At 30.3% G+C, this 62,915-nt stretch overlaps 8 protein-coding genes across 8 annotated transcripts; 7 read left to right on the forward strand and 1 right to left on the reverse strand.

Moving 5' to 3' along the window:
• Window positions 1-4,248: 4,248 nt before the first annotated feature.
• LOC114170383 (glycine-rich cell wall structural protein 1-like) lies at window positions 4,249-5,094 on the forward strand. The gene has a single exon (XM_028055862.1). The coding sequence runs from the start codon at window positions 4,249-4,251 to the stop codon at window positions 5,092-5,094; it is 846 nt and encodes a 281-aa protein (XP_027911663.1).
• A 10,447-nt stretch (window positions 5,095-15,541) lies between these two features.
• LOC114170384 (glycine-rich cell wall structural protein 1-like) lies at window positions 15,542-16,258 on the forward strand. Its single transcript, XM_028055863.1, has one exon. The coding sequence runs from the start codon at window positions 15,542-15,544 to the stop codon at window positions 16,256-16,258; it is 717 nt and encodes a 238-aa protein (XP_027911664.1).
• An 8,588-nt stretch (window positions 16,259-24,846) lies between these two features.
• Window positions 24,847-29,949, forward strand: LOC114170065 (B-cell receptor-associated protein 31-like). Its single transcript, XM_028055541.1, has 2 exons — window positions 24,847-25,277; window positions 29,326-29,949. Exons 1-2 carry the CDS (start codon window positions 24,995-24,997, stop codon window positions 29,688-29,690), a joined length of 648 nt encoding a protein of 215 aa, XP_027911342.1. The 5' UTR covers window positions 24,847-24,994; the 3' UTR covers window positions 29,691-29,949.
• A 2,912-nt stretch (window positions 29,950-32,861) lies between these two features.
• On the forward strand, window positions 32,862-33,473 carry LOC114168171 (dirigent protein 23-like). The gene has a single exon (XM_028052910.1). The coding sequence runs from the start codon at window positions 32,900-32,902 to the stop codon at window positions 33,419-33,421; it is 522 nt and encodes a 173-aa protein (XP_027908711.1). The 5' UTR covers window positions 32,862-32,899; the 3' UTR covers window positions 33,422-33,473.
• A 3,639-nt stretch (window positions 33,474-37,112) lies between these two features.
• On the forward strand, window positions 37,113-37,800 carry LOC114170617 (dirigent protein 2-like). The gene has a single exon (XM_028056130.1). The coding sequence runs from the start codon at window positions 37,151-37,153 to the stop codon at window positions 37,694-37,696; it is 546 nt and encodes a 181-aa protein (XP_027911931.1). The 5' UTR covers window positions 37,113-37,150; the 3' UTR covers window positions 37,697-37,800.
• A 1,581-nt stretch (window positions 37,801-39,381) lies between these two features.
• LOC114170713 (dirigent protein 11-like) lies at window positions 39,382-39,974 on the forward strand. Its single transcript, XM_028056257.1, has one exon. It carries the CDS (start codon window positions 39,401-39,403, stop codon window positions 39,926-39,928), a length of 528 nt encoding a protein of 175 aa, XP_027912058.1. The 5' UTR covers window positions 39,382-39,400; the 3' UTR covers window positions 39,929-39,974.
• A 3,095-nt stretch (window positions 39,975-43,069) lies between these two features.
• LOC114169047 (S-type anion channel SLAH1-like) lies at window positions 43,070-45,288 on the forward strand. Its single transcript, XM_028054065.1, has 2 exons — window positions 43,070-43,942; window positions 44,752-45,288. The coding sequence occupies exons 1-2, from the start codon at window positions 43,085-43,087 to the stop codon at window positions 44,992-44,994; spliced, it is 1,101 nt and encodes a 366-aa protein (XP_027909866.1). The 5' UTR covers window positions 43,070-43,084; the 3' UTR covers window positions 44,995-45,288.
• Window positions 45,289-56,720: 11,432 nt separating this feature from the next.
• Window positions 56,721-58,066, reverse strand: LOC114170084 (mitogen-activated protein kinase kinase kinase 18-like). Its single transcript, XM_028055566.1, has one exon. The coding sequence runs from the start codon at window positions 57,985-57,987 to the stop codon at window positions 56,917-56,919; it is 1,071 nt and encodes a 356-aa protein (XP_027911367.1). The 5' UTR covers window positions 57,988-58,066; the 3' UTR covers window positions 56,721-56,916.
• Window positions 58,067-62,915: the final 4,849 nt, after the last annotated feature.

Below are 62,915 nucleotides of genomic sequence, written 5' to 3' on the forward strand. Positions count from 1 at the left end.
AATGCTTTAAGGTCTACAACATGAATTACAAACTACAAGCACACTTTCTTAATGATGTAAGTACATGGAAAACACACATTCTAGCCTTGATCACCATGGATATCATCAAATCTCCTTTCCTTCATCAATGTAGACTTCATTCCAATGTTTATGGCTTCAAGATAGTTCAAAAGAGCTTCATTCAATCTTCATCAAATCTTCAAGAAGCAAACCACATTGGCTTCTCATGTCAACATGGACAACACATGTGAAGGTATGTGACAAGTGGTGTAGATGCCTACGTGAAACATCATTTATTACGTAAGACAAAATGTAATGTCGTTAGAAAGGAAGGACTAGATTGTGGCCACAACAATAATGGGTTTCAGAGGTGGAGGAAGAGGTGGGAAGGAGGAACAAAAGAGAAAAAAGGATGAGAAAGAAGAAATATAGGAGGAGGTAGAACTGGATGCAGTAACGTGATAGTGGTGGCGATGGAGAAAGAAGAGGGCAAAAAGGAAAGGATGAAAAGAAGAGGGAAAAAAGGAAGAAAAAAAAGACACAATCATAATACTTATCGACATCCAAAATTCGTCGATAATTATCGATGAATTTATATCGACAAATTTTAGGTCACCAATAACTATTGATGGATTTTTTTATCTGCCGATGAAATTTATTAACAAGCATTTTACTAATGGATTTTTGGTCATCAGTAATCTATATGTACACTCGAATAACCACTGAATTTTCGTTATTGATTATTGACATATTTTATCCATCAAAAATTAATAATTTTCTTGTAGTGAATATTCATAATCTAGGTATACCTACGCGTAATATCTATTTATACTATTTACAGTACTTATTTATAGCTTTACTCTGGCAAATGGAAATGAATGTTTGGAAAGGAAGAATCAAGTTTGTGGAGAAACATTTTAATATCAAAATATGGGTTCTAAAGAGTCCTAAATGAGAACAAAGAAGGCACTAATTACTCTTGGTGGTGGAAAGACACAAAGGGAGTATGGAAGATGAATGGGGGTATTTGGTTTGACGCATTAGTGTAGGAAAGTCTTTTTACACCAACTAAAAAAGATTTTTAATGTAAGTTCCAAAACCAACATAGAAAATCCACATTCTATGTCGGTTAAAACCACGATCAGTATAGAAAGTATACCATCGCAAAATGGCTGTCTTCTTCTTCACGCACACTAGGGCACCCAACCTCTCTTTCATCCTTTAAGAGAACCCACCAAGAAAGCTCCAATCTCACTACTCATCTCCTTCCTTCTCCAATTTCTTCAAACAATATTTTCTTCCCCATCACAAAACCACACACACAACTTCTCCTTCTTCCAAATTTTCTCCAATTTCATACACAATGCACACCCTCCATCTCATCTTCTCCACTAGACCCTACCACTTCATCATCTTCACTCCCACTTTCCAAAGAAACCACTCTCCTCGCTAAACAATGGCAGTGCAACTTTGCACCAGGCCTTCATTCTCGCTCTAGGAATATCCTCTACACCAACCACCACAAACATCTTATTGATGGCTAGTTCATGCTTTTGTCCTACTCCGGTGCCAACATTGTATCCTCTAGATTCTACATCAGAGCTCGTTGGAGCCTGCGCCACCTTCACCGAAGCTCGCGGGTTGAGAACGGAACATTCTCCTTCCTTAGCCTTCTCATCCTTCTCATGGATTTTTTTTTTCTTAATCTTTGTTTCGTTAAAGCTTATACATGTGTATAATTTTTAATTTTTGAGTTAATGTAATTTTTACTAATAATCATGCACTTGTATTCATCAACTAATTCAACTTTATCTTGTGGTTGAGTTGTCAATTTACTCCTACTTATACACGTTTCTGTTTGTACTATATTATCTTGATTATCTTTTAACCGAGGTTTACTATAATACAAGAATATTTCATAAACTTTGTTAAAGGAGTTTATTTAAGGAATATTTGTTCTATTCTAACTTATAGCTTTATAATTATTATTCTTGTATATTTTAATATATTTCTTTACTATCTTTAATTTATTTATACCTTTATTACTTATTTTTATTTTATGAAAACAGTTAATTTCAAATAGAATATCATTAATTTGAACAAAATAAAAAAATTCTAGAACTCTAATTATCTTTATAAAAAATAAAATTTTATTTCATAAATTAACTATTAAAACAAAAGTCAAAGCATCTGCATAATTATATGATTTTGATAAAAATATATAATTATATTTTTTGTCATTTTTATCGAGTAACTAACTAGCATGTATATTGACTTTAGGCCAATCATTAATTTATAAACTAGATAGTAAGTAACTTCTTATTTATCAACTAGTTTATGACATAATTTTTCGTAACTTAGTATTAACATACATTATGAAGAATATCTGTATAAGAAAAAAGTAACCATTTTTTTAACTTTTTTTTCTTTCGTAAAAAGTTTTTCAGAGGTCACACTGCTGTCAAAATGGTTTGAAATTCACGAGCCAATTCGACTCGCTGTGGGTTCGGGCAGGGTTAGGTTTAAATATTTTTACAAATTTTAATACAGGTTGACTCTTGACCCGGCTTACCTAGAACCTAGCTCATCTGGGTTGAATCCGTAGTGAGCTGGGTTAGCTCACCAACCTGCAAATAAAGGGTCACACAAGTGTTTTATGTTAAGTTGGACTTTTGGTCATACTAAGTTATTTTTTTTAGCCAACACATAGATAATTTGTAATTTTGTGATTTTGGTGTGTATTTGGGTTGTATTAAAGTTTATTTAGATTCTAATTAGAATTATAATTTAGTTTTGACTAAAAAAATAAAAAATAAAAGTATTTTTTTAATTAAGTGAGTCCGTGAACCAACTCGTTTGACCCACCAACGTGTGGTGGGTCAGACCGGGTTCGAATTTTGTTGGCTCGTTAATAAGTGAGCCAAGTTAGATTGACTCATTAAATGATATATCCCACAGTAAATCGAGCTAGATCGGATCGTGTTACTCGTTTTGACAGCTCACATTTTAGCGATAAATAAAACATGTTAATTAAGAAAGAACTCAATTATATCTCTTAAATATTTTTCAATTAAGTAAAATCTTTAACCCAATAATTTATATAGAAAATTTCTATGTTAATTATTGAAATACAAAAATTAAATTCATATTAAAAACTTGAAGTCTACAAACCCATTAATTCTGAGCAGAGAGGTCGTTGTGTAGCCAACGGAATACGCGTCCGGAGTTGACCAAGTGGTTTTCCTCATTCCGTGTTTGAAAGCACCATAATTTCAACTCGTTTGGAATAATAAGTTTTAGGAAAATTATGTTTTGACAAAAAAATTGAAAAATTTGCTATAAATAGAATAAAATATTTTTTTTTTATTTTTTAATCAAAATAAAGTAATGAAGTAGTATTTTTTTATCTAAATTATTAATTTGTCAAAGTTTTTAAAACAAAACTTTGTCAAAGTATATTTTTCTAAGTTTCATTATTAATAATTACAGTTTTAAGTTATCCACATTATTTTTATTTGTAATATAAAATTAAGTACATTCTATATATAGTTTCTTATAAGTTAATTCACTTATTTAAACTTAAAAAGTATAACTATATACAAAATATCTGATTATTGTTTTAAAGATATATAAAAACCTTTGATTTACATACATTATTATTTATACATTGAAGTATATTATTTATATTTTTATCATTTCGCATTCCAAATGTCAGACATCAAACTCTAGTAAAAGGTATTTTTATATAATATCAAGATTTAAATTATTAACTATAAAAATGATAATTTATTTATTGTTAACAATATTAACTAATTTTATTGATACATTTGTGTAGACCTTTAAAATCCAATAAATAACTTGGTTACACAAATATTATTATATAAACAAATACAATTCTAGCAATTTAAAAGCTTCACATACTAGTTTGTGATATGCTTTATTTAAGTAATGGATGAAATTCATTAAGTAAATAAAATGAGTGTTGGAGTTGAAAATGGTCGAAAACTAAGTGTGTGTAGTGTGGAAAGAGCAAAAGTCCACAGTGGTTGGTTGGGTTTGGAGTCTGATATCATAGCCACTTGCGATGGTTTAATGTTGCGGCGAAATCCCCAACGGTGCAGAAGATGAGGAGCCATTAATAGCACTCACTAGTGGACGAAGCCTATATAAACAACACTAGTCGTTTTGCAAGAGCAGCATCTCCCACTTCGATAAAGTGTGTGCATTTGTATCATTGTTCACACAATTATGGCTGTGGCTACTAATTTTCATCCAAAATGGGTTTCTGTCAGTGCTCTTCTTCTCTGCATTCTTCTTCACTTCAGTGTTGCCACTCTTGTTCTTGGAGATCAGAAGCTTGACAAACAAATATTCGGAGATGGGTTGGGCCGTCGTGGTGCCGGAGGCGGTGGCGGCTTTGGTGGCGGAGGAGGAGGTGGACTTGGAGGTGGGTCAGGTCGCGGTGGAGGTTTTGGAGCTGGAGGAGGTGTAGGTGGTGGTGCTGGGGGAGGCATCGGTGGTGGAGGAGGAGGTGGAGGCGGCGGTGGTGGAGGAGGAGGTGGATTGGGTGGTGGCTCCGGACACGGTGGAGGTTTTGGAGCAGGAGGTGGTGTTGGTGGAAGTATAGGTGGTGGAGCGGGTGGAGGTGGAGGGGGTGGAGGAGGAGGAGGAGGTGGTGGTGGATTAGGTGGAGGTTCTGGACACGGGGGAGGATTTGGTGGTGGTGTTGGCGTAGGAGGTGGTGTTGGTGGGGGAATTGGTGGCGGTGGAGGAGGTGGTAGTGGTGGAGGTGGGGGAATAGGTGGAGGTTCAGGTCATGGTGGTGGGTTTGGAGCAGGAGGTGGTGTAGGGGGTGGAGGAATTGGTGGAGGAGGGGGAGGTGGCGGTGGAGGAGGTGGAGGTGGAGGAGGTGGGATAGGTGGAGGTTCGGGGCATGGTGGAGGGTTTGGTGCAGGAGGAGGAGGAGGAGGAGGTCGTGGCGGTGGTGGAGGGATTGGTATTGGAATTGGCATTGGAGTAGGAATTGGGGTTGGAGGTGGTAAAGGTAGTGGTTCCGGTGTTGGTGTTGGAGGAGGTGGCGGGGGTAAACATTAAGCTTTTGCTTATGCATGCATGAAGGAGCTTTAGCCAACGTTAATCCGTTATTTTATTTATCACAAAGTGTTTTAAGGAGTCAAAGGTTTTTGAACAGTTAATTAATGACACTGTCCATCCAAGAGGTCGCAATTTGTATTTGTAACTATGCCTTTACTTGTTTGTATTATTGAGACATCACACAAAAATAAATTTTATGCATATAAATCATCATGTCTTTTCCAGGCTTGACTTGGACTGTTTAATTATCAATTTCTAGATTTCAAACTTTCTGTACAAGTGGCATATTTGCTTTCATGAACTTATCAAATTTTTAAGGTGGTAATATAGTTTTGGTCGGGGAGACAGTCTATAGGTTCGTCCAAAAAAGTAGAACAAGGTGAGATATTGAGTCCGCTGATCTGCAAAAATTTGATCCACACATTATTTGCAACTTGTACAGTCTGGACCTGACCCGCATAAAAAAACAATCTTACACTTACACTTGTATATATTAGTTTCTTTCTTTCTGGACTTTTGTATGAACATCCAAATTTTTGTATAAGTAAAAAGACAAATGCTATATATTTTTGAATGTCCTAAAATTTAAAGAATTCATCGTGCATGTCAAAGTACAAATATGAATATAATGAAAATGTTGAATTATCAATTTATCATTCAATTTCTCAAAGTCTTTGCTTATTTTTACGAACTTGTTAAAATTTTCTAATTTGTTTAACATTGAAATTTTTATCATAAGAAATTAAAAAAAAAATACAAACCTGCCCGCGGGCCAAAACTTATGCAGGACGGGCCAGACTTTTGAACCCACATTTTCAACGTGAGGCGGGCCAAGTGCGGGATTGGCCTAAACAGGTCGGGCCGACCCACATTGCCACCCTTAACAATTTTTATAGGAACTCAAGAGTTTTATGTAGGCAGTGATATATTCTTATACATCCTATTTATTTTTATTTTTTTTACGTAATATCATGTCTTGTTCTAATCTCAAAAATAACTGCATAAGAATTTTTTGCACAGAAATTTAAATGTTTTTTTTTTTTCAATTTTGGGTCACTTTTGAACATGAAATTATAAATGAGGTTGTTTGACCAGCCATTTATAATTTCGGGTAATGTCGGATTAATTCCTGAAAACTTTACAGGTGAAATCGCTATGTTCCAAATCGGTTTCTTCGCGAATCATGAGAGAAGTAAAGTCGCTAGGAGTGATAACAGTTTCTCTTTCCTAGGTCTGAAAGAATTCGCTATGAGTCCTAGCGACATTGAGATGAAGTAGATAGGAGTTTTGGTGACTTCCTTTTTATTAATTCAAAGAAGTTGTTATGTATCATAGCAACTTCACTTTTCCTCAAAAATCGTTATTATTCTTAGTGACTTCTGTTTAAATGTCGGTTTGGTCCAATCGATTTCACCCAGTTTTATAATTTTTTAGTCAACCAACCCTGTTTTGTAATTTCTGGAAAAAAATTGACCCAAATTTGAAAATTAGCCAAATTTCAATGTATGCATTTATGATATTTCTTTTTATTTTGGTAACTTAATAGTCATATATATATATATATATATATATATATATATATATATATATATATATATATATATTGAAAAACTAAAAGAATACCCATGAAAAATTTACGGAGTCCTATAGTAGTTCCATTGAAATAATTTACTTGTTCATATACATAAAAATGTAAACCAAGCTAAAAAAAATTCAAATGATAGTTGTATCATGTATTGTTTGTTCGAATGGGTGTTAATACGTGCTTAGTAATTCAGGAGACATGCATTTAAAAAAAACAAGTATTTTAAAAATTAAAAAAATAGAAATTAATGGTTTGTTAAATAATGATGAGAATAATTTTTTATAATTTCTAATAATTTTTAATGAATAAAATAAGATGTGTTAAAATAATTAATATTTTGTGTTGAATTACTTTTGATATGTGTTGGTAACAAGGATATGAATCCTCTTAAAAAACACTTAAAGTGAAGTCTCAATATATCTCTTGAAAGCAATACAAGCACCATCTTCCTCCATAATACTTTATCTATAATTATTATAAAAAAATTTGTAAGTAAAGGAAATATATTTGTTGGTAAAATTAAATTCAGTAACAAATTCTTACAAATATAGATTTTAAAATATTCAGTAACGAAAATATCTGTCAATAATGAATCTGTTAGTAAAATCTACCAAGAACATATATTATCGATGACAAATTTGTCCATCGATAACTTTTGTCAGTAAAAAGGGTAGCACACTTCCCGCTTTAGGTGGATGAAGAAGAGAAAAATATTACTTTATAAATTAAGTGTGATTGGTGAGAAGAAGAGAAAAATAAGAGAAGGTGGATGAGAAGGAGGAATACCAATGGAGGTAGCTGATGCGGTAGTAGGCATTGGTGATGGAGAAAAGGAAGGTGAGAAGGGGATGAGGAGGAGAGAAGGAGGAAGAAGAAGAAGAAGACACAATCGCAGTGTATGCTACGAGCCTATCCAGTTCAATGTGGACCAATTGGGTTAACCCGGGAAATCAAGTTGATCGAACAAAACAATTGGACAGACTAATAAATAAAGTTGTGTCGTCTTTTTAAAAGAATTTGTGTAAGACCCGAGAAAATTAAATAGCTATTTAAATAATTATTTAATTATGGCGGGTAATAGAAACATTTAAAGCAATTAATGTGATGAATTATGATGTGGAAAAGTACTAGCTCAAGTGGTTGAGAGTACTTTATTGTGTGTGAAGACTTAGGTTCGAGTCCTATGTGTGCCACTTGGATGTTATTTAAATTATGCATTTTTGTGTATTTATATATTGAATGCGTGGTGTGATAATAAATTCCTAGAATTGTACGAGTTATCATGAAATTTGGATTGGTTGAATGGTTTGGCCTTGGTTTGGTATGTGCAAGAGTGTGGGTTCAAATCTTGTTGAGAACTAAATAATTTTTTCTTGCCAATTTTTCCTTTGGCATGAATGTGAAAGGGTTAGAAACCTAGCAGCCAATGGAGAGGTAACCTAAGGGCTGGAAAACAGAGGGATAATTAAACATTGGACTAGCCTTAGTGTAATTTTTTATTAAAATTCGTGTAAGGCATTAAAAGAGTAATTAAGTGAGAGTAATTGTGAGAGAGAAGGTCATAAGAGGAGAAAGAGAGCATTGTGAATTCGTACTCATCATAAGCAAAGGTTTTCCAGAGTTTTGGGGCTGATTGAGAGAAGTGGTGAGGCTGAAATCACGAAGGTTGGATTGGAAACAAAGGCTAGGAAGGTTTATGTGAAGGGATAAGCATACCGATTCGAATTTAGCAAGGAATCCAGGTAAGGGGAGTTGTTTTTTATGTTTTAGATACATGTACATTGTACTGTGTTTTGGTTGATTGAAATCGCATGTCTTCCATCTGATTCTACACTGTTTGATCGAGTTTCTGGGTTTTTTCCCAGAAACCGCCTGGCGGTTCAAGCCCTACCGCCAGGCGGCTCATCAGTGATGAACGACTGTTCTTATTTTGGTTTGAATCGCCCGGCGGCGATGAGTTTCTGCCAGGCGGCGCGACACTATTCGCGTTCTGTTTGGTGGTTTTAATGCTGCTTTGGGTGAATGTAACCGATTGCTGAGGCTTAGTGATTGTGTGTGTGTGTGTATATATATATATATATATATATATATATATATATATATATATATATATATATATATATATATATATATATATATATATATATGTGTGTGTGTGTGTGTGTGTGTGTGTGTGTGTGTGTAATAGTTTATTGTTCTGAATTGATATGTTGGGATGCTTGTGATCATATTGGAATTTCGTGTATGGGAAGTTTGGGGTGGAAACCTAGGAGTTAATATGAACCTTGGGTTGTTTGGGCTAATTAGGAAGTAATTGGAAACATGGAATGCGGAAAAAAATAATATTGGTAAGAACGGGTGTTGAAAATGTTGTAAATGAATATGTGGTGGTGATCGGGGGAGAGGAGAAGAGAGTTGAGATTGTGGAGTATGCAGAAAAATGCGTAAAGAAGTCTGCGTCTGGTATGCCGCCTGGCGGCTCCATGCTGGCCACCAGGCGATGACGTGTAGCAGTCCAGGTTGGATGTTGTGCCTTGGACAGTGCGAGAGGGGGGGGGGGGGAAGTCTTGGTGATGGAGTAGTTGGTACAGTGAAAACTAGAGAATTTATGAATGAGGGGTTGGGGAAGCAAAGTAGCTTGAGTGGAGGAAATATAGATGGATAGGAGGTGAATTATACACACACACACACACACACACACACACACACACACACACACACACATATATATATATATATATATATATATAGTGAGTCGAAGGGAAGAGTGAAATTGCAATTTATTGATGTCCAACAGGAAATGAAGACGTTGATGGGAATATAAGATCAGATTTAAATAAATGGTGGTAGGAGAGGATAAGCATATTTTGTCAGCAAATATAAGTCCTTGGGTTTTGGTATGCTAATTAAGAATGATTGAAGGATAAAAGAACTCGATAAGTGGGTTAAGCAAAGGCAAGCGTTGGTCAGTTCAGCGTGTTAAGGAATTGAAATGCTAGCTATTTTCATAGGGTGGATGGAATCGTTATGTTATGATAATGTTCTTGTTACTTGAATAAAGTTGAATAGATGGATTAATCATTTTAAAAGTATAGGTACTTGATTACATATAATAGTGGTAGATTAACCACAAAGAGCAGTCGATATTGGAGTCCCTATTTGGTCATGAAATTGAGTTATGCAGTAAATTAGACTAACTAAGGTGCCACAAATCAGTAAGGTATTGTTCTGGTATGGCGCCTGGCGGTCTACTAATCACTGCCAGGCGATAGGTTTAACGTGGGAGAGCGTTGTACTGAGGGACGGCAAGACATGCTCCGCCAGGCGGTAGCGGTAAAACAGTGACGCTGGGAGGTCTCTAGCGCTTGGTGGTGAGCTGGTACCGCCAAGCGGTCTGGAACAGTTTCGCCTGGCGGCATGTGGGCCGAGCCAGGCGGAGATGCTGTTGTCCTTTGTTTGCTTGGTGTGTTGTTTGAGCAATGCTTCTACACTTAGATCGGGAGATGTTGTGCCATGAGCGGGTAGGTTCATGAATGGTGGTTAACATGTGATGGTATGAGCGGGGAGGTTTATATCCAGTTACTCTCACGTGGGGATACGAGCGAGGTAGGTTCGTATGTTCCGTGCTCACGTCTGAGAAATGCCACGTGCGGGGAGGTACGTGGCTGGTGGATCACATGTGTTGGACTACGGGCGGGCAGGTCCGTAGAGCAGGACTACGAGTGGGGAGGTCCGTAGAGTAGGACTACGAGCGGGGAGGTTCGTAGAGGCAGGACCACGAGCGGGCAGGTTCATGTGAGCATCATATTCCCGAGTCCAAGGCTAACCAGGGTGTGATTTGAAGGCTATATACCTGTTATTTTATTTTCTCAGCTCACCCTTTCTATTTGTGTATGGCGATGATCGTGTGATTCGTTGCACGGGAGCAGATGTTGACACAGGTGATGCTGACGATGTCTAGGCGACAGAGTGAAGGCTAGCTTTGGGATTAGAGCTAGGATTTACTCACATGTATTTTTATGCTTTTATTTATGAACACAAACTTCGAGAACTTGTAAAACTTTATGGTTTAAGTTATGAGTTTTAGCGCGCTCTTTTAATGAATTTAAATTTTCCTACGTTGGGATTATTATCGAGACAACTTTTGATATAATTATTTCTTTTATTATTTATTTTTTTAGTAATATTCCTTAGGGATGTCACAATTTGACTGACCACTTGAGTTACCGATTGGTCGTACACCAAGCACAATTAAGAGCATCTACAAAGACTAGCACAAATCAACTTGGAAATTAGGACTAAAGTGTGATTAGGCCATAATTAGGTCGATAGTAAGTAAAAGCCAATTACAATTTGTATAAATAGGAGTCCAAGTAAGGTAGTTGATTACATTGATTGCTACATCTAATATTAGAGAAATCGACCCCCTTTTTGACTTAAGCATCGAAATGCCTTTTGCAAGTACCATTCGAGTTCTTGTTGAATGAACGAAGGGTTACTTGTACCGAACAGAATAAAGAAGACAAAAGACGAATTAAGGAGAAAGAAGTGAAGAATTGAACCACTTTGGAGTTATTAGTACTCAACCGTTCCAGCAGAAACATGTGGTATTTATCGACAAATTTTGGTTGTCGGTAATTACCAACAAATATTTATCATAAGGTATTTATTGACATATTTTAGGTCATCACTAATTGTCGACGGATATTTACCAATGAATTTTAGGCCACCAGTATATCGACAAAGGTTTTGATATATTTGTGAAATTTATCGACAAACATTTTTCAAATAAATTTTTTATTGTCAATAATTTGTTGATAAACTCAAATTAACAACCTATTTTTTATTTTATCCCCTGAATTTTTCTGTCAAAAATCAACAATTTTCTTTCAGTGAATATTCATAATTTAAGTATGCCTACACATAATATCTCTTTATGGTATTTTAAGTTATTTATGGCTTTACTCGACAAATGGAAATGAAGGTTTGGAAAGGAAAAACTAGAGTTATGGAGAGACATTTTGATATCAAAATATGGATCTTGAAAAGTCCTAAATGAGAACAAAGAATGTGTCAATGCCTCTTAGTGGTAGAGACACATAAGAAGAATGTATGGAAGAGCAAAATGGGGTAATTGATTTGATAGTAATATAACTTGGAATAGAGAATTAAGAAATAAAAGAAAGTTTTGGAATGATGTGTGGAATGGAAACCAAAGGATATGAAACTTTGTATGGAAAAGAGGAATGGGAGAAACTAGTAGTTGATGAGTGATGCAAGAGATACATAAGAGTGTAAACCTCAAAGGGATACAAATGATCAATGGATCTGCAAGGCAGATGAATCATAAAAGTATACTATACAATATTCTTATAAGTGGCTGATTAATGGAATTAAAGGGAAGGATGATGACCTATATGAAAAACATTGGAAGTGCAGAGCTTTACTAAGTGTTTAACATTTTTTCTTGGCTAGTTAGTATTAATAGAGTTGCAACAAATGAAATCTGATTAAGAGAGGAGTGTGCTAGGAAAAAAAGCTTTTGTAGTGTAGATTTAAAGAAGAATTAGTATCACTTGTTCTTTAGTTTGATTTATTATCTTTGTAATATTCTTTTCAGACAAAAATGATTAAAATTTTCATTGTGATTAGTTTAGGTCGATGTAATATCTAATTGAATTCGAAATCTAGGCATTGTTATTTGAGTTGAATTAAGATTGTTTGCACTAGTGCAAATTGTGGATATAATAATGATATACAATATCAGTTATCAAGAAATGATGTAATTAAAAATGTGGTGACAATTTTGTAAATATTGAAAACAATGACATATGTTGTTGTTCAACTTAACCGATGTATTATTCATCTAACAAAAGATACTACATCGGTTGGGGGAGGGGAATCCATGTAGTATCTTATTTGAATTTTTTTTTAAAACAAAAAATAAGATATTGCATCAGTTGTTGGGGATTACAAATGTAATTTCCCTTTTTATTCAAAGCCTACGTCTGGATTCTATTATTCTCTTTTTCTCTTATTCCTTTTGTCTCATTCATGTCTCATTCTTCATCACTTGTGAGCCTCATTCGCACTTGGTTTAACCTCCATTAATGTGTGTCTTCATTTGTTTCACTTCCATTATCCTCTCTCAATTTGAAATGCCACACATTTGTGGGTTTTAGGCCTCCATTCTCGCCCTAGGGGAGCTTTTATCTCACCACCGGTACTACCGTCGCTACATGCAAAAAGCATCCTCCTTACGGTGTCATTGAGAAGACCCATCTCATTAGCAGTCCTCCCTTCTCGCAGACACGCTTGTTTAACCATTGCAGCCTGTCCATAACGTGCCATTGTTGTCTTGCGAAGTTAGTTTCACAACACCTTAGTCATCACTGCCACCTCTAACAGTTTATTTTAACAAAAAAAAAAACTAAATTATAAGTTTTGAATTGTTTAGAATAAAATTGAAAATGTTATTTTAATTTTGGTTTTGGAATATATATTTTGTTGTGCTTTGATATTATTGGTTTTTATATGTTAACGTGTTGGTTTGGGTCCGACGGTGTTCAACCCTCAACAATATCTTTAGAAGTTATTAGTTTAAATGTTATTCCATTAATGTTGTAGATGTACTCTTTCTTAGTTTTCCATGTAAGATTTGGTATAAAAATTGAATTCTACTTTTAATTTTAATTATTCATATGTTTCATCATATTTCAAAATTAAAGGAAGTGGTAATGACAATTATTCTCTATTGTACACAACACATTTTATAAAATTTCTAAAAGATTCACTATGATAGTTTTCCTAACGTTATAATTTTGGATGGCAGAAAATATGCACTTTCTTTGACACTATGAATGACCTGACATAGTAAATTCATCTTACTATGTCAAATGTGAAAATATGTTTCATAGTAACGTGAGGTTATTATCACATGACTTAATAATCTTGACATTGTTTGTTCACTTACTATCATGTGCATGAAGACATGACATAATAAGTTTCATTCAATATGAAAGTTAGTGTTACACCTGACATAATAAGTCACATTTACTATGACAATTTCAGTCATAATCGTCATAGTAAATAGAATTTCTTTTCAAAATTATTTTTTCATTTATCCTGCTTTCTCTCTATTCAATTCACCTGCAAGTACATTCAAATTAACCATACAATACCAATCACATTCAAATTAACCATACAATACCAACCAAATCAATTCTAATAAATTTGTCCAACAAATAATTAAACATGAAACATGAAATTGTTTATACAACCACAAAACCATTAAATTTTTTTACAAATAGCTTACAAATGATTAGATACTAGATAAACCTAAGTTTTATGCAATGAATCACTAACACCAAAAATAAAGGAAACCCACTTCATTGTAATTTCTTCCATCTATGTCTCTTGCAATGGGATGAATAATTGAATATCTAAAAAAATGAATATATTAATCATACAATTTAAATATTTTGCTTAATAAAATTTGTTGACTTGGCATTTGTTTATAATTTGTCAACAATTAAAATAACTCGACCGGTAAATGTAATATATTCAAAAAGTAAATCTTAAAAGATTAAAATTAAAATCACACATTTGCGACATTGAAAATTCTATTTCCATAGTGAATATCTATGGATGTATTAATATACCTATGATCTATTAATATATTATGGTGAATATCTCTATCTATCTTCTTTTTTTCTTTCAAAAGGCTTTCAGTCTACAATGGTTACACTTTAATTAGAGTCACATATGTTAAGAAAGAACTTAATTATATGTCTTAAATAATTTTATTCCATGTTTTTAAATTAAATTTTAGATTATATGTATAGAAAAAATATTTTAGACATATATATAAAAGCTTTTTATTTACATATATTATTATTTATACATTGAAGTATATTATTCATATGTTTAACCTTTCGCATTACAAAAGTAAAACATCAAACGCTATTGTAAAATATTTTTATACTATAACAACATTTAAATGATTACCTGTAATAATAATAATAATAAATTGATTGTTAAAAATAATAACTAATTTTATTTGTATATTTTTGTAATCCTTTATAATCCAATAAATAAACGTTTGTTACACATGAACAAATATTCTAATACTTTAAAAGCTTCCCATACTAGTTAGCGATATGCTTCTGGTAATGAATAAAACAGACCAGAGGAGTTGTAGATGTAGAGATAATGACGAAAAGGAGAAAAAAAACTAGTTAATTAGAGTAAATAAAATGAATAAGATACTATGACTCTCATCTCGTATTTTTATTTTTCTTATATGATTTTATTAGGATTATTGATTAATATATTATTTTATTTTTTTTTAAATAAATGACTCATACTACACCTTATAAAGAAGTTAAATATGAGAGTAAAAGAATGAAAACTATCCTATAATTTTCCAAATAAAATAGGAAAGTTATGAACACACAACTTTCAATCTTTCTTCACCTATTTAATACTTAATAATTTTTTTTTTCTACTTGATTCATCTCCAAATATTTAATATTTTAAAACAAAAATGTTAGTGTTGAATAAGTGTGATGTTCGTTTATCATCACCCAATAAAATGAGTGTTGGAGTTGAAAATGGTCGAAAACTAAGTGTGTGTAGTGTAGAAAGAGCAAAAGTCCACTGTGGTTGCGTTTGGAGTCTGATAGCATTGCCACTTGCGATGGTTTAATGTTGCGGCGAAATCCCCAACGGTGCAGAAGATGAGGAGCCATTAATAGCACTCACTAGTGGACGAAGCCTATATAAACAACACTAGTCGTTTTGCAAGAGCAGCATCTCCCACTTCGATAAAGTGTGTGCATTTGTATCATTGTTCACACAATTATGGCTGTGGCTACTAATTTTCATCCAAAATGGGTTTCTGTCAGTGCTCTTCTTCTCTGCATTCTTCTTCACTTCAGTGTTGCCACTCTTGTTCTTGGAGATCAGAAGCTTGACAAACAAATATTCGGAGATGGGTTGGGCCGTCGTGGTGCCGGAGGCGGTGGCGGCTTTGGTGGCGGAGGAGGAGGTGGACTTGGAGGTGGGTCAGGTCGCGGTGGAGGTTTTGGAGCTGGAGGAGGTGTAGGTGGTGGTGCTGGGGGAGGCATCGGTGGTGGAGGAGGAGGTGGAGGCGGCGGTGGTGGAGGAGGAGGTGGATTGGGTGGTGGCTCCGGACACGGTGGAGGTTTTGGAGCAGGAGGTGGTGTTGGTGGAAGTATAGGTGGTGGAGCAGGTGGAGGTGGAGGGGGTGGAGGAGGAGGTGGTGGTGGTGGGTTAGGTGGAGGTTCTGGACACGGGGGAGGATTTGGTGGTGGTGTTGGCGTAGGAGGTGGTGTTGGTGGGGGAATTGGTGGCGGTGGAGGAGGTGGTAGTGGTGGAGGTGGGGGAATAGGTGGAGGTTCAGGTCAGGGTGGTGGGTTTGGAGCAGGAGGTGGTGTAGGGGGTGGAGGAATTGGTGGAGGAGCCGGGGGAGGGGGAGGTGGAGGTCGTGGCGGTGGAGGTTCGGGTCATGGTGGAGGATTTGGTGTTGGTGTCGGAGGAGGTGGGGGTAAACATTAAGCTTGCATGCATGCATGATATTAAGGAGCTTTAGCCAACGTTAACGCGTTGTTTTGTTTTAGAATAAAGTGTTTTAAGAAGTGAAAGGTTTTGGAACAATTTCGTTATATCCATGTTAAATTAGTCACACGGTTGATTCGTGTGTTCGCAAGGCTTTGCTTGTTTGTATTATTGATACACCACAAAATCATCTACATATAAATCATCAGTCCTTTTCCAGGCTTGCGTTGGGTTGTTTAATGAAGTTTTAGTTACCGAAACTGTTAATGCCTTAAAGTTTTATTAATTTCTAGATTTCAAATTGTGCAACACTAATGTTCTAACGTCTAAAAAGACTCTTGATGTGAAATGTTTTGTTACGGTGAGAATTACACAACACTGACATGGTTCAACAGAGGAAAATGGAAGGTGAAGCACAGAGAAAGTCCGAGTTATGAGTTATAAATACAATATATTTTCACAATTAAACTTTTTGACAAAATTTTCTTATGCATCTTAATTTTGAAATATAGAAAAATGAAAAAATAAAAATCACTTAAAAGATACTACATTAAATTATGAAAAAAAGTTGTCAAAAAATTTAATTGTAAAAAATTATTTTCCAGAGTTATAAGACAATACTAGTAGGGCTTCAAAAGGAATATATAATACTAGGTAGGCAGAATTTACATGAATGTAATAATTAACTTTTGTTGGTCTAACACCAATTTGTGTGGACTGTTGCATTGCAGCTATGTTGCTGCAAAAGTTTATGTACTTAGAATTTTCTAGGTTAAATTATATTTTTAGTCTCATTTTCGTAATAAAATTTAAATTTGGTTCCTCAATTATTTTTTATTTCAATCTGATTCCTATTTTGGGAAATTTGATCCAATCAAGTCCTTTCCGTTAGTGGTGTACTAACGGTGTTAAATGGGGTGTCACGTGTCAGCTTCTGAATTTTTTGAATTTTTTTTATTTTTTAATTATTTTTTTAAAATTTTTTAAAAAAATAAAAATTTGTCATGTGTCAAGCTGACATCGTGCCACGTGGTAATGACAGTGCCACGTGTCACTATTATAGGAGGTGTCATTTTGTCATTCTCAATTTGGTTCCTGTATTTTAATTTTTGTCTCAATTTAGTCCCAATTTTTGTAAAAATTGTGCAATTTTGTTCCTCTCCAAATTGAAACCAAATTTAATTTCTATATAAATATACACAAATATTTCTATCAAAATTGATATTTCAAATAAATATTTTTAACAAGATTAAGTTTATTTTAATTTATATTTTACATTAAAATTTATTTAAAATTGTTTTAAAGTTGTTAATAGAAAATAATGCTAATAAAAAAATTCATAAATTATATTGATATTTTATTACATTATACTTTAATATTATTTTTTATTTGAATTTATATTTTAAATAATTGCATATTTTTAAAATGTGTAAAATTCAATAATTTCTATACAAATGTTTTAGTTGGTATAAAAATAACAATTATATAATTTAAGAAAAGTTAACTAGTTTATGTAACAATAAAAAACAAATAAATTTAAAATTTGAAAACAATTTTAAGTAAAATTGAATGTGAAACAAATTCAAATTTAATAAAAATATTTGTATAACATTTTATAATTTTTGTTTCAATTTGGAGGGGACGAAATTGCATAATTTTTACAAAAATTGGGACTAAATTGAGACAAAAATTAAAATACAGGGACTAAATTGAGAATGAAAAAATGACACCTCCCATAATAGTGACACGTGGCACTGTCACTGCCACTTGGCACGATGTCAGCTTGACACGTGGAAAATTTTTAATTTTTTAAAATTTTTTTAAAAAAAAATATATAAAAAATCAAAAAAATCAAAAAATCAAAAAAATCAAAAAATCAAAAATAAAAAAATTCAGAAGCTGACACGTGGCATCCCATTTAAAACGGTTACTACACCACTAACAGAAAGGACTTGATTGGATCAAATTTCCCAAAATAGAGATTAGATTGAGATAAAAAATGGATTGGGGTACCTAAATATTTATATATATATATATATATATATATATATATATATATATATATATATATATATATATATATATATATATATATATATATATATATATATATATATATTATATATATATATATATATATATATATAAGTCGTAGATTTTATTAATGATTTATTGAACATATAAATTGATGTTGTCGTGTACAACTCCTGTTAGATGAAGTCTACGACTTCAATGTTTTCTATTTTTTATTTTTTAGTTAAAATGATAAATTTAGTTTTATTATGATTGATACCTATTTTTTTATACTTAATAAATTGTATTAACAAAATAAATAATTGAAAAAGTATTATTAAAAAATTAAAGAAATAAGGGAAAAATATTATTAGAAAGAAAAAAAAAAGAAATATTATCAGAAAAATGTAAAATATATTATAAATGATCATATTATTTTTAAAGTTCTACAATTAGTTGAGTAGTGAAATCATCACTTCTCAACTTATTGTAGAACTGTAAAAATAGGACAATAATATTTTGACAATTTAAGATGTCATTTATAATATATTTTATCATTTTCTCTAATAATATTTCTTTTTTTCTCTCTAATAATATTTTTTTCATCTTTCTTTAATCTTTTAAAAATTTATCTTCCATTATTTATTTTATATTATTTTAATACAACTTATTAAGTATTAAAAAAATTAGGCATCAATCATTATAAAAACTAAATCTATTATTTCAACTAAAAATTAAAAAATAGAAAATATTAAAGTTGTAGACTTCGTTCCAAAAAGGTTCCAAAAAGGTTGTATAACACAACCACAATTTATATAAAAAGTTATTAATAAGAATTTCGACTTCTTGTCCCAAGTCGTTCAATTCACATTCAACTTTGTTCTTTTAATAAAAAATAAAATACCTCGCAGTATTAATATTAATATCATACTGAAATTGTATTTGTTATCTACAACTTAATAAAGTCGTATTCGTGATATACGATTTTTTTTTTAAATAGTATAAATTTGATACAACTTACTCATATCGGTAATTTTTTTAAAAATTACTCATTCCAGTAATTATTAAGTATAATTACACCATAAAAGAACCGAAAATTTGTGTTCTCCGTAACATCTTTACCTTACTCCCTCTGACATCATAAAGATTGGTAGCTAGTAAACTTGGTGTTGTGTTTTTTCGTGTTGTGCTCCTTTATTCAAGTTTTGTACACGATTCAACATTCCAATTCTTGGAAACATATATATAACATTTTTTTTAACATACTGTAATATTAATTAAAAAAAAAGTACCTTTCAGTAAATTAGTATATTATGAGAGTTACTGCCAATTTAGATCACAAAATATATCTTTGTGAATTGTGGAACCTTTTTGATTGATGCTAAGGTTTCTTGATGCTGATGATTCATGTTATAACAAGAAAAAAAATCTAGAAATACAAGTTTTTTTTCTGTCAATATGAAAATTAAGTTTCCTACAAGATAAGCGAAGTTGGCTAAACATATACAAATATCTAAAATTAAAATCTAGTTTTTAAAACATTAGTAATTTGAAATTGATTGCATTTTTTATATATAATACAGAAACTATTAGTCATGTAACTATTTGTTGTTCCTATTTTTCAAATCTATGTTGTTTTTATGATGTCAAGAAGAAAAATGATAGCATAAAAGTGTTGGGATCCAAACAAGACATATGTGTGTGAACATGATGTGTGTCATGTTGTATGAGGTAAATGCCTCACACGTAGTTGATTAGATTATTCAGTCATGTCTGATATATGTGAGATAATTAAAAAAATGTTATTATGTTGTCTCGATAATCAATTATAATACTAATCTAGTCAACTAGATTAATTCTGGAACTTGGATTTGAGCCTAGTCAATTAGCTAATTAATCTAGTCAACTAGGCTCGTCATGACAGTAGCTGATCAATATAATTAGATCACTGCACCTGCTATTTTTCACGTTTTTCAATCAAAAGAAAGAAGAAAAAAGGGCTGAATATTTTCTTGGAGCAGTCTTTGAAGATCTCTTTTGAAGTTCATCAAGATACATCAAGACTGATCTCTACTACATGGATCTTGACTTGGCAAGTTGAAGGAAACAAAGGTGTATTCAATCTGATTTCTAAGCTGTATTTTTGTATTCTGTTATAGTTTGAAATTCACTATATTGCTAATTTTGTTTGAAGCAAGTGGGCGGTATAGCCTTGTTTATTGTGTTTGAAGCAAGTGTGTGATATAGCCTTGCTTGTATGGTTTTCTTGTCTTAAAGTTCAAATTTGCTAAGTGTCTTTGTTAATATTGTAAATCTTTGAGATATAGTGAAAGAATCTTTCTAGTTGTGGTTTGCTAGGGGGAATGTAGATTCTAAGAAATCAAACCAGTATAAAATCTCTTGTGTGTGTTTTATCTCTTCTCCTCTTTATCTTTGAAATGATATAAATGATCCAAACTTTAAGCATCCAATCACATTGTTTCAATTGATTTAACAAGCAAAGGTTTTCCAAAAAGGTTTCGAAATTGCTAAAACTAGGTAAAGATTGTCAAAACAAATTCACCCTACTTCTTAGTTGTGAAATATTGGTGCATCAAAACTAACACTATTTAGAAATCATAATCGTTGAGACAGTCTAACCTTGTGTTTGGATGAACCATTTCAACAATTTTAAGAAATTGAAATACATTATATTTAAAATTCTTGCAATTAAATTTTCTTCATTTTCTAAATAAATTATTTGGATAAAGTGATTGAAATACCTTAAATTTCAATATCTTATTTGGATAAAATAATTGAATTTCTCTTATGAAATAAAATTTCATTTTAATAATATTTATTTTAATATATAATTTTTGAAATTAACTTTAACAAATATAATTGTCAACTAAAAAAAATTAAATTTAGTCAAATTTCGATCGAGCTGACTAGACAAAATTCGACCAAATTTTGGCCGGCGTAAGCTCAGTCCAATTTGGCCAAATTTAGGTCGGAGCCAACTCAATCAAATTTGGCCAAATTTTGGCCGGTGCAGACTCAACCAAATTTTTTCAAATTTCGGTTGAGGTTATGGATGTCAAAAAAATTCGTACTTGTGGGTATCCATGTATAAAACCCGCAACAAGTAGAAAATGGATACCTGTGGGTAACGGGTACGGGTATTTGTTATACCCACTTGTTAACGAGGCGGGTACGGGTATCATAGTATCTATACTTGTGGATACCCATACCTGTTATACTCTCATTTAGATTAAAAAAGAAAATTATTAAAACATTAACACATTTATTTTGAATGAGTTATTTTTTATCAATTGGTTTTAAAAAATCTTCATTTATTTGTAAATTGTCATTCAACACTATTTAAATGGATCATTTTCACTTTGTTTGAAATTTATAAATATTATGCATTTTATTTTTATTTGAATTTATGGTTAAATTTTTTTATTAAATATTAAATTTTTCTTTTATAAATACACGCGAGTGCCCATGAATATTCGTGGATATTAAAAAAATATGGGGGTACCCGCATAACAGATACTCATACGGATATGGGTACGGGTACAGGGGAGCTACTACTTGTACCCTACCTATCCCGTTGACATCCCTAGTCGAGGTCAACTCAGCCAAATTTGGACAGCTCGGCTCGTCTCGATCATCGTGATTATTTGGTTCATCAGGTCCCTAGCCCGTTTGGGTCCTTGGGCCAGTTCGACCCGTCTTGGTTGTCAGACCCGTTTGGGCCCTTTCGGCCCATGTGGGTCGTCAACCTGTTTGACCTGTTTGGGTCGTCTGGCCTGCCTAGCCTGCTTTGGTAGTTGGGCTCACTCGTCCGACCTTGATTATCAATGGGCCCGTTCTGTTTGTGTCATCGGGCCTTCCTAGTCCGTCTGATTGTCTAGCCGGCCCGACCCGTATGGGTCATCGGGGCAGGTCGGCTTGTCTAGGTCATCTAGACTCAATTGACACTCCTAATCTTGAACAATGAGGAATTCTACAAAATGTGAAATTTCAATTTCTTTCATTTTTTTTAGTGAATTTCAAATTCTACTATTTTAGTAATTTGAAATACCTTCTTAAAATTCCTCAATTTCAATTCCCTTTTAATTTCCTCATCCAAACAAGTCATTTTACTTCAAAAAAATTCAAATTCTCCAAATAAATGAATTACTCTCTTAAATTGTTTCGTCCAAACACACCATAAAAGTTTACAGATTATTTTTGCCGAGATATTGATTTTAAAATCCTAATAGAACAAAAGGGATATTCATTATAAAATAATTTAACATTTGTGATGTTTAAAACCATAGCACAAATGACAATTGATGAAATGTTTGGCTAATATAAAATACATACACCGTATATTTTGATAGAGAATGATCTTCACTTTTTCAATCTAATCTCACATTCAAACATAATATATAACCTCTTACTAAACTTACAAAATAAAAACATCCAAAGATTGTAATTATGAACTTTCATTCTAAATTTAACATGTTTGAGTGAGTTTGGGGCAAAAAGAAGCGTAAAGAGATGAAAAGATAATGTATCTTGAAGTTAAATATACCTCTTGCTTTCCTAATCTATTACACTATATTAAAATTATATCTCCTAAATATAATTGCATTAATCTCAAAGTAGTGAATGATGAACCTCTTAATCCTCCATAAAGACTTCAAATTTACCTTATAATTGAATCTAACAAAGTCTTAACTTCATTTGTATCATTTGATTTATGGAAAATATTTTTCTCATTGTAGACCATAGTTAACGAGGAACATTGATAAAAATTAAAAATTACTATAATTGACATAAGAATAAAATGTCTTATCACTGATACAAATTTAGGCCTTTACAATGTCTTTTAAGTCTCGGTTAAAAAAATCTGAAACATATTTCGATACAGTGGTATTTTTGTAATTTCAACAAACTTTTATTCTTCTATGGTCCAAATAATCATCATCAAAACATAAAAGTTTTTCTTTCTCGGTTCTAACAATCAAGGATTAATATTTCTCAAAATTTTCAAATTCGTACACTTTCAAATTTTTTTATTTAAATTCAAAAAATTAGGTCTCGATTATCTTTTAAGGATATAAAAATTATTTTGCCTCGATTGAGAAATATCTGAAGTAGAAAAGCGTCATTTTTAATTATTTTATTCGAAATATCTATGAACATTACTTCCATAAGATTAATTGATAAAAAGAAAGAAAATTATTTTCTAAAAAAGCATCGATAACTTTAAAATAAATAAATAGTATTTGACAATTCACTGTATTAATATTTGATCGAAGGAAATCAAAATATATTTTTCTATTTTAATATATGGAAATTTTATTCACCCGTCACATGTGTGGTCTCTTTCTAATTTAGACAGCTGTTTGGGTATATAATTAATTATATTTTGTCACAGTTGACCAATGACTTTCATTCTATGCCTCACCTTATGACCAAAGCCTAACATATTATGGTTATAGTATTATTATTTATTAAGGGTGTATTTCTACTAACATTTTATAAGAATTTATAGAAACGCTTTTTAAAAATTAAAATGTAAATTTTCTATAAATGTAAATATATATTAATAATAATTAGAACATTTTATCTAGATTATAAATAAGATTGATAGATGAAATTCATACAGAATTATTTTATGAGTTTGGTAAGATAGTTTTTTAATAATTTTATTTTAGAAAGTTATTTATATCAACTTTATAAAAGAATCGGTTAGTATGAAATTTATATTTTACATATTTTATTTTTTGAATAATAATAAAAACCTTCATGTTTAAATCATGTTTATGACTACAATTTTTTAGATAATTATTTTATTGCTACACTCTTTTTTATTTATTGATTTATTTTTATACTTATTTATTGTTAATTTAATTATTCATATTTTTTTAAGTTTAATAAGTAATACCTATTTAAATTATATTGAAGAATAAATTTTTACAGGAATTTTACCTGAAATTTGATTTATATAACTTTCTAGAATATGATTACTTAAAGTAAATTAAAAAAAAAGTTATTATTAAAGTTTATAATTATTTAACATTTAAGATGTGATTTAACAATTAATTATTTTTATGTTATAACTTTGAGCTGGTTTAACTAAATGTTCTACTTTATGAGATATTTTTCATAAATCAACTTATACATAATTTAATTTTAATTATTAAAATTAATTTAGTCTTTTATTTTCATTGTTTTAATATTCTCGTGAAGAAATTAGTCTGAAAGAAAAAACACTAAATGCATTTAAATGAGAAATAAAAACAAAAACAAAAAAGGTACTGATTAAGGAATGAGTAGCTAAATTTCTAAATAAGTATAATTTTTTCAAACCAAACACATTTATATAAAATTTTCTATACTTTGTACTTCATTATAGAAAAATAATTAACTTCGTGGTGAATACAAATTTAAACTAAATTCTATAGTAAATAATTAATTAATTTATCTTTTATATGTAAGATTTTAATAGAAAGTTCTAACTGCTCACGCATGAGTTAACACGTATTCGTTTGACATTTGAAATGAAAAATCAAGTTTTGAATACAGAAAATTCCAAACACATGCATGGGGTGACGCCTCATTGGACCAACACAGACCCTCATTGAATCCACGCGCTTTTTCTCTTCATCTTTTTCATACCTTTCTATTCTCTTCTATTCCTAATTCTAGTCTCTTCTGCCAGTGATCCAAGGTGATTCCAACAAGATGTTGCATCTACTCTACACTGCGATTTTCAGCGAAATGCTTCTGATTCTCACCCTTGTTTTCAAGACCCCTCTCAGAAAACTGGTCATCATTTCCCTCGATCGGGTCAAACGCGGCCGCGGCCCCATCGTCGTGTCCACCGTGGGCGCCACATTGGTTGTGGTTCTCTCTTCCAGCCTCTACAGCATGGCCAAGATCCAGCAACGCACCCTCGAGGCCGGTATACTCAACCCCACCGACCAAGTTCTCATGTCCAAGCACATGCTCGAAGCCTCTCTCATGGGTATGTCTCACAAATCTTTCTTTCGTTTCTAAACTCATACGCCTCTTTTCCAGGGTTTGTGGGATCAGGTTAAATTGTTTGAGTTATTTATTTATTTATTTTTGTCAATTGTGGAACAAAGGTGTACTATGGAGGACTAATTGCTTAGCTTCGAATTGATTTGTAGATGGAGTGATTGAGGGTTTTTGTGCTGTTATCCATATATGAGGTTACAGTGATTGATGAATTTTTTGGAAATTCCGTTGTGTTGTTTTTTAAGGTTTAATTACTTACTCATTTGGCCTCTTTATCCTTATATAATTGATTGCTTGAAATTTTTAGAGTATTTGACAGGTATAATACTTTTAACTGTCTATTTGAATTTGAATTGTGAGATGTTAAGTAAAAATTTGGTATGGATAGTCATAATAAAGAATGCAAAATTACTCTTACGATGAAATCATAACGAAAAGAGGGAAGATTCATGCAAGTGATGTGGTTTAGTTGCCCAGCTGGGTTATTTATTTGTTTCATGATAGTGCTTTCAAACTAGATATCTGAAGAATGAAGTGATGGTATGGTGACCGTGGTAATCTGTAGTTTGTGATATAAATCATATCAGAGCATTTGTTGCTATGTAATGCTATATTAAAGATCATTAGAGTGAGTGGCCGTTTCTTCTTTGTGGAAGACTTAATGTAATATTATTTGATTGTGTCAAAGACTAGCTTGATTGGCATTGTTTTGTTTCCTTTTCGTAAGTGTTTTGAACATCAACAGGAGCCTCCTCCCACTAGATAAGACAACTAAAGTATTCATTGTGTTTTGTCAAAATCTAGCTTTTAGATAAAAGCCTTCATATCTAGCTTTTTTGGGTGTGATTGGGGGTTACCAGGCAAAGGGAGATAGAAGGGATCAAGGGGAAGGAATAATAAATGCTCTTGTTGGTTCATTATCACCCAGCCCAACATCCTGTACCACAAGCATTGCTAATCTTATTGCAGTTTCTTAAAAATTTCCATTGAGTTCAAGAGCACCTAGCACACCTGTCAATCACAATAATACTTGAAACATTTTATCCCAACGAAACCAACACGCATGAATTTTATGATCTACTTCTATGTTTGTCTCATATCTGTATATGATAGTAAGTTTTTTTTATCCGTGTATGATAATAATGTCAAAAAAATTGTTTGATATTATTCATAAAGGAGCAATTTCTCTTAAATAGAATACATAGATATAATAACTGAAAATCCTTATTTTGTGATGGATATAATCTATACCTATAATTCAGGATCGGTGTTCTTGTAAAATAAATATAAAATATATTGGTAGCCTATTAATCCTCCTAATTCTGAAATGTAATTGAATCTCCTCATGATGTAATTAAAATTGTACAAGGAAATATTAACTGCAACATAAATCAAGGGATTATGACACTCCTCCTCAAGTTGGTAAGTGGAAATCATCCATTCAATAGACTGAAATGTAGCACCAGTTAGCCCTTTGGTCAATATATCTGCAAGTTGATTGAGAGGATACAAATGGTGTACATATTGTCCCATTATCCAATTTCTCCTTTATGAAGTGTTTGTCTACTTCAACATGCTTAGTTCTATCATGCTGGATTGGATTATGTACAATATTTATTGCTGACCTATTATCATATTACAGTCTCATAGGCTTCTTCCCATCAATCTTCAAGTCTTTTAAACTTATCTTTAACTTCAGTATTTCACAAATCCCCAAGGCCATGGTGCTAAACTCTACCTCTGCATTTGATCTCATCATAAGATTTTGTTTCTTGCTCCTCCAATTTACCAGTTTCAGCCAATAAATCCAATACATATTTTTGCTGTGAGATAAAATTACCATGATGGGAATGAGGCACTTGAGTGCCCAAGAAGTATTTCAATCTGCCTAACTCCTTAATTTAAAATCTGTTATCAAACATTGTTGTAAGGCTTTCAGTCCTACCTGGTCATTTCCTATCACAACTATATCATCTATTTAGGCAATTAGTGCAGTAACTCTGAATGCTTCATAAACAATGTATGGTCACCTGGGCTTTGCTTGTACCCCATGGTCCTCATCAATAGTCAACATGCCAAACCATGCTCTAGGACTGTTTCAATCCGTAGAGCCTTCCTTAGTTTACACACATTTCCGGTCTCAGCTTTAAACCTAGGTGGGACCTCCGTGTAAATTTCTTCCTCAAGATTGTCATGCAGAAAGACATTTGTGACATCAAACTGCTGCAAAACACCATCCATAGTTAACTGCAAGAGACAATAAAATTCTAACCTTTTTCATTTCTTCATTAGATGAAAAAGTTTCAAAATAACCAATCCCATATGTTTGACTATATATCCCTTGACTACTAAACTTGTCTTATACCTTTCTAATGTCCCATTTGCCTTGTATTTAATTGTGAAAACCCACCTACATCTAACAAGATTTTTTCCATCAAATAGATCCATCAACTCCCAAGTTTTGTTCTTTTCTAGAGCAACCATTTCAACCTTAATAGCATTTTTCTAGTCAACTTTTTGAAATAAGTTAGGAAACATAATTTCTACTGTGTTGAATGATGGATGACCTAAAAGAAGATGCTATAACCAAATTTTTTTCTATATTAGAAACAGTCGTCTCTGACATCAAAGACAAAGGAATTTGGCTCTGAGTGCCATGCATCCTATTAGTGACCTCTAGAAGGTAAAGCCCGTTGTCATCCTTAGCAAGTCCAATCCCCTTCGTTGTTCCTTGATCCTAAAATTGGCTGGTTGTAGGATTAAAAACACAAAACAGTGTAAATCCATTGTAAGCTGGCAAATGGAAATAAAATTGACAGATACGCAGAACATCCTTCAGAATTAGGTTCTGGTTTATCATAATATCTGCTTCTTCAGCAACGGTAATGAAAGTTTCAATCTGCATGTGCAATTTTTGTGTTGCTTGGACAAGGTCTATAAGATATAAACCCAGTAGATGGTTGAATCATGTAGTCTGTGGCTCTTGAATCAACTGCCCAGACACCTTCTTTAGAAGAATTAAGGTATTGTTGAGTGAACAAAATATTACCTGCAGATGCTAAGGAGAAATTACCCGAGTTTGCAGGTTTTGTTAAAGTATCCAGCAGTCCCTTATTTTTAGAATCTCCTCTGTGCTGAACTTTGTGGTGAGTCAAATTTTCTGAGTATCAGACACTTTTGAGTTTGAACTATGACAATACAGGCTGCACAAGAGATTACACAGGCTCCCAAGGATTTTAGAGCGTTGATACCTTGTCAGAAAAATTGTTTCTGATATTATTCATAAAGGAGCAATTGCTATTAATTAGAATACATAGATATAATAACTGGAAATCCTAATTTATGATGGATATATCTATCTTTACAATTCAGGATAGTGATCTTGTACAATAAATATAAAATATACTGTCAGCCTACTAATCCTCCTAGTCATGAAAGGTAATTAAATCATCTAATTATGTAATTAATACTGTACAAGAAAATATTAACTACAGTATTAAATCAAGGGATTCTGACAAAATAAGTACAACCTTGTAATAAGTACTTGATTAACACTGATGGACAAAATTCTTTTGAATAGTGAGAAAGAATAATATTATAAAATTTAACTTAGTGGTGCTAAAATTGAAGACTTTAAGTATAAATAACAACATCACACTATAATAGAGTTGAAAAAAAAAAAAGTGGCAGTCGGGACACCCATTTTGTTACAAATCGATATACATATCCTTGTTAATTATCATCTTTATTTTTCTTTAAAACTGTTAAATTGTAATGGTGTATTGTTTTATTTTATTTATCTACACTCTCAGTGAGTTCAATTTATTAGATCATATATGCCAGTTTCAATTTTTGGGTTATAGTCTTCATTTTTGGCTTTTCGATGAACTACTATTTCAAGATTCGCCATATTTAGATTTTCTCAAGTGTGGTATGTTTTAAGTGCTTTCTGGGTGTCATGAGTGTCGTGAGTTGGGTGTTTCTTTGTTTACTGTAGTCTTTTATATTCATAGTTTCGCTTATAAAATGTGCAGGGTTTTTGCTGTTCCTCTCTCTGATGATTGATAGATTGCACCACTACATAAGAGAGCTTCGTTTACTGAGGAAGACCATGGAAGCCATTAAGAAACAAAGCCGAAGTTTTGAAGATGGCAAAAATGGCCATACAGAGGAACTGAAAACATTGACTGAAGAGATTGCCACATTAAAGTCCAAAATTAAGAAACTGGAATCTGAATGTGAGGCAAAAGGACATGCGGCTAAGTCTTTGGAAACTGAAGTAGAAGCTCATAAAAAGCAGTCGGAGGGTTTCCTTATGGAATATGATCGCCTCTTGGAAGACAATCAGAGTCTTCGGAGTCAGTTGCAGTCCCTTGAGCAGAGCTCTTTGCAATCCTGATAATAAAAACAATATGTGATTTTGTTGAAATATCTAAAATACAACTCTATCCTTTGTGTTTAACTCCAGTTTGAATGCTTCATACTTTCTTAATGAGGTCACATTTGTATATACTAAGTGTTTGAAACAGATTAACCCTGGATTGAGTGAACTTGCTGCACTTTAAGCAGCTCACATATTATGTATGAATTTATTACCCTATAACCATATTCTTCATAATGGTAAGATGATCATAAAGGAACGGATATTTATTGCCTAAGTTGAGTTTTGAGTTGTTATATTCATAACTTGGAAAATCACCGCAGGTGAATTGAATTAGATAACGTTATGGTTCTAAGAGTCATGAATCTACCTTCAGTGCATAGTGTCTTGTTTACATTGCTATTCTTTTCTATTTATAAAATTTAGTACATTAAATCATGGCTATCTGTTCTATCTTATTGTCCACTAAAATTGTTCTATAAAACAAAAACCGGAATTGCATAATTATAGGCTTTTGGATAAAAATCAGAATTTTGATTTGAAAAGATAAACAAGTTTTCACCCATTTGTTCTAGTTCTAGTTGCAAAAACACACTTGTCCGACAAAAGAGGATTACATAATTTGTCCATCGGTATCAAATATCATCGTCCTTTATTAAAATTTTAAAAAATATTGAACTATCTCTGATGTTTTTTTTTAAACAATCTTTTTCGAAAGTAAAGTGGTTTTGGACGGAAAGCTAACTGATGTTGAATGAAAAATTGTTGTAGAAACTGTTTTGCCTTTGCCTTTTAAGGAAAGAAAACTGTTTCTGAAACCACAACGTGAGAAGAGAATGAAGCATGACCATTTGTCCACACACGACGGTCTTACAAATGCTTCTCACATGGCAGCCGCGGCGGTGTGGGAGAAAGGACTAATTGCATCCTTAATTTTCTGAATTTTAAAAATTGTATCTGACTAAAACTATTTAATATAACTTAGTGCGCTTCTTACTGCATCCCCATTTTTTTTCTTACACCTCCAATTTTTTTCTTTTTCCTAATTTACCCTCTACATAATAGCAAACTGATAACATAATTTAGAAGAACTAACCGAATCAAAATTGTTCTTGTACGAAACCAAGTTGTCTCTAAGAGTTTTTAGTCCTTCATCCTTCTTTTGCAGAGCTTTCCCTAAACAACTACTATGCTCTTGAAAGATGGGTATCTACAGGCACACTTTGACGCTTAAATTAGTAATCCTTCCAGTTGAAGGATGAGTAAAAGATGAAGTAAAGATAGTTCTCTTACCTTGAACACTGAACCCTTTCTTACATTACTGAGTCTAATCCTGACTTTATTACATTTGTATCTATTTTTATTCTCTTTGTAAATACTAATAAACCCTATGAATGTCCTATTGTAACCAAAACTATCGTTACATTCCTTTATGCTATCATTATTCTTGAATATGCATTCTTACAGTCTTATATCCCATTTGCGATGTACGCCTTATACCTGAGACCAAATATACTAGGATGTATATTTGTATGCATGAGCCCATATGGGTTAGAAGGTACGTCTGTATGCATGTACGTCTGTATGTCAGAGCCCATATGTACTAGGATGTACGTCTGTATGCCTGAGTCCATATATACTGGGATGTACGTCTGTATGCCTGAACCCATATGTATTAGGATATACGTCTGTGAGCATGTCATGTACATCTATATGTCTGAGCCTATATGTACTAGGATGTACGTTTATACCCTAAGTATATATATGGATTGGATCGAGATATACCTGCCCCTTGTTGAAGTCGGAATGTACTCGTCCTTAGATGAGGTCGAGATGTACTTAGTTCCCTACAGAAAAAATATTTGAAAGATGTGATACGAATCGGAACAAGAAATCCAGTTAACCTTTTTTAAGGGATGTAGTTGTCGGTATTACAAATTTGGTGTACAACTAAGTGTACCGAATTTCCAAATCTGATGAATACTCACAAAAATCAGAATTCAGGATTCAGTGAAAAAAATTTGATAAATAATCGAATTTCGAAATATGGTAAACAAATAATTCAACACATAGTCACCAGATCTCAAAATCTGATAAACAAAAAAGAAAAAAAAATCCACATATAACTAAATTTTAAAATCCGGTAAAGATCCACATATAAACAAACTTTTAAATCCGGTGAAAAAAAAATGTAGAGATAACCGGATTTCAAGATTCGATAATTCGATAAAGTTTGGAGGTGCATAAAGAAGCGTTCTATAAAATTTCCTTTAACCTAAAACAAGTGTTTAGTTTTTTTTTTTCCTATTGCAAACCACTACTACTGTTGCCAGGTACCACGTCCAGTCGTCGTTGTTGTCACTGTGACCTTTAAATTTGTGATGTTTTAGTATGAGGTTATTATTAATTAAATTTTTAGATATAATATCAATTCTTTTACATTAAAATTATATTATATGTGGTGATATTATATATATTTTTTAACATAATATTTCTATCGTAACTCATTATAATTTCTGTTATAATTTTCATAAAAATTTCTTTTCGTTATTCAATATCAATAACATATATATATATATATATATATATATATATATATATATATATATATATATATATATATATATATGCTTTTGGCCAAAATCATAACTTTAAAAAGATAAACACGTTTTCACCCATTTGTTCTAGTTTTAGTAGGAAAAACACACTTGTCCGAAAACAGAGATAATTTGTCCATCGGCTTTACCATTCTGTTAAAATTTTAAAACATCCTGAACTATCTAAATTTTTGGTTTACTTTTAAGCAATCTTTTTCAAAAGTGATTTTGGAGATGGAAAGCTAACTGATGTTGAATGAATATTTGTTGTAGAAACTGTTTTGTTTTTTTTAAAGAAAGAAACCCGTTTCTAAAACCACAAACGTGAAAAGGGAATGAAGCACGGTCTTACAAATGCTTCTCACAATCATTACGTTTTACGGTTACTACTAAACCCAACCACATTTCATTTCACGTGATAGATGTTGATTCCTCACATACGTTTAACAAGAAAAACATAGCCTCTGATGCTGTTTTTACCCTCTTTTTTATTACTACCATTAACTTTGACTCACATAAACATTAAACAAATATAGCCTATTCTTCAAACGTAATTTTTAACTTAGTGCTATAAATCCCGTGAAACTTCACACTTCAAATTCATCTCAAACATCAGTAACAACAAAAGAAATGGCATCATCCAAATTCTTCTCCTTCTCAATACTCTTGCTTTCCACAACAGTGCTTTACGTAACAGAAGCCGAAGAGGCTCTTCCAAAAACCATGGTTTTGTATCTCCAAGAAACAACAAAAGGACCCAACGCAACCGTTTCTCCGATCATTGGCCTCACCGGAAAAGACTGGTCCTTCAACCAATTCGGAACCGTATTTGCAGTGGACGACCCTGTCATGGTGAGCCCAAACCCATTCTCCTCTGTAGTGGGCCGGGCCCAAGGCCTGCTTGTAGTGTCGGCCCACGATGGGGCCAATGTGTTTGTTTCCCTTTCGATTGTGTTTACGAACTTTCAGTACAGTGGTAGCAGCATAGAGATCCAAGGCGTTAGTCGTCAACGTGAGAAGAACAGAGAACTCTCTGTAGTGTCTGGAACTGGCAAATTTCGATTTGTAAAGGGTTATGCTGCATTTCAGACTGCATTCTATGACCCCCAAAATGCACACTCCACCATTTCTTTGACTCTAAATTTCCAGTGATTTTCACCATATTTTGATTTCTTATAATAAACTCATGTTGATTCATGGTTGCTTCTTGATGGTGTATGAAAACACAAACCCAAAATTTATGTCCATGGTGCTTGGAATATAGTTTTTATGATTTGTAATTAATTTTAAGACTTGATAAATTAATCTTTTGGGTGATAGAGGTGGTGACGAGAGGGAAATGGTTGAAGTGTAATATAATTACAATAAATAGTATGATAAAGATAACAGTGGAAGTAATTACGCTTAATAATAGTTGGAATTAACGATCTTATGAAGAAGTATAACAAACACTTATTATAGCAGTAAATAAGTGACAATAGCTCTGGTCAAAGCACTGTAGTAAAAAGTGGTGATAATAATAACAATATTAGGATTAAAAAAATGAAGAGGATAAGTGTACAGTTATTAGAAATTAGTTCGAAACTTAAATAAAAAAAAAAGCAGGTTTTATATATATTAAAGTAAGATTTTAGAATTTTAAAATTTTAGAATAACCATTTAAATGTTAAAGGTATATAAAAAATTATATTTTCAAACTATTTTAAAAAAATATGTTTGATTCTTAATACATATAACTATTTTGATTATGTATTTCATGAAAGTTAAATAAAATATTCTTCGAGTAAACGGTAAGTAGTTTATTTGTCACGTATAAAACACTCTTTTTATTAATTACTAAAAAAATATTTTATGTGATTTTTATAAAATATAAAAATAGAATAAATATATAATTTAGTTTAAAATGAAATATAATTTTTAAAGGTAATTCATAGATGAAATTTATATTTAATCTTAGTTTTTAGTAATTAAAAAAATAAAAAATCTTAATAATTGAAAAACTTTTAGTGAATAATTATTTTAAGTCTATCAAAGATATGTTTGCTTTGAGTACAGAACCTGAGAAGGAATATTGGGATTTTTTTTTTCTTAAACTATATTGTTGGGTTATTGTGGCATACTCGTATCCTAATTAAATACGAGATAAAAATGTTATTTTTTTAAGGGATAATTATTCGTTTGGTCTACTTTGGTTAGAAAGTTTGTCTCTATCTATTATTTTTAGAATATTCAAAATAAGTAATTTTGTCCGACCTAGTTCGACTCATCACGGGTTGATTATTTAGTGAGCCAACCCAACCTGGCTCATTTATTAGCGAGTCAAAAAAATTTGAACCCAACCCGGCCCACCACAGATTAGCGGGTTAAACGGGTTGACTCACGGATTAGCTCACGGGTTCACTTAATTAAAAAAAATACAATTTTATTATTTTTGTACGGTCAAAACTAAATTATAATTCTAATTAAAATCTAAATAAACTTTAATACAATCCAAATACAAACCAAAATTAAACAAATACAAATTATTTGTGTTAACTAAATAAAACAACTTAACATGATCCAAATGTAAAGACTAATTTAATAAAAAAATACTTGTGTGACCCTTTTATCTACAAGTTGATGAGCCAACCCGACTCACCACTGGTTCAACCTAGGTGAGCCGGGTTCTAAATGAGCTGGGTCAAAAATCAACCCGTATTGAAATTTGTAAAATAATTTCAACTCAACCCAGCCCGAACTTGTCGTGAGCCGAGTTGGCTCGCGGGTTATAACCTATTTTGACAGCTCTAATTATTTTGTTTCAATTGAATTTTAATTTTTGAAAAATTGTTTCAATTATATCTTTTTAAACAAATTATAAACCAGGTTAACGACATGTTATGTATTAATTTGTGATTTATTTTTTTAATTTTTTATTTTTGTAAAAAAATTTGTTGTTCGCGTGTTAAATCCTGTGGTGTGCACGTGACAGGATAATGCCACGTATCATTTTGTTTCAAACTAAAACAATGTTGTTTTTCTTTGTATAAATGTTATATTGATATTTATATTAAAATTTATTATTTATGTAAATGTTATTAATTAATTTTAATCTAAAAAAACAAGGATTAATAATATATAAGTTTTAAATACTTAGACTTTTTGTAAAATTTTTATACTCAATTAGTTTTAATGTTATAAAAAATATGGATTAACAAAACATGGATTAATAACATACAATGATGTAATATGTTAAAATGTCATTTCTAATAAAAATATCAAAATAACATTTATACAAATAATAAACTTGATTCCAATTTGGAGAAGGACAATATCACTTAATTTAAAAAAAAAAAAGAAAATTAGAATGAATTGAATTAAAGAAACATATATAAAAATTAAATTGAATACAATACAATAATACTTTACACTTAACACCGACAATGTCAGTGACATTGTTGTGTCTATCAAGTGACACTATTAAATATCACATCATGAAACTTAACACGTGAACAAAACAAAATTTTATTAAAATAAATAAATCACGAATTGACACATGTTATTAATATCGATTATATTTCTTTTAAAAAATTTAATTGAGTTAAGTTATAAAAAACTAGAACATAATTGAAAAAAAAAAACTGTATTGTTAAAACTTTTCATGAAGACTACACGAATAATTAAACTTATTTTTAAAGATAAAGATGCTTTGATATTCAAAAATTTTGTAGAGATATTTGATGCTATATTTTATTATTTTATACTTTTTTATAAATACAAAATTTTATTATTTCTGTATTATTTTATCCTTACAATACGTTACGTTGTCAAATAGTTATGTTTTGTGTTAATTTTCTTTTACCTATTTTTAATTCAAAATTTTTGAAAATGAATCTTTATATTTTCTCTTTTATATATTACTCCTTTTATTTTCACTTTTATAACCTAGTCAAAAACGGTTCCTTCAAGAAATCACTGACAGCTACTTCAAGCTAAGATGATATTGGCATGCCAAACAAGAGAAACGGTCGATTTAGTTGAACCTCATCATCACACTCAATCAACGTTAAAAACCGTTTGCAAAACACCCTTTTAAACTGCCACCTTTTATGTAACCCCTTTCTTTTTTCTCTACTTTTTTTTCCATACCAAATGCAAATCTTAATCACTTTCTGTTTCTACTTCATTCATCAGAGTCTTTTACTCACGTTATAGGTGACGCGCAAGCTTACTAACAGACAAACTTTATCAGTTAAGAAACATTATAGAAAAACAACTTTTTTCCAACATAAACCACATACAATGAAGACCTTCAACAAGAGTTTTCTAACAATTTGGTTCAATTTATCATTAAAATTACCAATTTAGTACAAGTTTTAAAACAATTACAAATTAAAACAAGGGTGTGGGTTGAACTCTTTCACTAATATTTAAAAATTATAAGGTCAGTTTGATGAATTTAAAAATAAAATGAGAGAAATTTTGAATTCATCTCCTCTCAAAAATATAATAATAATTATTAATAATTATAGATAAAGTCGATAAAAGAAAACAAAAATCATGTTAACGTGATATAACTTTATTATAATCATATTGAAGTCATGTCACTATATTACGATTTATTTATATAAAAGTCCTGCTATATTAACACAACTTTTTTATATTAAAACCGTGTTATGTTAACTCGACTTTTTGATATTGAAATTGTATTATATTTGTATGACTTTTTATTATATACTTTGAATTATACAATTTTTTTAAACTCGTACGAAATTGATAATTTCATTATTAAATCGTCATAAATGATAAAAACAACCAAACTTTAACGTGTCCCAAACATACTCTCACTTCTATAAATTCATCAATATTTTCATCACATCACATCCAAACCACAAAAAGAAAATGGCAGCACGAGTTTCAACAGCCTTCTCCATTCCAATGCTGATGATATTATTCATCACACTGGTTTATGAAGCCCACGCTGAATTCCCACAACCCACGGGCCGTCAAACAACATACGTGTTCTACCTGCAAGACACAACAACAGGGCCTAATGCGACAGTTGCAGCAGTGGCGGGCATCAAGGGAAGGAATTGGAACTTCAACACATTTGGAAGCATGTTTGTGGTTGATGATCCAGTGACGGTGGGCCCAAGCCCATCGTCGGCGATAGTGGGCCGGGCCCAAGGCATGCTGGTGGTGTCGTCTCGTGACGGAACTAATGTGAACGCGGTGCTTTCGGTTGTGTTCAGCAGTTGGCAGTACAATGGTAGCACGTTGGAGCTGCAAGGGATTAATCGGCAGAATGAGAATGTTAGAACGTTATCTGTGGTGTCTGGAACTGGCCAATTTCGTTTTGCCAGAGGCTATGCTGCTTTGCAAACTGTGGCTTATGATCCTGTATCTGCACGCTCCACCGTTCGCTTCACCATAACCTTACAAATTTGATCAAAATTAAGAATATTTGGTTGTGTATTAGTGCTTCTTTGCTTCTAAATAATATTACATCAACCATTTTAACTAGTATAATAATGAGCATTCATGTTACTGGAGCTTTTTCATTTTTATTCTTAATTAAGTAATATGATAATATTCATATTTTAATACTTTTAATAATGTTACATCATTTTGAAATTAAAGTAAAAAATAATTTAAATATACATTATTTCTTCAATCTCTTAAATAATTTTTTAAGAACAAAATTGTGATAATTTAATAATTCGAATATAATTACTGAAATTAAGAAAAAGAGGAGAAATTTATATCTAAATTCATTTTTCATCTTGATAAGTAACACTTTTCAAACACGTTAACATGAGACCAAATTTATATGAATATTAAAACTCAAATGAGTGAATAAAAATATAAAAATGAAAGTGACTTATAAATTTAATAATGATCAAATTACTAATTAAAGTAAAAAAAATAATCAATTTAGTATCTCATATATTGACAAGTTTTGTTTGAGTACCAAAAAACAATTTCAGTTTCTTACAAAAAAAAATTAATTTCATTAATTTCTCCATTAATGATTTAAATAATTGAAAGTTTTGATCTATAATAATTATTGCCAAATGTATATTTGGTATAGAAAAGATCGAGGGTTAAATACGTTGTTGGTCCAACTTTCAGGTAAAAGTGAAATTGGTCTATGTTCCAAACTTTGATACATTTTGGTTTTTCAAAATTAAAAAAAAATGCGTCAAAAGTTCAATAATTAAAAACATATTTAACCCAAAGATTAATTATACATTTAATATTAAAAAAAGTCTTTTAAATCTTTACTTTTCACTTTCTAGATTTAAAACACATGATAAGTTCTTTCAAGGTTAACTTTATGTTAATATTAATTTTTTTCTTTAATAAATATATAATGTTAATCTAAATGTGAGTTTAACTCATATTGAGTAAAATTGAGGAAATTGAGTATCATATAAGGATAAATATTCATAAATTCATTATCTTAATGTTTGTGGTTAGAAAGTGGTGTTGATGCTTTATGTGTGAGTTAGACTCATGTTTCAATATTGATGTTTCAAAAAAGAGATTGTTGGAAATACAAGTAAATTTAAATCTCGATTAATATAAAATGAGAAAGTTGAGCGTTATATAATGATAAAGATCCTTGTATACATATATGCTTACATCTCATAGATGTTCTGTCTCAGTAATGATCTTTAGTAGATTCATCCATACATATTATAATTATTAAAAATTAATCATGTCTTCTTTATATTAATCATTAATATATTGTAACATAATTAAAATTATATTATAAAATGAGGAGTTAAAAGAAGTTTCATCTTTTCCTGCGCGTAATCTGAACAACGATTGTGCTTTACAAGAACAGGTGAATTGAAGCATATTTCATGTGGTAGACGTTAGTTTGTCTCAAACACGATTTTCTTCATCTTACATCAATACAAACAAACGGTTTCGAATCATTAACAGTTGGCAAGAGAAAAAGAAAGAACCTTTATTGCTTCTTCTGCGCTTCTTTGTTTACACCATCTTATTATTACTATCACTCACACATGAAAAGTGAGAACCGTTTTTTTCTTTAACATTAAATTAATAGCCTAATTTCTGGTTTAGTGCTATAAATATCATGTAATCATTTTAGCATCGAAAAAATCCATCTCATAACATAAAATGGCACCATCCAAATTCTTCTCTTTGTCACTACTCCTTTTCATATCCACCACAATGCTTTACCAAGCTAATGCTCAACCCGGTGGTCAAACAACTTTGACTTTCTACCTTCAAGACACAGTGAAAGGGTCCGGTGCAACCGTCACCCCAATCATTGGGCTCCCCGGAAGGGATTGGACCTTCGACCAATTCGGAACCATAATTGCAATGGACGACCCTGTCACCGTGGGCCCAAGTCCACTGTCTACTCAAGTGGGCCGGGCCCAGGGGCTGCTGGTAGTGTCAGCCCATGATGGCGCTAATGTGAACGCGATTATTTCGGTCGTGTTTACGAATGCGGAATTCAGTGGAAGCACGTTACAGATCCAAGGCGTGAGTCGGCAACGCGAGCATTATAAAGAGCTTTCGGTGGTGTCTGGAACTGGGAGGTTTGGTTTTCTGAGGGGTTATGCTACACTTGAAACTGTGAACTATGATCCTGGAACATCACATTCTGCCATTCGTTTCAATGTAACTTTGAGACCTTGAGAAGCTTTTTAAATTTAATAATAATTAATGAATTGTTTTTTATGTACACAAATTGTTTTTTGTTTTAGTCCTGTATGCTGTAATAACTTTTAAGTCATAATACAAAACTCGCAATAAAAAAAGACAGATATAAAAAAAAAAGGAATGGAAAAACAAAATATTAGTAATGACAAAGTTCTACTGGGTTTTTGTTTGATAAAGGTAAATGAGATAAGAAATCGTGAGAAAAGAGTTAAAAACTGAAGATAAAAAAAAGTAAGTTTTAATTAGTCATGTTGTCTATATTTTCGTAAAATAATATCAAGTTGGTCTTTGGTATTTTTTTAAAATCTTGATTTGGTCTCGTCTGAAAATTCATGCAATTTAGTCATTTCTATTAAATTTTTTGAAACAAATAATTGATTTTTTTATCGACATTGATATTAAGATTATGTTAAATACATTAATAAAACAAATTATCTTTATTAACAATTTTAATTTTTATGAAAAATCTTTAATCCCTTTTAAGAAATTTATCGGAAAAAATAAAATTGTATCAATTTTTTACAAATTAGGACCAAATTGCATCAATTTTTTTAAATCAAAATTAAATTGAAATTAAAAAAAATACTGGATGACTAACTTGACATTTTTAAACGAAAACATAGATCAAATTATTAATTAAACAAAAAAAAGTGATGCTCTTTAGTCCATAAATTATTAAAGAAAGAGATTCTAAAAGAGATAAGTATAATTTTGATCATGCTTGTGGTTAGGTTTGTAGGAAAAATGTGGGGGCTAATCGGATATTTTTGTTTGCTGATTCGTTTAGGCTAATACAAACACAATTTGTAATTCATGTAGACCAACAACTCGGCAAGACAAACAGGTATACATAGCTCACATTGTGTGAATTTGCATCAAAATATGTTGATAACTTATGATGTGCCCACTTATATAAGTATCGTGGATTTGCCATTAATTAATTTGAAAGATCTTTTATCATTTATCAGTTCTACTAATTAACTTTAGTTACTTGAAACTTAGTTTATGTTGTTTTAGCTATATACATATGTTATGAAATTTTTAACACATTTGTAGTTAAAATTAAAAATTATAAATATTACTTTTATCAATAAATAGACTTATAAAATTTATCATTTCTACTAATTTAATTAAATAAAAATAAGATTCTTAAAATCTCACACCCTAATATTTTACATGCTATAAGTGAGAAATAAAATTAAAAAATAACTCATTTTTATGTAAACAAGTTTACAAGTTAATGTTATATATAGGATGAGCCAAAATAGTTAGTCCATATTTTTTATGAGATGGACCGATCCAATTCACTTTTTGTAGACCAAATAATAAGATGGATCAAAATAGGAAGGACTGGCTTGATATCCTTTTTGTAAACCAAATACAAGATGGACTAAAATGAGACGGACTAACCCATATTGTCATTTTTATATAGAACTGGGTTCCAATCCGTGAGTCAACCTAGGCTCATCACGGGTTTGAGCCGGTTTGGTAAAAAATTTAATTTTTTTAAAAGTAGGTTGAACTGAACTCGACTCACTTAACTAACAGGTTAAATGGGTTCGAGCTGAGTTGAAGGTGGGTTGACCCACAACCCACCAACAACAACATTATTAATTTTTTTTCCATTATAACATTTACAACTTCTAATTATATAGGTTCACAATTTGATATTTTTAAATACTAGAATGTTGTTCAATATATTTAAATAGTTTGCATGTTTGATTTATTTATTTGTCAAGTTATATACGTTGATACTCTAATATTTAACTACTATTTTTATAATCATATTTGAAGAGTTAGATGAACACTTCGATTCTACTATTATAAAAATAAATCGAGTCAATTCACCTTTATTAATACAATAAATATATAAAATAAATTATAAAGAAAATATTTATAAGTGAGTCAACCTACCAACTGATGGTGAGTCAGTCTTGATTATTAAATTTATGACTTAATAAAACAATAGTCAAGTTTTAGCTTAACCCATGATGATCCAATCTATGTTACTAACACCCGTATATTTTATATTAAGGATTTTGTAACTTTTATAAAAGGAAATATCTTTTTTACTTATTTTTATATATTGTATCTATTTCCGTCTTTCTTATATCTATTTATTTTTATTGAACATTTAAATTCACTCCTGAAGGTGATTGATTGCACAGAGACCAATAATTCTCAATCACACTCCTTCCACATTAAAACTCTTTCAAAGCAAATGCACATTATAAGGGTACTTGATCAGACCTTCTAATAATTCATGGTTAATCAAACTGTGGAAAAATACATGACAACCAAAGGACACCTCAAATTCTACTGCAGAGAAAGTGACACTTCTATCAAACTTTTATTACCCAAAAGGACAACACTTGTTCCATACTTATCAATCAGATTTTTCAAACAAAGGAGAAGCATATATGCAATCATGAAGATATGAGCAAAATCTGGATAACTTCTATAAACGCTATTTATCAAACTCTTTATTTTCTCACCATTTTTTCTCTTTCTCCCTTAATTAACTCTTACCAAACAATTCATAAAAGTATATAAAGACAATGAAGAAAATAACACATTCGAAGTATTAAAATAGTTTGGACCATATACAAAAAGAAATATAAATACTATTTGTCTTATTAAAAATGATGCCCTCAATAGTGTGTATAGCTGTAAATGACACAAACTTTAGCTGTAAACGATACCAACTTTAGAATAATCAACATTCGTTTTCATCACAATATTCTCACTACACTCACATTCGCACAGACATCACAATCATACTTTTTAACTACCAATTGATTATGAGGTCGGGGATGATAAAAAAAAACCCGATCTTGTTGATTAAATAATTATTGTGTACTTGATTTTGATGATCAAATATTTGTTCTAAATTCTCAAAAAGAAAAGAAAAGTAATGTTTGGGAAATAATCAACTAAAGTATTTGGTGATTAATTAAAATATTACCCAATTTTCTTGAAAAAGAAAATGTGTTTTTAGTAGTAATCTGATTCTTGAAGATTGAAATCTAATAAAAAATAGTTGCATAATATTGAAAAGTTTCATGGTGATTAAGCCACCCTATAAATACATCACTCTGTTCTCAAAACCCACGTCAACACACAAAGGTTGAAATGGATGAGAACGAGAAACAACATCCACAACCCCATGTAGAGTTACCAATAGATGTTTCAGTCACAGAAACCGAGTCAAATTGCACCAAAATCCAATCTTTGTGCTCTATTCTGACACAATTCCATGCAGGGTACTTCAGGATTAGTTTGTCTCTGACAAGCCAAGCTTTTCTCTTGAAGATCCTCATTGAGCCAATCCAAGATGCACATGCTCTCAGACGTTTATTTTCATCTATACCCTCTTCTGTCCACACTCTCCTATGGTTCCTGGCTTTCTTCGTTCTGGGCACACTCTCTTTTCTTTACATTCTAAAATGTGTTCTACACTTCGACAGGGTTAAGGATGAATTCTTAAACCATGTGGGGGTGAATTATCTGTTTGTCCCCTGGATTTGCTGGCTCATTTTGCTAGAATCATCACCATTCCTCTCCCCAAGAACGCTTTTTTTCAAAATACTTTGGTGGGTGTTTGTTGTGCCAATGGTGATGCTTGATGTGAAGATTTATGGGCAGTGGTTTACGAAAGGGAAGAGGTTTTTGTCAGTTGGAGCAAACCCAACAAGCCAGTTGTCTGTGATTGGGAACTTGGTGGGTGCACAGGCTGCTGCACAAATGGGTTGGAAGGAGAGTGCACTGTGCATGTTTTCTTTGGGTATTGTTCATTACTTGGTGCTTTTTGTGACACTCTATCAGAGACTAGCAGGGAACAATAGTATCCCTTCAATGCTGCGTCCAGTGTTCTTCTTGTTCTTTGCAGCACCCAGCATGGCAAGCTTGGCTTGGAACTCCATTTGTGGCCAGTTTGATACCACATGCAAGATGCTCTTCTTCCTCTCCTTCTTCCTCTTCTTGTCCCTGGTAATTTGAAGTTAAACTTTCAAGTTATGTTTCATGTTTAGATTTTGAAACTTCAAAAAAGAAATTTCACACTATAGATCAGTTAAGTCTAGTTCAATTTTACAAAAATAACTTGTAAGATAAGATTTGTATTTACGTATATACCGTAAATTAATCTTATTTCTAGTTAATGGAACTTCGAACACACCAGAGATATATACATTTCCATCGTGGAACTAGCATCGATGGGTAGTCCAATAAAATCCCGATAGCCGGTAGAACACTAAACCCAACAAACATTTTATTAGGATAAACTATAACTCATGACTCTAATATCATATTAAAAAGTAAATTTTAAGTCTAACTCAACTTTACAAATTCAGCTTCTAAGATGAGATTTTTACTTATATATACACTATAAATTTGTCTTATTTCTAGATAATGTTCTACTTTGAATAAAATTTTTTATGATTCAGAAATCTTATTACAGCAAACGATAGGTTAGTGAGATGAGTTTCTGTGAACCGGAAAAAAATCATGAGATGACAAATTGCAAACCTAACAAAATGTCTTAATATAGCATAGGTAGGTGAATATCCAAGTTTATCTATCAACAAAAAGGTGGTCCAAACTCTGTACTGATGTAGTCAAATTGTGTACGCTTCATGGCGTTAGTGTCCTCATCCTTGATTTGTTTATTTGAGGTGTTGATGTACCTAAATTGACTATCATTGTTGAAACTTGCAATTTAAGGGACAATTGATTTGGTTGTATTAGGCCAGCAGAACAAAATTAGTAATCAGTTTTGTTGTTTGTTTTTGAACAAACAGGTTTCAAGGCCAATGCTATTTAAGAAGTCGATGAAGAAGTTCAATGTGGCATGGTGGGCTTATTCTTTTCCTCTTACGGCTTTGGCACTTGCTTCAGTAGAGTATGCTCATGAAGTTAAGGGAATCATGGCTCACACCATCATGTTTCTCTTATCAGCTGTCTCAGTTTTTGTCTCTCTCCTATTACTGCTTATCACTGCTATCAAAATCAGCAGACACGCTTTTACCTCTCTCCAACCTTAGTTTCAAACACACAAATGTTGTTGGTCTCTCGTACGTTTTAGTCTATCTTGTTCATAATTATAACATGGTGTCACCCTTAATTTGAATTGTTTTTCTTAAACACAGAACACCATTATTGAACACCATTATTATCAACTATAGACATTTTCATGAGAGATCGTTTTCATTATAATATTGAACTTCTATCGTGATCCATGTATTTTCCAACATGTTTAAATGAGTTGTCTGAATTTGTCCTTTGCGAGGTGAAAATAGATTTTCTATATTTTATGTTAAATTTTAGTTTATAAATAATTTTTAAGTCGAAAAGAATTTTTATTGTCCTGAAGAATAAAACCAAACATGTAATATGAAAGTTTTATTTGTTTATCTAAAAGTGTTGTAGAACCTCAACATTGAGAAAAGAAGCATCAAAAAATGCTACGCTTGGTGTTCTAATAACCCCACACAGCTAACATGCAATTGTACATTCTTTCAGCCTCACACCACCAACACGACATTCATATATCTTCACGTGATGTGTTTTGGTGTGGGCTCCTTCTTAGATAGGTTCATGCACTTTGGAAAGCCCAAATCTGTGTGGGCTGTCAGAATTTAAAAAAAAAAACAAGAACAATAATAGTAATTTAAAAATGAAATCATTTGAAGCAATTAATCAATTGCTCTATAAACTCCATTCTTAAAACATTTATTTAATAATATAGTGAATGACCTCAAGTTCACTTCTTATTTATTTTTATTTGATTTTAGTTTAAATACATAATATTTTTTTTATTAAGAAGTGAGTTTAAATTTAATTCATACAATATTAAAGATAAAAATCTTAAACACACCCACTTATACTAAAATATAGATATCTCGTGTGTAAAACTGGGAATATATAAATAGTTTAATTATGGATGACACAATAAGATTAACAAATTTTAATATTATGTATGTTTAAATTTAACTCATACTTATAAAATCAACGTGTAAAATGATAATTCTTTTTAGTTATATAATATAAATTAATATTTATTAGGAATAATTATGTTTAAATTGAATATAATTATTATGAATGATACACAAGTTTTTATTTTTAATATTTAACCTATTTGTATATCTAAAACATGAGTTTAAAATTATTACTTAATTGGAATAATTATAGACAAGTATATTCATACTCAGTCTTTCAAATCATTAAGTATAAACTAAAATTAATCAAGCTCAATAGTACCACTTCAAATGATTCAGAAGCTCATAATTCATTCTCACCAAACCTATAATTAGTCACAAAACCATCACAACCTTCATTAGATCAAAAGCCCAAAAAAGAGAAAAACAAACCTTAATAACACATCAAGCTCATGTTATTATAACCTTAAACAAAGGTTTAGAGAATATAGAAGTATAACTACTCTTTCATTTTATTTTATTTTTTTCCTTTTCGGTGCTTTGTTCTAAAACTTTTTCAGCCAACCAAATTCCATTGGGTACGATGTTTCTTTAATTTAAAGTCTTATCTCATTAGAAGTGACACGAATTAATTATCACGAACCAAATAAAGTAAATAATAGAAAAATGTAATAATTTCTTGTTTCAAATAATTTAGTTTGGCATGTCAAGTCGAATAAGTCTACTAACAACATGTAAAAATCACATCTTGTGTTTGTGTTTTTGTTCCCAAAAGAACCTCATGATTTAACATATGCAATCAAATTTCCAGATTTTGTTATCTTCTAAATCAACGCAAACATGTAAATTGAATAGCATGTCATCATTTCAAAACCAAAACTTGTCATCTCCTAAGTTAACACTTGAAAAGGAAGACTTAGATTAGTGTTCCTTAGTATAGACCAAATATTACTTTGTTAGTATAAATATTACAATTTTATATCAATATATTAAACAAACAAGTAATTTTGTTGATGTGAAAAAATTATCAAGGACAGAAGAGAAAAAGGGATTCTTAACCCAACTTTGATCCATTTTTATTTTCAGGCTAGTTGAAGATTTCAATCCACTAATTTGCTTGGACCATTCCCATTTTTGTTTTATCGAGAGAATGGGTTGAATAAGAGTATTATTTATCCATTGTCATTCGGTTTAAAAATAAAAAATAAATCTTTCTTATTAACTCTTTTTATTTGTTATGTAACCACGAAAACAAATTTATAATTTTTTTCATATTCCTATTTTTTTATATTCATAAATATTTGTAAATATTTTTATATTTTTAGTTTTAAATAAAATTATTTAAAATGTACATAATTTAAATAAATTTGTATGATAAAATATTAGTACCAATAAATTTATTTTTTATAAAAAAATAAATTTAAATAAGTTATACTATATATACAGTGTAAAAAGTATTTTTAAAGCGCGACTTTAAATTCATAGATATAAATAAAAAAGTATAAATATATATAATTAATTTTTAAAAAAATATTATAATATTTAACTCACCAGTAGCTTTATTTAATCACTTTTTTTAAAATATCTAAATAAAATTTATTAATAATATATTAATTGAGTATCATGATATTTACCCATTCATAAACAAGTAGTAGTTAAAATATTTATACTTAATATATTAAGATCTCTTACATATTTTATTAGTATACAATTGTAGCCTGTAGGTATAGATATTTTCTTTTATTTCTAATTTTTCACTTGTCAAGAATGTGCTTCACCGAATTCAGAGATTACAACAATATTTGTGTTCGTGAGAATGTGAATAAAATTCGCAGGAGATAATTAATGCTTTTGGATATTCATGAGTAACGGATAACAGATATTTTAATATTCGCTTATAAAAGGGTTAGATGCGGATATTATACTATTTGTACCATGGGTATCCATTACTCGCAAAAAAATTAAAATTAAAATTATATTTTATTAAGTTAAATTTAATTAAAATTATATTTTATTAGGTTAAATTTAATTAAAATTAAAATGTAATTTATATTTAATTTAATTTAATTTATATTTTAATTTTTTATGAAATTTAATTAAATTTTATTTTAAAAATTATAAAATATTTTCTTTCTTAAATATTCACGGGTATGCACGTATCCATGGATATCCGCGAGTTTTAAAAAAATCTGTGGGTATTTCTTAAGTGGGTATCCGATGGGTAGAGATGTCAAAATGGGTTTCAAGCCGTGAGCCAACCCAGCTCACCACGGGTTCGAGCCGGGTTGGGTTGAGAAAAATTCAACTTTTTTAAAAGTGGGTTGAACTCAACCCGACTTACTTAACCCACGGGTTAAACGAGTTCGAGCTGGGTTAAAGGTGGGTTGGCCCACTTAACCCACTAACATTTTTTTATAATTTTTTTATAATTTTTTTAAAATTTTCTTTTAATTTTTTTTAATAATTATTTACTACTTCTATTATATTTGTTCACGATTTTATATTTTTAAATGCTAGAATGTTGCTTAATTATATTTGAATAGTTTGAATGTTTAATTAATTTGATTGTCAAGTTATATATATGTTGATACTTTAATCTTTAACTATAATCTTTATAATAAATTACTCAAGTAACCGTCTTATAAACAATTTTTTCTAAATCAGCATGAAAAAATGTATAGTTTTTTTATTTATATTTTGTTGAGTAGCATAACAAAAAATTTGTAATATTAGCCATGATTTCTTAGACTAATGGATACTTTCTTGAAAATAATTCTTCATATATTGGTGGTGAGCATGATCAAAACATTGATTCTTGATTTTACTATGATTGTCATCTCATGGGTTACTTAAAAATTTATTTAAATATTTGAATACTAAAAAAAAAATTTAAGTGGGTTGGTGATTCAACCCACTTAACCCACCAACCCGTGGTAAATTGAGCCAAGTTACAAAATTTCTGGCTCACCAGAAAGTGAGCTAGGTTGAGTTCATTCATTTTCAACCCGGCTCGTGGTGAGCCAACCCGTGTGAGCCGGGTTGGCTCACTTTGACATGTCTACCGATGGGTAGATTGAGGGGTAGTGAGTGAATTTTTTTCTTTTACGGGTTAGGTTGCGGGTTGGCACTATCTGTGTCCAACCTGATCCATTGTCATCCTAATAGGATCCACTCATTTTTTTCTATTAATAATATTTTTTGTATTATATATACATGTATTACTAATAATTATTTAATTTATTTTTAATTAAATAAATTTTTATTTCAAATGTAAAGCAATGTATTTAATTTAAAATAAATATTTGTATTTAGTATTTTTAAATACATAATTAATTGAAATGTTTATTTTTTTAATAGGTTGATCCATTAATCTGGTTGTCATTATGTTTTATGGATCAACTTACCAATCTAAATATAACGAAGATACATAAAGTTTTAACTCGATTTTTTTGACTGAAGTCACGATGGCTTAAATTTGGAAGGTCAACAATATTGGGACAAATCTAAAATGAACTCATTTTATCATCTTAAGATTAACTCAATGTCATATGGTAGTAATATTGATGTATTAGACAAAGGAAAATTCCATACTACGGTATTTTAAAATATTATTTGAAGAAGATACCTTATTAAAAGTTAATGTTGACTTGAATTTAAAAATATTCTTCAACAATTTTTTTAAATAAATATTAGTTACTTATTACTTACTTTTATTGTATAATTCCTACAGGGTATAGGGAAATTAACTATGATTTTATATAATATTTTACTTTCTATATTAAGTAGGAATAATAGTTTAAATTGAGAATAGTTTTACTTTCTCATGTTTCCGTCGTGATTCAAATAGTAGTTTCACAACTATACACATAGGAATACCCGTCAAATAAAGAAATATATTACTCCTTCCATTCTTTTTTTCTTAAGAGTTGGTCTTTTTAATACAAAAAATATTCTTTTATTTATATTTATTCAATATACCATTAATTTATTTAATATGAAAAGGAGAAAACATAATATCAATAAACGTACATCGAAATAAACAAGTTAGAAAATATATATTTCGTCTCATCATATAAAGAGTGTTTGTTTTATCTATTATTTTTAAAATTTTAAATTAACAACTTTTGTGACAATACTCTTATTTCTAATTATTTTTGCTCTCAAAATTATATTGTCTACTCCTTTTAGTCATTAGTGTTGTCTAACACTTAAGGTCTAGTCATTTTATTATTAAAGTTGTTTAATGCTCGTATTGTCTATTCTTTCAATCGTTTACCATTCATATCATATACTCCACAATCATATAATACTTAAATCATCTACTCACCAGTTGTCGTATGCTCACATATCTCCACAATCGCCTTATGCTTATATCGTCTACTCCTCAGTCATCTAATATTCACATCGTTTACTCTTTTAACTACTAGAGTCATCTATTAGCAAGAGTTGTCTACTCCCTTAGTCGTTTACTCCTTTCACAATAGTTGTCTAATGCTCACATTTTTAATAATAATTGTTTACTCTCCCAATATTCCAACAGTAGTCGTCTACTCCACCTTATACATAATGTCTACTACCCATAAATTTTATTATTTTTTCATTTGTTTTATATGTATACAACATGCATCTTAGGAGTCTTACAAATCTCTCTCCTTGAAATACCTATAAGTGATATCAAAGTTGATTGCTCGTCTTATTGACTAGCTCAAACGAATACAATATGGGTGAAGAATCTTAGATGTGATGATTTCTTGTATCGAAAGATAGGGATTTCAAACAAGTGTATCCCATTATTGTGTGATAGAAGAGAGATAGTTGTGAATTCAAATGTGAGACACTAATTTTCACATTGGTGGAGATGAGAAAATGGTTGGAAAATCACGCACTAAAAATAATAATTTCTTCAAGCAGAAGTACATCCACAAATAAGAGCAGAAAAATATAAATAAAAACACACAGAAAATTTAACATGATTCGACAAGAGGTATTATAAACCAAGTGCAATTTTTCTGACAAAAATTGCAAACCTTCATACAATTTTTTATGGACTAAAACTGCAAACCCTTTATAGTGCAATGTTTCTGGTGAAAGTTGCAAACTGTGTACCCAAGAGACCTATTGAGTTGTGGTGACAACTCCAAAACCAACTCTTTACTTTTATAATACTTTTATGCTGCTTTCTTCTTCACATTACTCAATGTGGGACTTTAGTGAATGCTCAATTGAGAACCATAAAAAATAATATCTTAGAAGAAAGAAAGCCCATTACCTTTAAGATTTTGGGTTGGAGATGATCTTAATATCTTATGTAAATTGGATTCAAGTCTTATTAAATTTATATAAGAACCATATAGCTCACTTAATAAAAAAAATTAACCACAACAATGAATTATATTTAAGTCATTTAGAAATTTCTTAAAGTTTAAACAAATAATTCACTTATTTTAACAAGATTTTTTTTTCATATTCCAAGCTTGAAACTTCTATATGTATATAATATAGTCGAAATATAACTGATATATTATGAAATTATTATCATCAATAAGAAATTATATCTAAAAGACAAAATATAAAAGTTGGACTATTCTCTAATCTATCTCTTATATATTATGAGCTACGACAACTTCTCTAATCTATCTCTTATATATTATGAACAGCAACAACTTTAATGAAGAATAACTATTTTATCATTATTCATGTATTTAATATATTTAAAATATAATTTAGATGTCTTATAAATGAGTTATTATCAATACATTTTTTGATAATTGAAAATAAAATCTAACAATTCGACTGTCTTCTAATGTATCTCTTATATATTATGAATTCTAACAACTTTAGTAAAAAATAATTATTATACCCTGGCTCATGTCTTTAACTTTAAATCAAGGCTCCAAAACTCTGTACAATATAATACCTCCCCTACAGAAGAAAAACTTTATTTTAATTTATACTATCGCTTGTCCTTTACAGTTATTATTTGTTTTCTTTAGTAACTGCTTTCTTATTCTTTTACTTGTGGGAATAACATTTGTACATAATTATAAGAGACACTCAAAAAAAATATTTAAATAACAACTAAAATATTAATTAATTTATAAACTAAAATATTAATATCTAAAATAAGCATTATCATAAATAAAAAATCATAATTAGTCATTAATTAGGTTCTAAATTAATTACTATTATTAACTACTAAGATTTTGGTTATCAGTAGATTAGTCACTCAATATATTAGTGACACCTATAATTTTTAATTTTTAATTTAGTATTTATATTAGTTGATTTAATATTTTTTTGTCTTTAAAATTGGTTTCTATTTAATTTTTTTTAAGTGAATAAAGTTCTTTTAAATTTGTTTGTACAAAAATTCAACTTTAACTTATAAATTAACCTCTCTGTTTTTTTTAAAGAACTTATGAACAAGTTCGTCCAAATAGATTCTAATTGAGAGAAGAAAAGATGCGCATAATAGACAGGTACTGTTTTGTTATTTGTTCTTTTTGTTATAAAATATCAGTTTTTTTATCATAATAATCATAAAAAATTTAATAATAAATAAACAAGTCAATAAATAGGGATAATAATAAAAGTGTTATTGATAGTAAACAATATTAATGATAATAGTAAAAACAATAAAACAAAATTAACGATATCTTTCTTTTTTTATTCTTTTCTTGAATTAAAAATCCATATTTTATTCTCCTTCTCATCTGTTCTTCTTCAATAAAATAACTTGTGTATTGTTACTACTTTTTATATATTTATCTTGTACTCCTTCTAATTTGTTCCATCAATAATAAATGGAAAATAAAAGCTGAAGGTTCCACGTATTTTCTGCGATCCAGAATATTTGTCATTGTATAGGTTGAATCCAAGTATCATATTGTCATAATTCAAGATTCACCACCACATATGTTACAAAAACTACATATACTAAATTTTCTATTTAGTAAAATAAAAGCGCCTCTTTAAGTATTTCATTTCATACCTAAGATTGTTTCATCAGGTAGGCCGATTAAATTTAAAAAGCGAACCTTAATAATATCAAACTTTAATGACATTTTATGTTAAAATATCCAACGTCTAACTTTTTGTGTTGTGATATTCATTAGAGTCTTGGTATTTTTACGGCTATGTCATCTCATACAATTATTCTATATTATCACATACTTAACACATGTATTACTATTTTATTTTGAAATTGTATATTACTTATATAATTTAATATTATATCAATACATTGGAACGTTGGAACGTTATATATATATATATATATATATATATATATATATATATATATATAATATATATATATATATAATATATATATATATAATATATATATATATAAGTTTTAATTAGTATTTCGGTACTAATATTTGTAGAATTTATTTAATTCATTTTTCTTATTTTATTTAAAATGATTTCATTTGATTTATTTTATTAAATTAGTGTTAATAATATTTAGAAGATGATTACTAGTTACAGATTTGATTCTTTTATTCTAAGATTTTTCAAAGTTTTTTTTTCTCTAAAACAAGCTTAGGCCCATGGACTAACCCACTGGTCCGCCAAAATTAGGGAATAGATTGAAGTTTTTAACTTGTCAATCCACTTTGATCCGTCTTGTGTTTAGCTCACCAATTTAGTAAACCAGAGGTGTAGGGGACAAATTTAACCGTTAAATTGTTTTCTTTCTTACAAATATTCTTTTTTGAATTATATTACATGAAGTATGTAAAAATACAATAATATTGTAATTTAAATGGTTAACACTTATAAATTATCTTTCAATTATTAACTATTACTATCATAAAATCCTTGAATAATGATCAATTTTAGTGACAAAAAATAATTAGTCACTATAATGATCAATTTATATGTCAATTTATAAACTAAATTTTATTGGTAACTAATAGTTTCAAAAAATTATAATTGGTAACTAAAATAGTTTATATTACGAATTTGTCTGTGAATTGGTCACTAATATTAGTTACCAAGGTTTTGGCTACTAAAGAAATTAATTTCTAATTAGAAAATTGGTTTCTAAACATATTTTTGTCACTCAAATTGATTTTTATTTGAGAGTTTTCTTGTAATGTATAATGTAATAATGCATGTAAGGAAAATAATTATTTTAATTTATTCGATTAGACACATTAATTAATTTATTAAAACTTACACACACACACAACAAAATTTAAAATACAATATTGAAAAAAAAAAGTTGGTAGGAGCAAGTGAATGACAGGTACAAATGAAAAATTTTGGTATGGCCAATGGCGGATTTTCAACTAATATTTTGGGGTGTCAAAATTTTGATTGAATTACTCTTTTGGTTCTCTAATTTTTTTAGTCTCAATTTGATTCCGATTTGTAAAAATTGATGCAATTTGATCTTTTTCGTTAAATTTATTGAAGTGGAGCAAGCCAACAATTACACCAACAAAACAAATCATCCTTATTCACAACTTTAATTTTGATGAAAAAACATTGATCTGATTAAAAAAATTTAACGAAAAATGACAAAATTACATCATTTTTTTCAAAATTGGAAACTAAATTGAGAATAAAAAACATGGAAAGACCAACTTGATATATTTGAACAAAAACCGAAATTGAAATAGTAATTCCAAACTTTTTATATAAACCAGTAAAAACATTGTATTTACTTTTTTATGATAATAAAAAAATTAAAATTAAAATTATTTTTATTATTATAATTATAATTATAAAATAAAATAAAATAATTTTTATAGTTTTATAATAATTGATTTTCATTTATACCGATTAATTTTTAAAAAAATAGTCAAATAAAAAATGGTTAAATTAAAAAAATAATCACTTTAAAGATAATATTAATAAAAAAATTATTTTTATTTAAAAAACATTTAAAATGTAAAATTGAAAAATAAATACGGACAAAAAGAAGAAAATTCTTTATATATAAATACATACATATAAATTTTTTTTAGAATATCAAATATATAAAATATGTTAAAAATATTTAATTTTTAAAAAATATATTTAAAATTATATAAATATAAAAAAATTTGGGAGAGTCATGACCTCTTTGGTCACTACTATGGTACGCCATTAGGTATGACGCCATGTGATAAAAAGGAATATACGATATTAATGAGATTGATATAGACTTTAATGGTAAGGTGGTCGAGGAGGTCAATGGTAAGGAGGATGACAATGAAAAAACTGTGTTTGGGAAAAAAAACTAAAGAGAAAAGAAATTTAAATAAAACATATCAATAAAAAAAAAGTCAAAATAGTTACATGTGACCATCTTTCAAACGGTATTAACACCAATCTAATAAAAAGAATTAAATTAAATTCTTTTAAATAAATTGAAGACTTAAGTAAAGACAAAAAGTTTATGAAATAAATCTCTTATATATTATTGCCAAAATACTGATTAAGCCAAATTATTATTATCATTTTAATTCAATGAAAATAGAAGAGACATTTCCTATTTTACAAGAGATATTATTGAACTTGTAACTTTAAGATTAGTGCAACGTGAAGATGAATTTGTATGATAATATTAAACCACCATATATACAACGTTTGTCTAAAGCTACATATTGATTTGGTGTAGGAGAGTGGAATTTAATGAGTAGATAATTTATCTGCTAACCAACACAATTTAATCTCTAAACCTACCAATATACATGAGTCCTTAGAAAGGTAAAAAAAGACAAAGTAAAGCCACCAACCAAGGACATTGAGAGACATTGCTCCAAAGGGTGGCCATGATGGTTCCCTCTGCTCATGTCCATTGGAATCAACAATCCCAAATAATAGAAGATAGGTTGAAGCCAAGTTCAGTATGATATGATGGGGTCGGTTAGGTGTCTTTAGGAAATTGCTATTCTTCCTTTGTTTTTGTTTCTTCTTTCAGATGTACCAGAAAAAACAGATTGGGACCAGCCATGCCACCTTGTTCTCTTTCCCTACCTTGTTTTATCTCACTTAATTATCTTTTTTCCACCAAATCAACAAACTTCGATTTTCAAAGGATGCTGTCGTACATCCATCTTCCATTTTCATGTTGTTACCTTTGAACAAAAAAGTAACAAAAGTTACTTCTATATTCTCTTCGGATGCCTCTAGGAAGATACACACATAAATCCAAAAAATATCTAGTGTTAAGTCCGGAAAAATGTTACGGATGAGGCTCGAATATTATATATATATCTAAACCTTTATTCTCCACGAGTATATTCATTTTTGGTCTCTCGTGAAAAACGTTTTTAAATTTCTATGTTTGAAATTACTCTTATTATATGTATCACTTTCACGTAAAAGAAAATCGAAACTGATGTGTAAGGACAGAAATTTAGCACGTATTATACCTAATAATGACACATAATACAATGAGAAGGATTTATTTATGTGTATAAATCGATTTAAAACTATGAGTGAAATTAAAGATAAACGTCGCATATAATAATTTAACTTTAATTAGACCTGATAAATTCAGTGCACCAAACATAAATACAATAAGTACTTAAAGGTGAGAAAATTACTCAATTTAACCTAATTCTACCAATGAATTATAATTTATAGTTTGATTTTTTCAAGTTTAAGTCTAAATTAAATTTGATTTTTTTTTAATTTGATCTGGTCATGGTCTGAACAGAGCAAAAAAAAATCTAAAAGATCAGACTTTTACTTGTTTGTCTAAACTAGGCTGATATGGCAAATTGTTCACATTAGACCAAATATAAGAAAATGAGAAAAGAATAGAAAAAAGGTGTAATTATTATGCAGAAATATAAACAGTTTTTTGTTGTTTGAAGTTAAAGAGAGATGGATAGAATAGAACAGGGGAGAATGAAATATTGAATAATTGAATTATAAACAAGAATCTGATGTTAAGGGAATCGCATCTAACTAAGCAATGCCTGGGTCAAAAATGAGATCACTAACTACAACACTAGCACTCTACATCTGTGATCCTGACAAACATGTCCACTAATTTCTACCACTGACATTGCTTTTTCACCATTCCTAGTGAGACAACTCATGACTACCAGAAGCTGTCCCTGCCCCACCATTGCCGAAACCTTTCCCTCCATTCCCTCTGGCCGTGATCCAATCTTCATCATCATGTTGTGCCCAACAGGGTACCCCAGAAGACAGAGCCAACATTCTGACCCTCCCAGCAGCAAAAAGTTCAAACTTTCTTGGGTTGTGAATCAAATCGCCAACACTTTCTGACTCTTCCACAGACCTCCAAAAGCATGGCTCAAGAACACTAGTTGGGGAGCTGCTTGAATTAGATTCCAATACTTCCTTATTCTTATTGGAACATGATTTTCCAATAAATGGATGCTTCAAAAGTTCACTGGCCTTCCATCTCTCTTCCGGATTCCTCCTCAAGCACTTCCCCAAAAAATCCTTTGCTTCCTCAGATAGAAAACAAGGAATCTCAGGCACTTCACCGGAATATGCAATACGATAAAGCACCGAAAAAGGGTCTTCCACACTCGGCCATGGTGCATTTCCCGTGGCCATTTCAACCACAGTGCACCCAAGTGACCAAATGTCACTGGCGCACCCTTGCTCCTCCCCACGCGCCACCTCCGGCGCCATGAACATCGGCGTGCCGCCGATCACCACCGCGGAATCCACCACACTCTTGGCACACCCCAAGTCTCCAATCTTCACCCCATCTTCACCGATTAAGATATTAGCACCCTTGATGTCGCAATGCACCAACTCTTTTGAATGCAAGTACTCTAGCCCCTGCACAATCTGCCTGGTGTAGCGTGCCATAGCCGCTTCCTCGAGCCTCCCACCGTGCCGGCGAGTCGCCTGAGCAACCGTGCCAAAGGGCATGTACTCCATGAAGAGGTTGAACAAGAGCTTGTTGTTGTCCATTGTAACGTCACACCCTTTGTACGCAACCACGTAAGGACTACTCAGAGAGGACAGAATCTTCTGCTCCCTTTTCAAACACTCCGATTGAGACACCTCCGCCGACTTCACCGCAAAGACACCGCCACCGGCGCAGCAGGTGGCGGTGGAGACGGTGGCTGATGAGCCTCGGCCTATAGTGTGGCCTCTTTGCCACCCCATGTTATGTTTATTTGGAAAGAAAAAAGTGAAGGGGTTTTGTGAGGAGTTTGAGTTTAGTTATTGCGGGCTTTATATATATGTGTGTGTATCGAATTGAAAGAAGACACTTTTGAGTATAAGTTTTTATAAAAAAGTTGTTTTTATTGGTTGGGTACTTAATTTGGTTGGCACACTCTCTCTATCCTTTGTTTTGTGTTCTGTGTGTAGAGTGGTCAACGTGGCCTAATTTTGATGGCAGAGGTTATTAGTCGGCAAAGGACACGTAATATCTTAAAGTTCAGTGATATATTTGTACATTTTTATTTATATATAAGATTATGGAGATTATAAATATTTTTCATATACTTAATAATAATATGAACAAAATTAAATTTATATTGATACACCCTGATATACATAGGTCCGTTGAGTTTAATTATGATTGGATGTTAAGTGTGTGTAATTAGGGAAAGTGTTTAGATTGGTGCACATTAAGATGTGAAGAGTTTTGGATGAGGTAGATGGGGGTGGCAATGAAGGAGAGATTCCTTGTTTTGTATTATAGTTAGATGAAGTTTGAAAAAAATTAATGTGGGGAAGGATTTGGCGAGTTGGGTGGGTATGAACTTTGAAGAGTTGAACCACCCAAAGGTTGAAAGTTTGGTATCTTTTTTTGAAGTTAGTTTTATTTGATGGTATAAGGATTGATTTTTGTGACTGTTACCGTGTGAATGTGTAGACTTGACAAATTAGAAGTCGTATAGGGTGAAGAAGAGTACAAGTCAACTGGTGCAGGTGGTTTAGATAGCAGTCAAATATTAAAGAGAAAATTCCGTTGTTTTCCCATTAAATAAATATGTTCCAGACCTTTTCCACCTCCTCCTGTTATAAACGTTTCTCCCAAAGAAATATAATTATTCGTAAAATGTAGAAAATTGTTAGTCAAGAATTTGTTAAATATTTTTATATTTCAGTCAATTTTATATGGATTTGGTGAAATGAAAATTAGTTAAATTATTTAATAATATACTCGTCCTCAACGCCTTTAATGTTTCTAATGTGTAAAGTTATGTTATCATCATTGTTTCTTGTAACTTGTCTCGATGATAATGGAACATTTTTCATGAGCTGGTGGATTTTCCTTTGAGCTTTCAAAAATTGAAGGATCATTCAAAGGTGGAAAGTAGTTGTAGAATTTGTATAAGTGATTGATAAACTCTGTTCTTTTCTTTTTTTGTTAATGCTAGTCTTAATTTATTTTATTAGTTTAAAATTTAGTTTACCCAATATTAAAAAAAAACACTATATGATAAAAAATTTGAAAGTAGTTCATCTGATGAAATTAGACTTTGTAAGTTATAAGTTATTTCAATTAACTTTAAATTTGTAATTTTTTTTAATTTTTTATTACTATTTTTTATATTTTAATCCTTTTTATTTTCTTTAACTTTTTTATCTGTTATTATTTACTTAATTTTCTAAAGACAAAAGCTTTCCTTTCTTTTCTTTCGGATTTATGCTCTAAATTTTTTTTTTTAAAATATATATAAATTTGTAATCGTGTAATAATATATTTTTATCTAAAAATTAAAATTTATTTATATTATGTAATTTTACATTAAAACTAGTTTAAAATAGTTTTTTCAAACACTTATAAACGTATATATTAAAATAATAATAATTATATATATATATATATATATATATATATATAATTGTGGTTTGCTTAATAATGTGATAGAAGAAAAATAGAGGGAATTAGATTCATACATAATAAAAATAAAAATAAAAATACATTAACCACGAAAAAATTAACCCAATGTCTATCTATCATTTAATAGTACTTTAAATGCTTAAAATGATCTTAAAAAAGCATGTTAAACTTATTTCAAGAAAATAATGACTTGTTTTTATTAATGCGATAGAAATCTTCTAAAAAGAAAAAACTGGTTATTTCTTCATATTTAAATTATTTTAAATAAAAATTAATGTCCGGGAACAAAATAAATTTCATATATAAGCACATTACATCACACATTGAATGAAGTAATTTTTTTTTTTCGTATAAGAAGTGGTATAGCCCTGATTAATTAGACACCTAAATTTAAGTTAATTGATACAAAATGACTAGATGTATCTGAATCACATTATCAATAAGCAATAGATAAAGAAATTATTTAAAATAAATAATCTTAAGAGGACAACCAATACTTATTTCTTTGAATTACTAAAACTAGGATTTATTATATTAGTAAGAACTACCAATATTCTTATATTCATTGAGTATAAGAATTGTTTGTATATATATAAAAAAAGTAAAAGGATAACATAAAGATCATGAAATCACACATGAATTATCAAAATTAAGTTATAAAGCTCCGGGATTATTTAATAGCTTAATCATAATCATTTATATGTGATGTAGGTCTATTTTATGACTATTTATTGAACTCAATTAATTTAATGGATTTGACAATTCAACCCAAACCATTAAATTGGTTGGAGTTAGTCCTGCTATTTTTTTAAAGTGAATCAATCCAATTATAGCTTATTAAATTCTTGAATTTTTTAATAAACTGAAGTCCGGATCAATTGTTCTTTAACTTTAGAGTAATATATTTTATTTAATACTTAATGCTTAATTTTTTTTCTCTATTTTTTGACTCTTTTTTTTACGCATTATAATTTCTTATATGCTTATCAAGCATTGCCAAGTGTTCTAATTGATTATATGTTGTGTACTTTCTGTTGTCATATTCTAAGTAAAAAAAAGGAATGACATATATAAAAAAAAAGTAACAAATGTAAGAAATATTAAACCAATAAGTATCTAGTCATTAAAAAACTAACCTTACGTTAATATAAAATAGACCATAGATATATATCTTTTAAATCATAAAACTCAATTTTCAACATAATTTGAAGAAAACAAAACCAATATTCTTAATTGAATTAGTTTAGATTAGTTAATTTTATTTTCAAACCCAAACTAAACTAATTTAACTAAATATATGGTGATAATTCACCCCAAACCCAAATTAATCCATTATGCGAATACCCTTATCCATGTATTTGTTCCTCTCATTACAAACGATTTTCTTTTAATCATAAAAGTCGGGAAAGTGTTTGATAGAGAAATTATTTTAAAATTTAAAAAGTATCTGATTTTTTACGAATTTGGATTCTTTGCTGTGTTTTTTTGTGTTGTTCCTCTACTGTACCTTCATAATATATTGATTACCACTAATTTTGACATTTTAAAATATATTAAAAAGATATTTAAAATATCAACCCAATATATTTTTAATGTTCAACAGATAACAGCACCACAAAAATCAATAGAGAATCTGAACTTGTTTTTGACTCTCATATTTTATATATATTTTTTAAAATCATTTTTTACATTTTTACCTGTATCCCTTTTATTAAGTTTTTTTTCACTGAAACTTTTTTCATAAAAAGAAGTAAGATAAGAATCTTTAAGTTTCTTGAAAATATTTTTTATATATAATTACATCTCTCCTTTTCTGAAATATTTTAGACATACCAAACATATTGACATATTTATAACATTAATGAGAAACACGATTTCTAAAAAAATAAAATTCCTAAAAGACATGATTATCATGAATGGGAAAAGAAAGTAGAAATCCGTATACCAAAGGCTCCCATGATATAAAGACATTTTTATATTAAAAATGCGTAACTTCGTTTTTTTATCATAGCAGAATAGTTATGATGTTTCTTATGTTATACTTTTTTACATTACGATATATATGTATATATATTGACTAAAAATTAAATGAAAAATGGGAAAATAATATTATCTTAAATTTTAAAATATATATATAAACAAAAATCTTTCGAAAACTTGGAAATTTTCCACGCACTTCAATTCGAAAAGTCTTTTTGAGAAAACTTTGAAACTTAGTTATTGGGATGATAATTCAGTTTCGCCCAAAAGCACCAAATGGCATGTAAGACTATTAGCGCATTCCCGTTTCTAGAAGCTCAACGAAGAGAAGTAACAAAATCATCACCAAAAGTTGACCCTTATGGTTGTTCGAGAACTATTACCCCCAAGTAAAGTAATCATCATAATCTCAACCCAAATAAAGATTAATTTTTCGTGTTAAACAACTTAATTTTTTTTTTTAGTTTGAATTATCATGTGCTACACGACATAATTGGATGGTTTTGAATGATCTCCGATTATTATAATACAATGATGAAAAGCATGGTCAAAAAGTTGAGTTTAAATTAGAAACCAATCAAGCAATTCAAAATCATTGGAATGTGAGAGTTCTTTTTTGACATTGATTAACACTCTTTAACCTAACGAAACCTATCATTACGTGTGATGGCTTTCGTCTCCTGAGATGGACATAGATCTCCAATATCTTATGCTTCAAATAAACGTCACTCTTACACTAATTTTGTTTTGGTTAATGTTCTTTGAATTGAGTTTTGGGTTATTCTTACGACATTGTAGGTTATGTGGGGGCAGAGGTTCTGGGGTTTAGTCATTGAGTTCACTTCTAAAATTGTGAATCATGTGGTTCTTTCCATCTCAAATTCTAACCATTTTTAATGATTGTGGATTTTAGAGTTAATTAATTAAAACATTTACTCTTGTCTTTAACAAAACAATCTATTAATTCAAGGGAAATGTAATTTTGATATCTAATCTTTATATGAAGTTATTATAATTATTCTCTACACATGTAATGTGGATAAGTTCTTCTTCTTTCAACATGTGTAATGTACCATCTCATTATCACATGAAAAAAAAAACAAAATAATTGTAATTAGTAATTAATAGCATTAATTCTTTTCTCAACTCTCCCATCTCTATTAAAATTCACTATTGATCAATTGAGCATAAATAATCATTTTAATATAATAGGTTCTTAAAGTCTATAATCTCCAACACACATCTTCACCTAAAA

Source organism: Vigna unguiculata, chromosome 11 (genome assembly GCF_004118075.2).
Source record: "Vigna unguiculata cultivar IT97K-499-35 chromosome 11, ASM411807v1, whole genome shotgun sequence".
Lineage (NCBI taxonomy): Eukaryota > Viridiplantae > Streptophyta > Magnoliopsida > Fabales > Fabaceae > Vigna > Vigna unguiculata.

Bases quoted from the DNA above. Each gene is read 5' to 3' on its own strand.
- LOC114170084 (XM_028055566.1), bottom strand. From the start codon at position 57,987: ATGGGGTGGCAAAGAGGCCACACTATAGGCCGAGGCTCATCAGCCACC.
- LOC114170617 (XM_028056130.1), top strand. From the start codon at position 37,151: ATGGCAGCACGAGTTTCAACAGCCTTCTCCATTCCAATGCTGATGATA.
- LOC114170384 (XM_028055863.1), top strand. From the start codon at position 15,542: ATGGCTGTGGCTACTAATTTTCATCCAAAATGGGTTTCTGTCAGTGCT.
- LOC114170713 (XM_028056257.1), top strand. From the start codon at position 39,401: ATGGCACCATCCAAATTCTTCTCTTTGTCACTACTCCTTTTCATATCC.
- LOC114170065 (XM_028055541.1), top strand. From the start codon at position 24,995: ATGTTGCATCTACTCTACACTGCGATTTTCAGCGAAATGCTTCTGATT. The intron at 25,278-29,325 runs GTATGTCTCACA...TAAAATGTGCAG, and splicing joins GCTCGAAGCCTCTCTCATGG to GGTTTTTGCTGTTCCTCTCT.
- LOC114170383 (XM_028055862.1), top strand. From the start codon at position 4,249: ATGGCTGTGGCTACTAATTTTCATCCAAAATGGGTTTCTGTCAGTGCT.
- LOC114168171 (XM_028052910.1), top strand. From the start codon at position 32,900: ATGGCATCATCCAAATTCTTCTCCTTCTCAATACTCTTGCTTTCCACA.
- LOC114169047 (XM_028054065.1), top strand. From the start codon at position 43,085: ATGGATGAGAACGAGAAACAACATCCACAACCCCATGTAGAGTTACCA. The intron at 43,943-44,751 runs GTAATTTGAAGT...TTGAACAAACAG, and splicing joins TCTTCCTCTTCTTGTCCCTG to GTTTCAAGGCCAATGCTATT.